Source organism: Eublepharis macularius, chromosome 18, assembly GCF_028583425.1.
Source record: "Eublepharis macularius isolate TG4126 chromosome 18, MPM_Emac_v1.0, whole genome shotgun sequence".
In the NCBI taxonomy this organism is placed as follows: Eukaryota; Metazoa; Chordata; class Lepidosauria; order Squamata; family Eublepharidae; genus Eublepharis; species Eublepharis macularius.
In genome coordinates this window covers 38,649,813-38,710,760 of record NC_072807.1, presented here as the reverse complement: position 1 = coordinate 38,710,760, position 60,948 = coordinate 38,649,813, and the positions used below count along the sequence as shown (strand labels likewise).

Sequence of the window (60,948 nt, the reverse complement as noted above, 5' to 3'; positions counted from 1 at the left end):
CCAGGGGAGCCAGGTGTTTGGGGGCAGGTAGCTCTCCTGCCGAGGCGCCCGTGTGTGGACAGCGGCATCCTCGCCTTGCGCCGTGGCGGGAGGGCGTCCCGGCCGGGCCAGCTCGGCCCGCGCCTACCTCTGCGGGCTGTTGTGCGCGGCCGGGAAGTGCAGCGAGCCCTCGGCGGCTCCTCTCGGGCGCCGGCGGCAGCTGGCAGGCGGCGGCCGGGCTGAGTCAGAGGGAGCCGCTGCCGGGCTGGGCTTGGGCGGGGCCTGCGGGCCGCCACAAAACCCCCGCCCCGGCCGCCTCTCGCTCTTGCGCCGCCCGGACTCGCCGCTGCAACGCCGCCGCCGCCCCGGAGGTGAGTCGCCCTGCCTCGCGGGGCCCGTCTCGGGCTCGGGGGTCGCGCCCTGGCGTGCCATGGGACTCCTCGGGGGACGGGCCCCCGGTGGCCGCCGCTGGCCCTCGGCGCTCGTCCTCCGGCATCCCCCCGCCCCCCCAACGCTGTTCCGCAGGAGTCAGCCCGGCCGTACGCGGCGCAGCCTTACTCGCGAGGAAGCGGGCGCAGGCTCGGCTGGCCCCGCCGGAAAGTTTCTCGGGAGTTTCTCTCCGCTTCTGCACGCCCAGGCGCGGCGGTGCAGGAGGGGCGCCTGGGCGATTCCCGGGTCTGCTCGCCTGCAAACGCGCCCTGGACCGGGACACGCCCTGCGCCGCCGCTCGGCTGCCTCCGGCCTTGCGCTCTCGGCGCCTGAAGCTCTCGCAAGCTCACGCCCTGCGCAATCTTCGTGGTCTCCAGGGTGCCCCTGGACCCCAGTCCTGCTGCCCTTGCTCGGTGTCTGCTGCCTCTTGCCCATCCCTTTGCCCAGTGGAAGGGGGCCCGGAAATCCCATTTGCGACCGATGTCTTCTTTTAGGGGTCCATTGGGGGTAACACGGAGCTCCGTGGTCAGGTTAGGGAGACAGTTTCAGGTAGGTAGCCGTGTTGGTCTGTAGTAGAACTGCAAGAATTGAGTCCAGTGGCAGGTTAGAGGCCAAGATTTTCAGGGTGTAAGTCCCTAAGGACTCCCAATTCTGCAGGGGAAGGAGGCACCCCTTCCTGGGAAAGAGTTCTGTGGCACCCCAAAGCCTCCATGTATCAACAGAAATGCCTGCTTTTGATCTTATTCTTTGTCCAGAAAGCTGCCATGGCCAGCTGTCAAAATGCCCGCAGGCTGCCCCGTCACGCTGGTCTTCAGCCTCTTAGGCCCCCATCTGTTCCCTGAGCATCAACCCTGGCCCTTCCCCGTGAGGAAGGATCTGGCCCCCTAGTTGGTGAAGTTCTGTTTTAAAAGCCGCAACCGGGTGTGTTTGGTCCCCATGCCAGGAGAAGTTCTCCTGCGGCAGCTCCATTTCCATGGGGCTTACGCAGGAGACCTTCTTGGTGCATGGGGCCGCGTCGTTTCCAGGGAATTCCAAAATGTGTAGGAGTCATGGATTGAAAATGGGGTGTGGGAGCTTTGGAATCCAGCCTGCCAAACGCACAACTGGCCACAAACGAATGCAGTGATTCATGTTGGACGCGTTCCCCTTTTCCTGGCTTGCAACTGCTCGCTGCGAAAAGAAGAAGCCTGACTGGGGCCTTTCCAGTTGCAATGCAGATATTGGGTGTGGCCTTTCCGTCGAACATCTCTCTCCTCTTAGGACATGTTCAGTTGGGTTCCCTGGTTCCCCCCCAGCACACACTTGGCAGTACATGTTGTAGCAAGTCTTACACTAATGTAGGCTGGGAAAACCACACCCTTTTGGTTCTCTGTTAAGGAGAATTTGGATTATTGTAAAAGGTTTGCCTGCTACTAGCACTAGCATCTGACAAGCCACAAGATTTCTTTGTAGTGCAGCAAACTAAATATGTTTTGTTGTTCGTCCTAGGTTTGTCAATAGCTGTGGCAAATTAAGAATTATCTCCAGGCAAGGAGGGAGAGAGGGTTTTTTTTCATTTGTAAATGGGAGGTGGATCACAAATAACTTCGCCTGGGTAGGTAGGTGGTGTGCTCATAACGCACTGTGCACTGAAGAACTTGGTAGAATTGTTTTTGCAAGGCTTGTTCAAACACCGGGTCCTGTTTGGTGGGATTTTTTTAACATTTATGGAAAAAATATGTAATTCTGAATCAGCTTACTTGGAAGTAAGCCCCATTTACTCTTGAGGAGTTCCTGTTCATTTATATGGACATTTATAGAGCTTTAGAGAGGGCCCTACCCAATTTTAATCCAAACTGTATGTCATTTAGAGTCTGTCTTTTGGGCTATGGGAATCCTGGGCTGGTCGTGAGAAGAGATTCCTACAATGTTGGCTTTGCATTTCAGAGCAGAGAATCTTGCATCAGTTTTCTTAGGTCTGACAAATTGAATAGTGTGGAGCGCTGGGTAATTTTTACCCTTAATTATGCTACAGCAGGAGCGCATTTGTTTGTGTGTGCAGATATAAATGCTCCTAAGTTGCCAGAACATGATTTTTGTATATGCCAGAAATCTGGTTAATTACATACATGTTGGAAATATTAATTTTGCCTGCAGAAGAACATCTTATATAAACCCTCCGTGGATGATAAATCTTCTAACATAGGCTCACACCCAGAAATACAGTCTTGTGCATATAAATTGGGAGGGGAGCTATTTTACACCCTCACCCCTGCTACTCCGGCTTGAGGGTTAACTGACAAAATGGGTTGGATTTTAGCCCCTGAAAGCTTATGCTGCAATGAATGTGGTCTGATATAGCAAAACCAACAGATAATAGCTTCTCTTTTTGAATATCCCAGTGTATGTCCTTCTGGTCAGCAGCTCTCGTTTTATTCAATGTATTTAAAGCATATCTTGACCCTTTGAGCCAACAGCACAGAACGGCGCAGCCAGCGACTTCCCTGCCAGGGATCTTCTGGCAAATTCTGTTGTCAGCGATGCCAGTTCTCTAAACCTCCTTTGCTTCTAGGGTGGCAGTGAAGGGAACAGAGCGCACCGCTTGGAGCGCCAGCTTTGGCCCTGGTACTCCAGCTGTTGGTGCCGCATGATGTGTGCACTCCTCCATTCTGTGTAGTCTGTGCCCTTTGCAAAGAAGCCATTAACCCATACTTTGTGCAGATAGGAAACCTTGTGAAGGCCCCGGTGGAGCGAAACCACAGTGGAAGGGCACCCCGGGGGCAGGAGGTGCCTCTGGTGAGCATGTTCTTTATCGAGGCTGGCCTAGCTCGGCCAGGAGAACTTTCCCACTCTGGCTGCAGAATGTGGTCCCCCAAAGGACGCTTTCCAAGTATTTGCAGAAAAACTGGTTGTTCTCTTATGCCCTGATGAAGTTAATTAAGATCTGCCGTAGGGCTTGGCCCCATTTCCTTTCGGTGTTACTTCTGCGGGTTCCGTTTGCAGGCCTTCCTGTGCAGGCTTATTTGAAATGAAGAACTTTATAAACAGCCCGGCTTGGTTAGAGAAGGGCTTCTGCGTGGGTCGAGGTTGGGTGTTTCTCCGTGGCGACTCTCTGGGGCACTCTGCCTCCTCTCTGACTCTCTCGCCTGCCTCCTCCATGGCCACACCCAGCTTGAGTTGGTAAGAGCCAGTCCCTGGGGGCTGAGGAATTCCATCCTCCTTTAAGAGGCTTCTGACACTGGGAAACACCCTCTGTTGTGAGCAGCAGAAGTGGGAACGGCCACGCCTAGACAGCACTCGCCAGGAGCTGGATGGCTCTCTCGGTTGACTGCGACTGACAAAATTCGTCCCCAGCCTTTGAAAGGCTATTTCTCCCAAGAATGGCTCAGAATTTGGGAGAGAAGATGCCGCATGGTGTGTGTGTGTGTGTGTGTTAGTGGGTGGGTGAGAGAGAGAGAGAGAGATACTTGGATGGCTTTTGGGGGTGGCAATGAATGGATAGCCCAGACAAGCCCAAGCCCAATCTCATCAAATCTCAGAAGCTAAGCAGGGTCGGCCTTGGTTAATAATTGGATGGGAGAGCTCTAAAGAAGACCAGAGTTGCAGAGGCAGGCAGTGGAAAAGCACCTCTGAATGTCTCTTGCCTTGAAAACCCCAGCAGGGGTCGCCACACATCAGCTATGACTTGATGGCACTTTCCTCCTCCACCATGAATGGTGGATTCCCCTGTTTGAGAACCTTGGGTCAACTCTGCCTAAGAAGCCAACGCAAACCCCGAAATCCAGAACTCTCTTTGCCTTCACAAGGTACTTTGGTAGGGAGTGTCTCGCTTGGAGTGTGCTCTGACAAAATCGGAGGGCCCCCACCATTGAAAGTGAGCCAATATGGAGACATGTTGAGAGCCGTGGTTTCATGTAATGATCACACATGAGATGACCTGGATTCCAATCTCAGTTCATCCATGCATAGAGGGTGATCTAGACCTGTCCCTACTTGGCAGAATTCTTGTGAAGATAAAAATGGTCAGAATCTCTCATCAAAATCTGGGTGTGACGTGATGTGACACTGGAAGCCATTGACCCCCAAGTCAAGGATTGCAGTCCCCTTTCCCGTCTAAGCTTTCTAGACTCTTAACATCATGCTGTTTCAAATTCATTTTCGTACCCATGAGGACCAGTAACCTGTACTGGCTGAAAACTCAGCCTTTGTTACCAGCGTCCCAATCCCTTCTTTGAACTTTCTGCAATTTCACAGTATAATGGCTGCCACATAGCTTAGCAATCTGTGACCTCTCTTCCCTGGTCAAAGATTGCTCTCCATCGAAGATGGTGCTGTCAGGATCCTTTCCTGTCCCCTATTCCCCGCCCTGCCCCTCCCTGAACGCTGCTTCTGATTGGCCTCTCGTCTCTACGGTGTTGTGTGGCAACCCAGTGAACATTCCAGTTTCGGCTGTACAAGGGAGGATGTGTGCTGGGCCAGATTCAGGCTCCCCCCTCCCTCCCCTCCCAACAAGCCTGTTTGAATGTGGTTTTTATTTGATTTAGTAACGGAGCTCTTTCAAATCGGCTGGTGCTTGAGGTGCTCGAGATGAAACTATTTTTATTGCAGTCTCTTTCAGCTCTTGATGCAGCTGTTGCGTTTAGAGGGCCAGGCAACAAGATTTCCTTGCAAATGGGTTTTAAAATGTCTGTTCAGAGATGATTTGTTTGCGGCTTTGATGCGCTTTTTTTTTTTTCAACCGACAAATAGTGGCATGTTTCAGTTATGGGCACTGTGTGGGTTTTTCCTCTGCTTAAAAATAAATTAAAAAGTTAACCCACAGCTGCAGCCAGAATCTGTTTTAATTAAGTACTATTATTTTGGGGGAGACAAAGGCGATATATAAGGTCCTGAAATCATTCCTCTGGCTTCTGAAAGTTCATCGAGCATTCTTTACTTTCTAGAATATTTTTGATTTAACTGCGTTTATATCCCGCCTTTCTCCTCAGTATCTTGACAACTAGAAGGACTAGAAACTTGAGGTTTGTTTAGGAAAAAAGTTTGCATCTCTTAAACATTTTCAACCCACCTTCTTCCCAAGCTGGTGTGTTGAATTACCTGTATTTTAATTTTCCTACTTCACTTTCTTTCACAATTTACTTTATATTACAATTTTCCCATAATTTCAAGATCTTCCTCTGTAGACGTAACTTTGAAAATGAATGTATGTTACCTATGGCTGCAGTGTTTAACTTTTAACTAAAGGCTCAATCAAGTAATTGTTTTTGATCTGTTGAAATGGAGCCTCGTTAACTGGGCAAAAGTTCTTTAAAAAATCTTAATGTAATTACCTACAAAGACTACAGGTGGCAGGTGGCATTTAAGACGAAGCATTCCCTATCGCATGAGACATCAGTTGCAATTCCTCCTCTAAGGTGGCTCTTTCTGCAGTGATTAATGGGGGGGGGGTTCTTTTTCCATAATGAACATTTATGCTGATGTAATAATTTTAAAAGGACCACCTAAGGTTTTTGAAATTGGAAGTTATAGCATAGAGGAGCACCTGTGGGTTGCCTCTGAATTCTGCGATCGCTTAGGTGTCCTTCTGACTGCTCGAAGATTCAACTCACACCTGTCCCCATGCACGCAGAACCCTCCACTGTTTACCAGAATTGTGGACTCGTTTTCAGCTGCGCAAGTGCTGTCTTAATGGAAATTAAGCAAGATCTGAGCACCGTTTGTTATTAGACAGGCAGCGAAATGAGAAGTAACCCCTTTCAGTGCAAAGTGCCATCAGTGTTCCTCCTTACCTGGAATTTCAGAACTCCTGAATGCAGCACCTTGCTTGTCTGAATGTCCACACGTGCAGGTTCTCTGAGAATACTGTGGGTTGGTTCTTGTAGGAAGGTGGTTCAGGTGTGGGCTTGGTTTGGTGTGAGTCCTCTTTCCATTCCCCCTTGCCCTGCACTTCCGGGTTGGAGGCTGGCCAAGCTGTTTTCTCAGCTTGTACCCCACTTTGCTGTTTGAAACACACAAAGCAGCTTATAGCACACTGAGCCAAAGAACAGAATAGATAGAGCAAGCAACACAATTGCAATCCTAGAAAATGTCATGAGAGTTTTTTAAAAAAGCAGATTAAAACTTTCACATCTGTGATCCTCAAAGATCATAATACCATTCTATCCACATCACTAAATGCAACAGATTAAATTCCATAATACATAACTAAAAACAGAAAATCTCAAGGGTCATCATCCCTGTTATTTCCATGAGCCCCCCCACAAACTGATGAGTTTTTACGTTGGTGTGAAAGGCTAGTAAAGAGGATACCAACAGTCCTTTGGCCAGGGAGGGAGGCCCAAAACCTGTCTGTCACTTAAAACTCTTTCCAGAGAGTTTTTCAGCTTCGCTCCCAGCAGAGAAGGATTTTTCAACAGAACCTGGGCAAGCTGGCCTCAGATCTCAGGTGTGCTGTACAGGTATTCTGCTTTGCTGTCGCATCTGAACCAGCAATCACCGGTTCCCCTCCCTCCAAACCAGAAATACAAATGGCGATCAAGCCTTAGTTTGGAGGGCAACTGCAAGTCATAGTTGACTAGTTTAGACAGCTCGGCAGCTGGGGTTTGCTGACAACCAGGATATACGAGGGGAGGAAGATGTGCATGAGTGTGAAGCTTGTATGTGCAGCAGGGTTGGACTTCAAGGTGCCTTTTCACAACTGTGCGTGTGTGTGTGCAAGGTCAGTGGTTGCCACGCTGTCTCCCAGTGCCTTCTACCACCTGCCATGTGTTCATCCGTGCTTCCTGCACCTCTGCGGAGTCGCACCGTTCCCTCTTTCTGGGCACGTGCCTTGGGTGTGGGGCCCTGTGGAACATCATTTATCAGAAGCTGCCTGGGAACTGAAATAATTTTTCTAACCTGGAAGAATTTGGGAGTTCCGTTCTCATGCCTGGTCTCCAGGAATGCAACGGTGCTGCCCACATTCCTGAACGACGCCCTTCTTGAAGCAGCTACCTCTGATTCCAGTTGCTTTACACCACAAACTCACACCCAGCCCACCAGTGGCTAAAGCCTCCACAATACAAAAGAAATAGGGTGGGCAAAAAAGAAGTTGAAATCTGCACGCTGGGTGGTGTCTTTTGACGGACCAAGATTCTTTGCTGTTTTGCCAATAACTTTGATATTGCAGGCCAAAGTCCTTCAGTGCTTCTGTAAATTATCTTTGGACATCGAGGGACTCTCTCTCTCTCTCAAGCACTGTTGCAGACCTGTTCTCATGAGGTACTCTTCGGCAGTCTAAAAGATTTCCTGACTGCTTGTTCGGAGACTTAGTTCAGAATAAAACGCCAGAACTCCATCTTGCACGCTGCCTGGATGTCAGCTAAGACTAGCTTGCCAATTCTTCTGAGCCAGCAAGCTACGGTTTGTGATTCCCCACCCCTCCTAATCAGAACTGTGCAAATCACAATTAAACCAAAGTTTACAGTTCTGGTCTGGGAGGAGAAAGGCAAACTCCTTGGCATTGTTGTTCAGAGTAGTGTTTTGATGATATGGTCCTTTGTGTTTCCTTCGGTAAATAACTGGAGCATTTTCCCCCCTGATATGAAGTTTCAGCCTAGATGCCTGGAGTTTTAGGAATATAATAAAAAGCATTCCTTGGGCAATGATAAGCCTGTCTTGGCCAGAACTGCTTCCTGTGTGTCTTAATCGCTTGAGGTTGCCTTGATCGCTTTGCTAGCGGGGTAATGTCCTCTTGTTTTTTTTTTAACATGGTTAATTTTCTTAACTCTGTCTTACCCATTGTGAATACATTCTTCCACTTTCTTCCCGTTATCCCCATTCAATCCAGCATCCCAAACCCTTTGGAAACAAATCCTTGCTCATGTTCACAGGAATAATGGATACAACATTACTTGCTTGGTTTTTTTTAAGCATTCCACCAACTGACAAATACAGCTTAGCTTGTAATTAAAATCTGTGGCTCTTAGTTACTTTGTTTTGTTACATTCCTGAAGCAGCCTTTACCAATTTGGATGACTAAGGAACCGATTTCCATGAAATCTTTCTTGTTTCCTTCCAGTTTCCTTTCAAGATGTCGACTGTCCACGAAATATTAAGCAAGCTGACCCTAGAGGGGGATGTAAGTATCTTTCAGTGTGTTTTAATCTTCTCTTATTCCCCTTCTATTTAATTACACCCAAGAGTGGATTTGCACAGATGTGTTTGAACATGGACTGTCCCTTTTAAGTGTCATCTCTCCATCATTTAACTTGAATAAACCCAGAAGGGTGCAGCCATCCTCGACCAAGACTGAATATTTCTGGACTTGATGGCGTTGTGTGTGAAGTCACAGTGCAAAGGAGGGCTACCACTGCATCTCTGCATGTGTTAGTGCCCTGAACAGTGATTCATGCAGGGGTCCCTTCTAAGAGCAGGTAATGTTGCATATTCTAGTCCTCTATTATCATTTATAAAAAAAAAAAATTCTCACCAAATTTTGGAGAAACCTCACTTTTAAGGGCTAACCTCAGCCATTCCTGCCCAAGTGAAAACTCCCAAGCATGTTATGTTCAGTGGTAAAAGAATGCACTTTGTTTTAGGAATCTTTTTGTCCCACCAGTTCCTTCATGGGTGTGTTTAACTTTTCCACTTGCTGTTATTTTTGGCAGTGAAAACGGGCAGATTCTTCTGGAAAATTGTGTGCTTAGCAAGGGGTGGCTGCAGGCCAGTCTCCCGCTTGGCCCAGAGAGGTGGGATTATAGAAGAGGAGGGGTGCGTCTGGTTGCTCTTGTTTTTTAAAGGTGTTTACACCCTCCCACCTGGAGGCCCGGATTCTCCAAGGAGGGGCCTCTGCCCCTGCCCTTGAATAACCCGTTGAACAAGTCAGACCAGAAGTGCAAAGCCGCCCCTTTGGAGCTTTTCCCACTCTATTTCCTGTCTTTACATTTAAAGATGCAATGGACTTAAATTTGCACCGGAAGTAGTCCTGTAGGGAGGGGAACTTCCAAGTGGACTCTTTGTCTTTACACCGGCTCTGGTGCGCTGCCTTGCTTGGCATCTCAGTTGTCCTTAGCAGGAGTGCCAGAGGGGGAAACGGCGTTTATTTCTCACTGGATACGTTGCACAATATTTGGCTGTTTTTCTTCTTAGAAGAAACAGACGTGTTGATTTTTTTGCTTTTTGTGTTCAAATATCTGCGGCTTGCAGACAAATTTTAAAAAGACAAACCAGTATTTTAAAATGGAAGAAGAAAATAAACTATTAAAAATGCAAAACGTGAAAGTAGCAAAATCAGACAGGTTAGTACGTCGTCAATGAGATAATTATTTGTATATATCATTTTATACCCACTTTTCTCCTCAGAATGCCTTATGGCCCTTCTCCATTTAATTCTCACAACAACCTTGTGAGACCACAGCCTGCCAAGATGATGGAGAAAGCAGGTTGTGGGTCAGGTTGTGGAAGGCACAATTCTGTGGCCCGCTGCAAAGCAGAGCCCCCATAGCAAGATGTTCTGTTTCCCTTTCTGATATTTGTGAGGGTTTTTTTCTTATGCAAGAATTGTTGAGCTTTGTAACGGGCAGCCGATCAGAAAGGCGAAGCTTTGACATTGTGTCTTCATCCTTCTCTTCTTAGCATGCTGTTGCTCCGAGCGCCTATGCCACCATCAGGTCATATCCGAACTTCGATGCGGATAGAGACGCTATGGCCATAGAAACAGCTATCAAGACCAAAGGTTTGTTGGGGAAAGCCCCTTCCTTCTATATTAGCAATTGTCATTTTCTGTGGCTGGCCGCTATGTAGGGCAGCCCTTGAAGACAACCCTGAAATTGCAACTGATCCCGAATGGAGCTTCCCATTTACTGTCAAGAGCCAACAGGAGCACATCTGGACTGTTTTCAAACAGCTGCCTGATTGCCAAATTGGTTCTGAGTTCAATTCAGGGGGCTGATCAAGAGTTGTAAAGCACTTTGTGTGGCCTAGGACCCACACAGGTGAACGACGCTCCCTCCCCGTATTCCCCTGTGCGCCAGTTGTGAGCTTCTAGCTTTCACCTTCTGGCTGCTCCCTTATTGAGTTTGTGCTCTTGACTACTACTAGAACCTTTCCCTTCTCCGAAGTAGCTCCCGCCTTGTGGAACTGGTGCACGGAAGAGGCAAAGAGGGTGCTGTCCTCTGAAGTTTATAGGAGGTGCTATAAGGCTGTTTTGTTCGCTGTGGCTTTTAGCTTCACATGTTGGGGAGCTAATGGGGGCAGTGGGTGCTTCTCTTCTCCTGCAGCAGCTGATTCTTCTCCCTTCCCAACCACAAGGATGCTTTTCATTCAGTTTAGTATTTACCAGTGAATCTCAAGCCTAACCAAATGTCTTCAGTAAATAAGCAAGCATTACTAAGTATCAGAGGAGGGAATAGCCCAGTCTTGTTATATCGCGAAAGCTAAGCAGGGTCAGTACTTGGATGGGAGACCACCAAAGAAGACTCTGCAGAGGAAGGCACTGGCAAACCACCTCTGCTTCTCTCCCTTGCCTTGAAAGCCCCTTGCTGGGGTCGCCATAAGTCAGTTGTGACTTGACGGCGCTTTACACACACACACACACACACACACACAAAGTATCAGGGAGCTGTCCAATTGCATTGTGGGACTGTTTTCCAAGTGCGCAGCTGATTTTTTTTTATTAACAAATGAGAGAGAACACATTTTAGGAAAACTAGTACCCCTGAAACTTCTCAGGGAGAAATTGCACTTTGAAATTTTCTGCAGCCGCTGCACCTGTCGTGCCTTTGGCAACAAAATCCACATCCCACAAAGTAAGCGCACCTTTGTGCTTTGCAGTGCCAGCCTAAACAGAGCTACACCCTTCTAACTCCATTTGACTTCCAGATGGGCTTAGATGGGTGTAGTTCTGCTTAGGATTTCACTGCTGGGCTCCTTTCGAGCAACGTGCCAGAAAAGAGCAGAGGGAGGGGGAAACGTGGGTTATGATTATCCCGCTGCTGGAGTCAGAGGTTTCAACAACCATGAGAGCTAGGAAATGAAATGAAATTCAAGCCTTTGGAGTGCTTTGAAATACATGCAGGAGGTGTGCAAGCCCCCGAGAAGCCGCTTTTTGCTTTCTCTGGGTCATCCTGCCGCAGACATTTCCTCATTTAATGCATGAACTTTCAGGTTTCAGGGAGTGGCTTCCAGACCTTGCCAGGCTGGTACTAGCATGCCAAGAGCTGGGTGCCTTCAGTCTTTCATTCCCAGGTTCAAAGGACAGCACGGGCATGAACAGACACAGGACTGTCTCGTATCAGCCAACCAGGTGCTCCTTTTTTGCACCTCCAGTTTCTCTCACTCAAATGAGCATGTGATACCTTCTAATTTCTCACAGTCGCCCCCTTTCCATTGTGCCAGGGAGTAATCATGAGTTTTGTGGTGCAACCTGGACTGACCCTTTGTGGTCAGTCCAGCTTAAGCCAACCTAGATTTGCAGTGTGTCAGATTACATTCTGGGAGGCCACATCTCTGATTGGTGATGTTGAGACAGCATGGTAATGGCTGAAAAACCACTGCCTGCAACGCGTATAAAAGCCTTTCTCATGAGGAGCCCCCCTTCCTCAACTCATTCTTTCCATGCCAGCAGCGAGTTGGGAATCAGAGGTGTACACCATTGGCACATGACAGAACTTTATGTTTACAGCCGAATCATAGGGAGGCAGGTCTTTTCTGCAGTAGTTGTTAGGAACACTGTGGTAGCTGTTCACAATAAGCTTTTGTGATTCTAGTCAAAGGTGTGAGTGCCTTTTGAAAGATGTTTTACGTGCTTCCTCTAGCCAGTTTGGTGTAGTGGTTAAGAGCGGCAGGACTCTAATCTGGAGAGCCAGGTTTGTTTCCCCACTCCTCCACTTGAAGCCAGCTGGGTGACCTTGGGCTAGTCACAGCTCTCTCAGATCTCTCTCAGCCCCACCCATCTCACAGGGTGATTTTGTTGTGGGGATAATAATAATATACTTTGTAAACTGCTCTGAGTGGGTGTTAAGTTGCCCTGAAGGGCAGTGTATAAATCAAATGTTATTATTATTATTATTAATACATAATACAATGCAAAGTCATAATAAACGTTCCCTGTTTAGGATAGATTTGAGGCCCAATTTTGTTCTAGTGATCAGCTTCCATTAAACTAAGCTGTATGAGGGGGGTCCAGCTCTAGAGGGATTTCGCCCAGCCCCCCCCCCCAGATTAGATGCAGAAGTTGACCCTACTGAAGCTGTGCTGCTGTAATGCTCCCCCTTCTTTATGTCTAAAATTTGCAAGGCCTCATGTGAGCTCTGTGGAATAGTTATTTGTGGGCAGACAGGAACCTGGAATCGTCCACGATGGATTGGCCAGGGATCGGTGGGGTGCATTCCTGTGGTGCTCTTCCACAAGCCTGTGGCAACAGAGTTCCTTCCAGAAGAGATGGCACGACCTGCTGGAGTGAGGGCTTAATTCCACTGGAGTCTTTCTGCGTAGCAATTGCAAAAGTTATTTTCTGCATCCACATTTCAGGGCAGCTCCCCTTTGCATCTCCATTGTGGGTCCGCCATACCTTTTTTTAAAATGACATTTGCACACTTGGGCAATGCTCACCTGGGAACTGCAACTGGCTGCAGCTCATAGGTGTGTGTGCTGCATGTTTTCAGACATGCAAATGTCTTCCATTACAGCACAGAGTGCCAGCATGCCGGGACCTGTGTCTTGTGATGTCATGAGTGAATCCTGTCCCCTCATACCGGCAGCTTTCTCCAGATGAGCCACGATTCTTAGAAGTTAGCAATTCATGTTGGGAGGTGGCATGTCAGGAACAGTTAAATATAATCTGTGGCAGAAGATTTGGCAGTTGTGCATCTGGTACTGGGGGTCCCCAGAGGTTGCAACAGATCAGTGCTGCAGTTACACACCTCTTTGGAGCTGTCCCAGGATAGCTCTGTTGGTCACAGAGGGCATGCTGCCACTCTTTGACTTAAGGTTGGGAAATTCCTGGAGATTTGGGGGTAGAGCCTGGAGTGGCTTGGGGTGGAGCCTGGAGAGGGCAGGGTTTGGGGATGTGAGGGAACTCAGTGGGCGGCAGGGTGTATAATACCATGGGCGCCACCCTCCAAAGCAGTCATTTCCTCCAAGGGAATTGATTTCTCTCTTCTAGAGATGAGTTGTAATTCTGGGAGATCTCCAGGCCTCACCTGGAGGTTGGCAACCCTACTTCTCTACCCCAATAGCCCAGATGGACCATGAGACAGCAAAACTAGTGAGAACTCCACGGGCAGTGCGGAGGGGAGGGGGAAACAGAAACGCACGGCATGTTTATTTGCTCTGTGCACCCAAGTGCCCAGCAGGACTGGAAAATTGCACTCTGATACAAAAGCCATTAAAAACCAGGAAAAGCCAAACCAATCCAGGAGGGAGAGAATGCCGCTGACTTCCCCTGGCGTGGATGGCTGGGAATTTGCAGTTGTGTAGGTAGGCTGGCCAGAGAGCCCCCCCACATCAAGAGAAAATGAAATAAAAGAAGCCCAGGTCCATTCTTGATTGCTCGCTGCCCCACCCCTGTCTCGGCAGCTATGAGTCAGCATCCTGCCTACGGTGTCTTCTTGCCCTGAAATGCAAGCTGAGCGGTTTTCTTTCTTTCCCCCTTGTGAAATGCCAGAGCAATGAACAGGCATGTTCCTTGAGCTTGGCAGATCTCGGGAACAGAAACACTCACTGTTCTTGCTCGTATTCTGCGTGATTTTTCCAAGCCCCCCCCCATACACACACACACACAGCTGGCAGCTGTTGCTTAACTGCTTTCAGATGTTGCCTGGATTTTTTTTTCTTAGTTGGGAATTGTGAATTTTATTAAATTAATTGAAATGGGAAAAACGGAATTCAGAGGATCCTCCGTGTGTGTGTGTGTGTGTGTGTGTGTGTGTGAGAGAGAGAGAGAGAGAGAGAGAGAGAGAGAGAGAGAGAGAGAGAGATTCAGAGTCAAGCAATAACTTAAAGACCAACTAGATTTCCAGGTTATGGGCATTTGACATTCTCAAAAGCCTGTACCCTGGAAATCTAGTTTGTCTCTAAGATGCTCTCAAAACTCTAAGAAGACTCTCAAAAGCTCATACTCTGCAAATCTAGTCAGTCTCTTTCTACCGGACCTGAACCTTGCTCTTCTGCTACAAACCAACACGGCTACTCACCTGAATCCATCTTTTGTGTGTGAGAGAGAGAGAGAGTGTGAGTGGGTCTTTGTGCATCCTAGGTCTTGCTGATAATATCTCCATCCTGCCTTTCTTCTCTCGAGGAACACACAGCGGCATGCATACCAAACTGTTGCCTGTCTTGGCTCTGGAGAGATCCACCCCTCCACAGCCTGCTGGGTCATGTTCCGTCCCGTGGTTCCCACAAACAGGCAGTTGCTTGATCCCAGGCCAATAAACATATGAACTGACTTGCAGCTCTTCAGACGCAGGAGAAAACGGCACCAAAAAATTCTGTCTCTGGCCATCGAAGGGGTGAATGTGCATGTATGAGGGAGGGAGGGAGGGGGCAATAGAAACTGGAGACTGGAGTAGAAGACTCTGAAGTTGAGAAGCGTGGGACTGGGTTGTATGAGAGCAAGTTGAGGATTCCGCCCATAGCGCCCAAGAAGAGTGGGGTATATAAAGCCATCTCTTTTTCTGCCTTTCTTCTAAAGGACTAGGGTGGCATATGTGGGTGCCGCCTCATTTCCCCCCACCCGAGGAGCCCTCCAGGGTATCAGCACGGGCTTTGGAGGTCCCTTCCAAGTGTTGCAGTTAAGCAGCTCCTTGAAACCTGGGCCGTTTCCAGATGGCTTACCTGCCTGCGGAACGTCGCGCCATCTTGCGGGGAAAACGCGAAATATCGCGTTTTCTCGCGCGAGTTTTGTACGATGTCATGCAAAACTCGCGCGAGAAAACGCGATATTTCGTGTTTTCCCCGCAAGATGGCGCGACGTTCCGGAGGCAGGTAAGCCATCTGGAAACGGCCCTGCTGCACCTTTTTAGCCAAGCAAGGTGTTTTGGATAGATTCGTCTCACCAATCACTTGACTAAGAGAACAATCCTAAGCAGGTCTGTTCAATGGAGTTTACTTCCAGGAAAGTGGTCTTAGGGTTGCATTGTAAATCTTGCCACCCTCTCAGCGTCGTGTCCTGTCTTTCCTGTGACCGATTTAAGGGGCTGGATCCTGCCTATCCACTCGTTTGACGGTGGTGCTTCCTTTCCCCCAGTGTGAGGCGTCTTCCTCGGCTGGCACAGGAGCCTCTTCCGCTCCTTGCTTCGCTGGAAGGCTCCTTGCTGCCATTGGCGGAATGGGTGCACAGGATCCAAACCTACGTGGCTTAGATTGAAAACGGCTGCAGTACGAAACGGTGACAGCAGTTCGGGACAAAAAATCAAAGCGAACCACAGAAGCATTGCATGAAAGCTGGTTCTGGTGGTTACCGGCGAAAGGTCTCTCCGTGGTGGCCACAGTTGATGGAAAATGCCGGGCTGTAGGGTTATCAGCCACCCATTTTGGAAATGTTTCCATATCTCGGGATGGAGCTCTTTTTGCCGCACCTCTCTGAAAAATGTTCTGAGGCAAGAAAACACAGACCAGTCCAGAAGAGGGCTCGCCAGCCTAGCCTTGAGAATTGCGCTGGATAGATTTTCCTTTTCTTTTCACTGTCTCTAACATCAAGAAGTGAAGTGGGTGGTGACTTCAAAAAAGGCTGATGTGAGGGAGCAGCCCGTGGCCCTGCGTGAGCGGGCTCCCCTGAATTGCCTCTCATAGTCAGCACCACTCTCATTGGTATAATTGGGGACATTCTGTCCTGGGCCACCCCTGCCAGGCCGTTTGGTGGAGAAATAATTCTGAGAAAATACTCAGATAAAGATTCTTACAAGTTAAGACTTCCCCTCGAGCAAGTGACTGCTAGGCAGGCGTCATGAAGTTCCACCTGACATGATGTTTTTCCTACCCTCAGGGAGGCTGCTGGAGGGGACCGGGTTTGAATAAATGATCAGTTGCTTGCAGCCCGGTAGAGTTCCGGAAAACCTTTCCTTTTCTGCTGAAAATGTTGGCCTTGCCTTGCAGTGTGGAGATATAATATTGCTAGTCTACCTTACAAGGTTGTTGGGATTCTTGAGCTTAAATGAAATGCTTAAAATATGGCTTATGCAATTGTTTGTTGTTTTGATTACTGGGGTGCCTTTAAAAAAAACCTTGGCTCATTTTTCTAACATTTGCAGCAACGGCACTCTTGAGTGCGGGAGGCGGTGGGATCAGTGGTCCGCTGAACTACCTTTCTTGTTGCAGGCGTGGATGAGCCCACCATCGTCAACATTTTGACAAACCGCTCCAATGAGCAGCGGCAAGACATCGCCTTCGCCTTCCAGAGGAGAACTAAGAAGGTACAGTAGGAGTCCCAAAGCTACTTCAGGTCCTTTCTGTGCCATGATCAACATTCCTGTTGGGTCATGGGGCTTGCAGCATTTGCAGGTTACAGACAGAGAGGACGTCTTGCCCAGGCTCAGCCTGTGAATTCAGGCCTGAGCCTCAAACATCTAAAGGGAACACTCCCTGGATGGCAACATTGTCTGTAGACAGAAGTAGAAAAGAGCAAGAGTCCAGGAGCACCTATAAGACTCACAAAATTTGTGGTAGAGTAGGAGCTTTCGTGAGCCGCACCTCACTTCCTCTGAAAGCTCATGCCCTACCAGAAATTTTGTGAGTCTTATAGGTGCTACTGGACTCTTTGCTCTTTCCTACTGCTACAGACAGACTAACACGGCTGCCTGTCTTGATCTGTAGACAGAAGAACGTTCCTGCTGGGCCAGACCAAAGGCCTGTCTGATCCATAGCTTGCTTCCAACATAGGGTGGAAAATGCACAGGCACAGTGAGATGAGCTGGCCGGTACGGTCCGCTATTGTTGTGATCTCCGTATTGCAGATGAGGGGGCGCTTAAGCTGGTACAGCTACAGCTTGCCTGAGGTCACCTGGTGAGATGTGACCTGAGGGCTCACACTTGTTGGATCAAGCTGGGTGCAACACTAATCCATGATGGGGCTTTCTTAATTAATAGCAGACCCGAGGCCCCCTGCTTTGGAGCAGGAGAGAGTGGCTGGGAGGTTAGGTCTCCTCTGCCCCGTGCCTCTGTTTCCTGACCACAAATGATCACAGAGCAGCTGTTAGCCCCATTGAGGGGAGCGCGTGGGGCAACAGAGCAGCTCCGTTTGAGGTCAGGAAACAATACAGTGGGGAAACGTGACCCGACCCAGGCCCAGTCAAAGTGGCAGCTGCTATTTAACAATGCAAAAAAAATGCTGAGGATTCGATCACAGAACTTTCTGCATCTCATTTGTGTTTGATCTTGAGTTGATCTGCGGCATCAGTTCTGTTAGGCTAAACAGCCCAACTAACTGATGGCCAAAATCCTTGGCATAAAAAGAATGGGAAAGTCACATAGTAGAAGGTAGAAGGGAGCCTTAATGCATTTTAATTTGGAATGATCCGCTGCCAATAAAGCACCGGAGCTGAACAGAAGTTCTGCTGTTCAGTAGAATCATTGCCAGACATTTTGCCTGTCAGAGTGATCCAGAGCGTCTATTGATAGATGAAAAGGTGCCCATAAAATATGTATTCAAAAGGCGGAGGCTGGCTCGCAAGGACGGGGAAGATGTTCGCTTGCAGCATTTTTTACCAAACCTTTGCTGTAATTGACGTTTTATGGCCACATAAAAGAGAGTGGGGAAAAACCACAGGTAGAGTTCAGTTGTGGAGTTGGAAGAGATGGCCTCTTCTTATACAGCAGGCTGTAAAGCAGAGGATGGGTTTTGCAGGTCTGTGTTGCGCTCACACCTGTCGGGTGTACCTGCATGTGCTTCTGAGCATGAGGTTAGACTGAGAGTGCTAGACTCTTTCACCGTATCTCAAAAAGGGCATTGCAACGCTGGGAAAAAGTACAGAAGAGAGCAACCAAGATGGACTGTGTAACCTGACTTGAGTATCAGTGAGAAAGGCAGACTATAAATAACATAAACAAATAAATAGAAAAAAAGACAGCTAAGGGGGCACATGATAGAGGTTTATAAAATGATGCACATGGTAGAGGGAGTGGACAAAGAAAATTTTCTTTCCCTCTCCCAAAATACTCGAATTTTATGGCACACAGTAAAGATGATGGGCATTAGTTCCAAGATAGACAAAAGGCAATACTTCTTTGTTTGATGAGTAATTACATTTGTGTAATTTGCTACCCGAGGAGGTAGTGATGGCCACAGCATAGATGGCTTTAAAGGGAGTTAGACATATCATGGAAGAGAGGTCCATCCGTGGCTACTAGCCATGGAGACTCCATACACAGAAGCAGCAAACCTTTCATACCTACCAAGTTGCTTGTGGCGCTAAATAATAGGAGGGAAAGCCCTTGGCTTCGGCCTCTATGCGCTGTTGTTGGCCCTCCAGAGTAGAGATGGGCATGAACCGGAAAAAAAAACGAACCGTGCAGTTCGTGGTTCGTCGCATTTCATGAACCTGCCCCCGGTTCACGAACCGGTTCATTTGGTTCGGTGAAAATGTCACATCCAAGTCAGCAAATTGTCACTTCCGGGCCAGCAGAAGGCCACTTCCAGGTCAGCAGAAGGTCTGCAGGAATTCCATCCCCTGTTGCCTAGGAAACTGATTGATCGGTGCCAAGCTGTCTGCAGTGACGAACCAAAAACCGAACCAAATGAACCAGCTTAAAGTTCATGGTGGTTCATCACAAATGGGCTCTGACGAACCACCGGTTCACAAACCACGAACCGGCCTGGTTGATCACGAACTTTGGTTCGTATTTCAGTTCGTGCTCATCTCTACTCCAGAGTACTGATTGGACATGGTGTGAAACCGAGTGCTGGAAAAGATAGATCACCAGCCTGATCCGGAAGTGCTTTTCTTGTGTTCTTATGACTGGCCCAAGGCTACCCAGCAAGCTTCATGGAAGAGCGTGGATTTGTCCTCCCAGATCCTCGTCAGCCGCTGTTAACTGCTACACCACACTGGCTGTCTTCATTAGATGACTCTTCATGGGATGGGGGAGACAATGAATTTCTGCAGATTTTGTAATTATATGTTGTGCTTGTTCTCCCCACCCACCTTTTAAAGTAATTTCCCCCCCTTTCATGGAAGACGTTGAAGTCTCTTAAGATTTGATTACACCTTTTTAAAATAACTTCATACCTACAAAATTACTTGCAGTGCTAAAGCACAGATTCTCTTGTGCCAACTTTTAATGCAGAAATTTAACACAAGAATCTACAGTGGTCATTTGGAGAACAGCGAAGTATCTGCTTAATTTTTTTTGTAATGGAACATGTTTATCTTTTATACTTTGGGAGAAATATAGTAAACTTTTAAAACTACAGTAAACTTCTAAAACTTAAGCCGCTTGGGGGCACAATCAGGACTGAGCCGTAAAACGTTGGTCTCTTTTTTTTCTTCCTTGTGCAGGAGCTGCCTGCGGCCTTGAAATCGGCCCTTTCTGGTCACCTGGAGGCTGTTATTCTGGGCCTCTTGAAAACGCCAGCCCAGTATGATGCCTCTGAATTGAAAGGTTCCATGAAGGTAACTTGTGGTGGAGGCGGGGGAGCTGGGGGGATCTGCAGGATGCCCGGTTTATTTCCTTATTTATTTCATGGATCTTCTGCCCTTACAGCAATACTTCTATTCCCAATCACATTATTAGAAGGCAATAAATATATATATATTTAAAAACACTGTAAGGTTTGTAAACAGCAAGACCTCTAAACAAAATACCAGCAACATCAGATAGCCAGTTTTTTAACAAGAGAGACCTTAAGCATTATCTGCTGAATGCCTAAGAAAAGTTTGAAAACAAGGAGCTGATTGCTGAAAACATTTAGGGACCGCAGGTAGCAAGGTTAAGTAAGGCTGCAGTACTGTGCACTATTATCTTAGAGTAAGCCCCATTATGTAAAGTAGGTCTTCTGAGTAAACCTGCATAGGATTGTCTAGCACAGCACATGTTTGTAACTTTTAAAGAAAATTTATCCCACCTTTCAGTTACAAATAGGATGCTGTTCCTGATCGCTTCTCCACAAAGAAAAACCAGCAACAATATAATATTTAAAAATCGAAGTCAAGCACATTCAAAGCAGCAGGATGTTAAAACGGTGACAAATGCAGCACGAAAATGGTACGCGAATGAGGCTGGTTTCACACGCGTTAGATAATGCACTCGCAATGGACTTCAGCAATCATTTGTAACTAGATTTTCCTGCATGAAACAGGAAAATCCACTTGCAACAATCACTAAAATGCATTGAAAGTGCTTTGAAAGTGCATTATCCAGTATGTGTGAAAACAGCCCGAGACAGCAGCAGTTTGGGCTGCCGACAAAATGTCAGACCAAAGAGTCATCGTTCCCAGCATGGGATCAAAGCCAGGTGCCTCCCTCTTAAAACCTCTCATGAATCAAGCTGGTTTTCCCAGTGCATCAAGATCCCTCCACTCCTTTCTGTTCCCCTCAGAGAATCCCACATCATCCAGAATCACAGCATGCCACACACAGCGAACAGGATCTCATGAAATATCCAGAAATTCTGCCAGGAAGTCTGTTGCAGTTTTGTGCACCCAACTCTCTGCTGTACCGAGCCTGCCCTGGCCTGCAGATGCCACTCTGCCCTACTTCCGTTGGCACCGTATCACCCCCTTTCACCCCAGCCTCCCCTTCACAAACTTTGGTTTAAATAATTAAGAGAATGCTCGCGGCAGGTTCAAAGTATTTCGTCACTCCAAGCAAGGACCCCCCTGTTGACTTCTCTTGTGCTATTCGCCAGGGCCAAGTTGGGCCCAAAACAGGAGGCAATGCTTGTAGCCTTTGGTGTAACTCATGACTTTCTTCACCCTTCCACCCCAGCCCTGAGTACATCCTAGACTCCTGCAGAGATTTCCTTCAGCTCATCCTGGGCTTTTTCTGTGACCTGCAGTGTGGAAAATAGTTCTCCAGTCTTTCAGTGGAGGCCTTTTGAGGTTCCTTGGCCTTATTTGATATTCCTCCTGGTGGCCTGTTAGTGCTTGCTACTAGCACTACGTAGGTTTTGTTTTGTTTTGATCCAATGCTGCCCCCTTCTGTCTTTGGCCAGCATAGTCGTGATAGGATAAAATAGCCCAAAATAGCTCACCGCAAATGAAAAGAGCGGAATCATCTGGAGTCTAGATTATTTCACCGTTTTCATTTGAAACGAGCCATTTTAGAGTTATATGATTCCGTAAGCCACAATTGGTGTTGGTATTTCTTTGCTCCATTTTCATTGCTGTCCTTCTTTTCTTTTTTTACATTCTGTCTACAGACTTATACATTATTGAGGCAAAAAATACTCTTTGTGATGCTAAAGCAAGGAAAATACACGGGTGCCTTGGTTCAAGAAGCTTAATTGATCAATCATGTACCTAATTCTCGAGCAAAATTCAACAGCAGCCCATGCACGGGCTTTCTCTGTGGTGGCCCCTTCCCTGTGGAACGGCCTGCCTGAGGAGGTCAGGAGACTCCCTGCTCTCCTGGCTTTCCGCAAACGATGCAAAACCGAATTATTCAAATAGGCTTTTTACTCAGATAGGAGGGCTGTATTGTAGAGAGGGGATCTCAGATTATCCACTAACGAGTTAGGAACTATAGACCTCACTACTGTGTTGTATTGGATTCCTACTAATGCTACGTCTTTGTGAACTTGTGTCTATTTACCCATACTAATCTCACACTGCGCAATCCACCTTGAGTCTCAGTGAGAAAGGTGGACTATAAATGACAGAAACAAGAGACCCATAAAACAAGTCTTCTTCATGATGTGATATTTACCATCCTAAAAGTGGCCTGACATTCTGCTTGAGCTGATATGTAGCTGACGCCAGGTGGAATCAAATGGCGCTCAAATCAACCATCGTTTCCCAGTCTTCGGCAGGAATCCTTTTAGCTGGGCTAAGGTGGGTCGTCCGAGTTCCCACAGAGTTTAATTAACACCTGACACCTTTTCATGTGTGTTAGTAATTTTCTTATTGTATTAACAGCTTCATAATTGATTTACACTTTACACCCGGTTAATTCAACGTTAGTTCAAAGTCACACTTCTGAATTCAGTTTTTATGTTCACCGCGCAGCTCGGAGAGGAACCTGCTGATTAAATCTTGACTTTGATCATGAAATCAGTCTTTGAAATACATATTTTATAACGTTATGTCCCTTGAACTCCTCCAGCTTGTTCAAAATGAGTGAAATCTGAATTTTAGCCTGTCGTGCAAAATACAGTTTCATCCTTCAGAGTTAGCAGAGATAAATGAGTTGGGTTTTCTTTGCCTGTTTTTAAAAGGTTGCCTAGTATTGGGGTTTACTTTTGCAAAAACACTTTCCAGGAAGAGTGTGTGTGTGCAAGGGACTCGGTGCAAAATACAAAATATTTAATTTTCATTTCGGATTAAAATGACATCCAGTTAGCAGGTTTGGGATTATTTCTGGGGTTCATGAGAAACCTGCTCTGGCTGCTGTTTTCAGTTCAGAGTATAGGAAGCAGCATTTGCGCTGGTCACCTTCCTACACACCTTTTCTGGGTAGTGCTACTTCTGTGTCACAATTGTATAGAAAGGCATATACCTAATCCTACAGGTTGGTCCATAACAAACCCTCCAGGTATGTTTATGTGACTAGGGAAAACTAGCAGCCCGGAAGAACCATTCCATAATCGGTGATCGGCCACTTCAGTCTTCTTGGAGGCCCAAAGGAGTGCATTTTTGTTGCACAACCTGATGGTTTCCTTCCTGCAGCAGAAGTTTCCTCAGTTTGCAGAGAGAGCCATTGGCCTTGATGATTTGTCAGAAGCCACAGTACAGTTTTATTTATTCATGAAATGTCTCTCTCTTTTTTTTTGTGGGCTTTCCCGCCCCCCCCAAAGGCCAGTCCGTACTTTTGCCATTAAGGGGCTTGCAGTCTCAGTGATTAAATGGCCAAATGGAATGACATCTTTGTTGTTGTTTCCAAGAATGCACTCGCCGTGAAAAGAAGAGTGTTTTTTCCTGCTGTGTTGGTTTCCATCTTACATGGAGGGCTTCAGAGTGGCGGCGTGTGCATCCTCTGGCGTGAGATTTAAAATCCAAAAGAGTCATGACATCAAAGTGGAGAAGAGCCTTCCTGTTTGTTTGTTTTTCTTTCAGTTGAAATGGCGGGGAAACATTTGAGCTGCACCTTGATTAAAAATGTGAGCCGTTCAAGAAGGTTTTTTAAATATATCTGTCAATCACTTCACTTCCTTCTTTTCAGGGACTGGGGACGGACGAAGAGACGCTGATTGAGATAATCTGCTCACGGACCAACCAGGAGCTCAATACAATTAACAAAGTCTACAAAGAAAGTAAGTTGGTTGGACCAAAGAGGGGATTGCATGGGTTTCCTCCTCTAGGTAGAGACGCAGGCGTGCCGAGTTATCTTTCCAAGTTCAGGAATCATCCGCCGCGGTCCGCACGCGGTCAGGGCCAGCTACACTGCAGGTGGCTGCTCTGAGAGGCATTTGTTTCTAGGGGCATCGACGCAACAGCCTCCGGATCTTGGGCTGTGTTGCAGATGACGCTGGGGTGGGCCTCCTGAACAGCTTCCCGCTTGGCGCAGCGAAAGCTATGGGCCGCCCTGCCTCACAGATTCCTTTGCCGCGCTGTTGTTGGCGTAGGTCTCTCAATGTTGAAAAGTTAAATGTAGTGAGAGTTAAGAGGAGGTGAGGTTTTGCAAAGCTAATAATGGATGGTTGAGTGGCCTTTAAAATTAATAAGTACGTGAGAATATTGCCGGTAATGAGGAAGCTGGTAGGGGCATTGCCCATGGCAGAATGAGAACAGAACTGCCATCTTTTTTCTGTCTTTCACGGGGAGGAACGCGAAAGACCTAGGCGGGGGCACTGAGGGTCCCTTCTGCCAGTGAAGCCTGGGAAGGAGGCACTTGAAACCACAGGAAGGGGCAGAGAGATGTGTGGGGTACAACAATGTTGACCTTTGACCGCAGGAAGTGTTCTTTAGTTGTCCAGGCTTTGATTGTGTGTTTGGGCTTGGAGTGTATCCTTGAGGACTGGAATCTTGCTTTTTGTCTTGGGGACCCCCTGGGCTGTGGTCTGCAGAATGCAAATGGTTGATATCACAAGCCAGGCGGCCAGCCTTTGTCATTCAGAAGTATTGGTTTAAGCTGCACTGTTATTTTGAGTTTCTTCAGAAACAAAGAGAAGACTAAAACAATTCAGTATTTTTATTCATCAGTACAGAAGAGGCAAAAGTGGACTGTTGGTCTCGTCCAATGAACATTCGATCTGTTTTTCAGTGTACAAGACCGAGTTGGAAAAGGACATCATATCGGACACATCCGGCGATTTCCGCAAGCTGATGGTCGCCCTGGCCAAGGTATGGATCTCCGCACCTGGCCGTGTTTTCCTCTGTTGGTTATAATTCCCTGTGCTGTCTCGCCATGGATCCTTGTCCCATGAAGTTGCCTTGGTCCATCAAGGTCTGTCGTGTCCACTCGGACGGGCAGCAGCTCTCCAGGGTCTCAGGATCAGGTCTTTCACATCACCTCCTGCCTGGTCCTTTTAACTGGAGGTAGCAGGGATCGAACCTGGGACCTTCTGTGTGTCAAGCATGCTCTCTACCACTGAGCCACAGCCCCTTCCTGAAAACCAAGGATCCAGAGAACCCTTGGTTTGGGCACATCACCTCTCTCACGTTAAAGAGATCCACTGAGATGTCTTGACTGAGAACTGCCACTGTTAAAATGTATTTATTAGGATTTTTTTTTAAGTTCATCCTTTCCTCAAGGAAATCCTTTCCCAAGACCTGGAGTGATCTCTTTCTCACTACCATAGAAGCTGAGAGAGGGAGAGAGAGGCTGTTTTCATGAGAAGTACTCCTTGTTACAGGATAAAATTCAGCTAATGCAAACAGTGTTATAGTGCCACCTACTGGCAATTTAGAGAGCCCCGTGGCGCAGAGTGGTAAGCGGCAGTACTGCAGTCCAAGCTCTGCTCACGATCTGGGTTCGATCCTGGCGGAAGCCTGGTTCAGGTAGCTGGCTCAAGGTTGACTCAGCCTTCCATCCTTCCGAGGTCGGTAAAATGAGTACCCAGTTTCCTGGGGGTAAAGTGTAGATCACTGGGGAAGGCAATGGCAAACCACCCTGTAAAAAGTCTGCCAACAAAATGTGATGTAACGTCCCCCCATGAGTCAGTAATGACTCGGTGCTTGCACAGGGGACTACCTTTACCTTTTTTACATGCCAACCAGCATATTTAAAATAGCAGAGAGAAATAACCAAATGCCACTGTGTGAAATGAGTGCTCTAACCCAGGCAACAGATGGCAGAAAGGACTGAACATGGTCTCCATCTGATATTCATTCCGAAAAATGGGAGTTACTGCCACCGAATTCACAGATCTGTGGTATAATCTTGTAAAGCATTGTGTGTATTCTTGGCTCTATATTAAACAGATGCTTACTTTAGTGTTCTTGTTCTTTTTTTAAAAAGGGAAGGAGAAATGAGGACCACTCAGTGGTTGACTACGAGCTGATTGACCAAGATGCTCGGGTAAGTAACACGCGGTAGCAACAACCAGTCTCTTATCTCATGTATTAATTGGATAAACATATGGAGATTGGATTAACGTATGGAGCAGAGGTCCATCAGTGGCTCTTAGCCACAAGGTATAGATGGAACTCTCTGTCTAGGGCAGTGAGGCTCTGTATTCTTGGTGTTTGGTGGGGGGGGCAATCAGTGGGAGGGCTTCTGGTGTCCCTTCCCCACTGCCAGACCTCCTGAGGACACCTGGTTTTTGGCTGTTGTGTGACAGAGTGTTGGACTGGATGGGCCATTGGCCTGATCCAACATGGCTTCTCTTACATTCTTATGATTTTATTTATTTACAAATTTTACACCCTGCCTTTCTGCCCTTATCAGGGCCTCTGAGGCTGACCTGCATAATGGTGGAAAGTACCATCAAGTCATTGCTGACTTATGGCAACCCCTGGTGGGGTTTTCATGACAAAAGACTAACAGAGGTGGTCTGCCATTGCTTGCCTCTTCATGGTGACCCTGGCCTTCATTGGCGGTTTCCCATCCAAGGCCAGCCCTGCTTAGCTTCCAAGATATGATGAGATTGGGCTTCCCTGGGCTATCCAGGACAGGGTGACATACATAATACCCCATCAAAAAAAAGTATCGCCTGCTTTTCCCGCATGACTCCGAGTGGCCTACATGGGACATTTCCCGTCCAAACACTCTGCCTTCACAAGGTGGCTGAATGATGTGCCTCTGACCATTTAAATCCTTTTGCATATAAGGGTGCAGCCACCACAAGACTATAAGAGCACCCCTGTTCTTCAGTTCATTGTGCTTTGCAAAGGTCTGCTGCCCCACAAGAACGCAAGAACGGCCTTGTGGGATCAGAATGGAGCTCCATCTCATCAAGCTTCCTGTGTCCTGCAGTGACCAGCCAAGTGCTTTAAGGAAGTCTATAAGCTGGGCCGGGAGGCAACACCCTTCCCCTGTTGCATATTACCAGCATCTGGTATTCGGGGGTATACAGCCCCTGAACTTGGAGGTTCCACTCTTATGATCCGTCAGCCTCCTTGATGGATATTTTTGTATTGTATGTCCAGAGGAGTTAGCCGTGTTGGTCTGTAGTTGCAAAATAGTAAAGAGTCCCGTAGCCCCTTTAAGACTAACCAACTTTATTGTAGCATAAGCTTTCGGGAACCACAGCTCTCTTCGTCATGCATGGCATCTGATGCAGAGAGCTGTGGTTCTCGAAAGCTTATGCTACAACAAAGTTGGTTAGTCTTAAAGGTGCTACTGGATTCTTTACTATTTTGTATTGTATTTACTGTTATTTGGGCGTCATGAGAAAGGCGCTAAGGAAAGACATAACTACCGCACAGCAATGTCAAGAAGGGAACTTTGCAATATATTTTGAGAACTGCAGTTCTGATGCCAAGGTAGACCTGTTTTTTTCATTGCACCCACAGGATCTCTATGATGCTGGGGTTAAGAGGAAGGGAACAGACGTTCCCAAGTGGATCAACATTATGACCGAAAGGAGCGTTCCCCACCTCCAGAAAGGTAAATTGAAACATGACGTGGTGAGGGTCTGTGGCTGCATCCTGTGGAGATAAATTCGATGTCCCGCAGAGGAGGCGGAGGGGAGTTTAAGAAATAAATAAACTCCCTTGTAACGATTTCTCCTTTAGGCATTGTGAACGCTGGAAGGGAAATGCATATATTTAGATCAGACAAAAGTCTGCCAAGAAATAGGGGCAAAAGAGCAATTAGTTGATGTTCTGCGTAACGAGTACCTTTTAAAGTCCACCCTTCCTCCAAGCGCCCACACACGGTCCTTTCACCTTCATTTATTGTGACAACCCTGTGAGGTAGGTTAGGCTGCAAGAGAAAGTGGCTAGCTCAAGGTTACCCGGTGAGCTTCATAGCGGAGTGGGAAATTCAGCCCAAGTCGTTCATTTTTCACTCTGGTGGACCCCAGAGTCTCATACGTAGCTGTTGAGGCATTGCCACACACAGTGTTGCCCTCTGTGTTTGCCATTCCTTCCCCTTGCAGCTGGGCAGCAATTGCGTGGATGAGAGCCACACGATTCAACCCACTCACGTGGTCATATCATCCACATGTTGTCCCAGCCCAGTGTGGGAACTGCATCCTAGAGGAAGCAGCACCTGCTCCCTTGCAGGCTGCCCGCAAATGGGGGCTGAAGGCAGGGCCCACGTCCAGCTGCCTGGACTTCCAGGTTTCACAAGAGCTTGCTTCATAAGCTGCTTTGCAGAGAAACGGTCTAGTTGAGCCTGTGAGGATTTATGAAGACCTTGGTTTCAGACCGAGACAGGATAGCAAATTGCTGTGGAGAAAATGGTTTAAAGGCAGCCTTCTCCTTGGATCCCCCAAGACAGTGGCACGGTCGAGAGCTTCTTTCTATGGCTCTTCCAGCAGTGGTTGCAAATCAGCTGGATGCCTGGGGGGGTTCAGTCTCGTTTTCTTTCTTGGGACGTGCCACTCGATGACCATGGCCGCTGTGTTCTGTTAGTATGTCACTCTCTATCTCAGTGGTTCCCAAATTTTGGCGGGCCACCACCCCCTTGGTTCCATAAACTCATCCAAAGGGACCCCTACCCTACCCTACCCTGTGAAATGCATTATTCAGAATAGCAGTTTGCACAACCTGCTAAGAATTCAAAACTGTAGCCATTAATTGCACATTTATTCAAAATCCAATTAAAACATTTTAGTTTAATCATTTCAACAAAATGGAAGAACTTAATCCAGTGATATCAACTTTTCAGAGTCTGATAGTCGTTCAGCAAGAATCTTTGACACCACTTCTAGTAGCTACTTTGCTGTTCAGTAAACTGTTAATGCCACGGAGGGCTTGATGAAGGAATACCGGTTTCCCAGTATTAAAATACTATTACGTACCAGTGAAACCTTGAAAAATGCAAAGCCAAAAACACACATGGTAACAAGTTTCTCAAAATATGGTATACTGGTCTGACTGGGCCTCTGGTGGCGTGGCATGTTTACTAAAAGTTCCAATAGTTTCTGCCAGATTTTAGCACCTTGCAGAGGCAGAAATTCGTAGCTAGAAAGGTGTTTCGCTCTAGGCTTTGATCTGGTCAGTTGTAAATAAGTGGGCAACACACTCGGAGGGGCCCACCTCCAGAGCCCCCCTGCCACCCACCCCCTTGCCTCTTAGCACCCCGAGTTAATCAGATTGCTCCCCAGAGGGCAGTACTGCCCACTGTGGAAACCACTGCACTATCTAAATGAAGGTCCCCTTCTGTCCTTCTGTTTCCTAACCCTGCAGTGTTCGAGAGGTACAAGAGCTACAGTCCTTACGATATGGAGGAGAGCATCAAGAAGGAGGTCAAGGGAGATCTGGAAAACGCATTCTGTAATCTTGGTAAGTAAACGTGGAGGCCGCTTGTCTGAATGCCTGTCCTGCAGAGGGCAGATGTTGCTGACCTATCCCTGCTGTGGGTTTGACAGATGCCAGCTGTTGGTCTCTGTGCAGAGCTGATGGTTGTCTGGAGGCAGCTTTTCCCACAAAGGCCAAAGCTACCTGTCATCCAAAACACACCACAAGCCTGGGTCTTGTTGGATCACACCTGGAATTGACTTTCTCCACTGAAACGCTAAGTTGACAATCTGACGAAGGGAGCTCTGACTCTTGAAGGCTCACGCCCAGGACGTCTAGTTGCTCTTTAAGGTGCTCCTGGACCTGAATTTTGCTCTTCTACTACAGACCAACACAACAACCCACCTGAAACGACCCTTATTTTAAAAACCCTTCCCACCTTCTGGCTGGATAAAACTCTGCATACGTCCCCTTCTGAATGTGTCTGACGAAGGGAGCTCTGAGACTCTCGAAAGCTCAACCCCTGGAAATCTAGTTGGCCTTTAAGGTGCTGCTGGACCTGAATCTGGCTCTTCTACTACAGACCAACACGACTACCCTCCTGGAATTAGTTGACAATCGGTTGGGATCTGCACAGTGGGCATTCGTGGGATGCAGCGGGGTGCCATTTGAGTGGAGGAGAGGCAGGATTTTTTGCCTCTTTGCAAGCATGCCATGAGAGCCCAAGTGATGCGACTGTGTCGATCGGATGACACCTGCAGCATGCCCACTTCTCTTGTGCCCTGGGGGAGGCTTTGTCCCTTGTCTGTGGAGCAGCAGAATAGACAGCTGTGCAGAACTGTAGAGGAAGGCGGGAATGTAAAATATGCACTGTGGTTAGAAGGATACAGTGACTTGCTGCTGCCAAGCTACCTGGCCACTTCCGGGGGTGATCCTGCATCGGCTGCCTTGAGTTCCGTAACAGAAGAAAGTTTCAGTTGGGTAGCCATGTTGGTCTGTAGTAGAAGAGCAAGATTCAGGTCTAGGAGCCCCTTCAAGACCACCTAGATTTCCAGGGAAAGATAAGAGTACACACGTAAGAAAGAAGATGGCCTTCCTGGGTCCGTCATCTCCTCTCCTGAAGGGCCACAACTCCCGGCTCCCTGTGCCTGTTCTGGAACCCTTATTGCAAGTTGGGCTCCGGTAGGTTAGAGGGGACCTCTTCCAACCTTGACCCGTCTTCTGGGGAGCCCCCGTAAAAGGCCCTGCAGCATGTTCTTAGTCTGGTACTGTGAGTTCTTGGAGCGACTGTCACGTAGTGGTTAAGTGGCTGGGCTCTGAGCCAGCACTCTGCTGGTTCAACTCCCACCACTGCCATGAGTTCTGCAGGTGGCCCCTGCTTCCCAGCTGTATTGTAGAAATAATAATAACACTTTGCTCACCGCTCTGCGTGTGGTACTAACCTGTCCAGAAGGGTGGTATGTAAGCAGACTGTTGTTACTAGTCCATGTGGCATCCTGGCCTGGCCTCTTGGGCCTTGTGCTCCTGTGTGAATTGAGAGATTGCCAGTCATTGTTCATCTCAGGGGAAGACCAGACAAGCCACCTTTCAGTCAATGACCTTCTCATTTAGGCGCCCCAGATAAGTTTCCAAGGGCACCCCCCCCCTCCCCCGGGCTTCACTTTATACAGTGGATCTTTACCTCGCTGTTCTTTCTTTTCCTCTTCCCCACAGTTCAGTGCATTAACAACAAGCAGATGTACTTTGCCAACCGGCTGTACGATTCGATGAAGGTAGAGTATCTGAAAACAGGCCAGCACGCCATTCTCTGTGAAGATCTCCTGCACACATTCGAGCAGGCGATTTCTAATGCTTCTGAGATTCACAAGGGCTTTTCCATGCCATTATCTCATGCCTCTCCCATTCAGACTTTGGTGAACTGATCAGCTGCATTTTTAGTTGGCCAGGACACTAGTTAGTTAAGCTAACGGATGCCTGCAGCCGCACATTTGTTAAGATATCATGCCGTAGCCTAGCGGGTAAGTGTTTGGGTTGCAAATCTGCACTCTGCTGGTTCCACTCCCAAGACAGCCGTGAGCTCAGTAGGTGGCCTGGGACAAGCCCCTCCTCTCAGGCCAGCTCTCCAGCTGTATTGTGAGGATAACAAAAACACTGACTTCATTCACCGCTCTGAATGGGGCACTAATCTGTCTAGAAGAGTGGTATATAAGTGCAGTTATTATTTTTAGAGTTGCTGTAGCATAGAGGTTGGGTTGCAAATCGACACTCAGTGGTTTCGAGGCTTTAGGAATTGCTAATTTATTTTAAAGTTAATCGATTAATGACTTGATTAAAAGCAGGTGATGGAAGAATGAAAAGTTCTTTAACTGAGTGGCAGCTTTTTGGATGCAGGGAGGCAATTTGTTTCCGTCTGCACTACGCTCCTTTCTTTTACCTTCGCGTGGCGTTTGCATCATATATTGGGGTCTTTTAAAGCCCAATGCTGTGACTGCACAGTGCACCGGAAACCTCGCCTGGTTTTTCATCTGGGAACTAAAACGGGGAACAACCCAAAGGGGGCTATTTTTTGTGTTTAAACTCCCTCTGACATGAGAATGCTCTCAAGAGGATAGCTGGCTGTTGCGTAGTTCCAGAGTTGATGCATCTGACGAAGAGAGCTGTGGTTCTCGAAAGCTTATGCTACAGGAAAGTTGGTTAGTCTTAAAGGTGCTACTGGACTCTTTTCTATTTTGCTGGCTGCTGAACAAATCCATTGCCGGCAGATGTTGGGTTTTTTAAAACTCTTCTAAAAATTTTCAAACATTACAAACAATAAATGTGACAAACTGACTTTCAGGGCAAAGGAACCAAGGATAAGGTGCTGATCCGGATCATGGTTTCCCGCAGTGAAGTTGATATGCTGAAAATCAAGAGTGAATTCAAGAGGAAATATGGAAAGTCCCTCTATTACTTCATCCAGGTGAGTGTGGAGGTAGCGGGGGCTCAGCAGCCGGGCGCAGGCTTTGCACACAGAAGGCCCCAAGCTTGGTCCTGGAATCTCCTTAAAGGATAAAAAGGTGTTGGGGGAAGAGTCTGCCCACTAGGCTTGGAGGTATCACTGGGCTGGCAAGGTAGAAAACAGCTTTGGGGGTTTCCTTAAGGATTTACAGAGATCATAGAATCACAGAGTTGCAAGGGGCCATACAGACCGTCTAGTCCAACCCCCTGCCCAGTGCAGGATCAGCCTAAAGCATCTCTGACAAATATTCATCCAGCCTCTTCTTGAAAACTGCCAGTGAAGGGGAGCTCACCACCTCCCTAGGCAGCTGATTCCACCTTTGAACTACTCTGACCATGAAAAAGTTTTTCCTAATAATCCAGCCGGTACCTTTGTGCATGTAGTTTTAGCCCATTGCTTCGGGTCCTACCCTCTGCTGCCAACTGGAACAGCTCCTTGCCCTCCTCCAAGTGACAGGCTTTCAAATATTTAAAGAGAGCAGTCATGTCCCCCCTCAACCTCCTCTTCTCCAAACTAAACATTCCCAAGGCCCTCAGCCTTTCCTCGTAGGGCTCAGTCTCCAGACCCTGATCATCCTCATCGCTCTCCTCTGCACCCTCTCGATTTTGGCCACATCCTTCTTGAAGTGAGGCCTCCAGAACTGCACACAATACTCCAGGTGTGGCCTGACCAAGGCAGTATAGAGAGGGGCTATGACCTCCTGCGATTTCAATGCTATGGCCCCTTTGATACAACCCAAGACTGAAATAGCCTTTTTTGCCACCGCATCACACTGACTGCTCATATTTAGTTTACAGTCCACTCTTACCCCAAGATCCCTTTCACATATACTACTGCCCAGAAGTGTATCCCCCATCCAGTATTTGTGCTTCCCATTTTTGTGGCTCAGAGGTAGACTGGGGGGGCTTTGGATGCAGATGGCCCCAACTTTACACCCCGGCAGCTGCACACAGCAGTGAAGTGCTATCACTGCCTACCTGCCCTAGTACATCTCCGTCCTGCTAAGAAGCTCAGGGTTCTGCCCTCCAATTTTATCTTCCTGTAATCTGGTGGTGTAGGTTAGGCTGAAAGTGAGTGATTGGTCCAAGAGCGTCCATTGAGCTACTTACATGGATTTAAACTTAGATCTCCCAAATCCTAGTCCAACACTAGCTACTATACCACGCTGATTCTAATTACAACTCTGAATTTATTACTTGACCCTCGAAAACAGCCTTGCTGAGGGTCACTATACACGTTACTTCTTTTACGAGTTCTCCACGGAGCCAACCTGTGCTCCACGCAGACAGACGTCAGCTCAAGGAGTGGCTTCTCTAAAAAATAAGTGTGCAAAGGGGCTCAGAATGCTGCCGGGGCGGGGGGAGTTTTCCCCTTCCTGCTGTCGCTCGTGCACACAATACTTCCACGTGGAGCAGCAGAAATGGGGAAATCTCTCTCCTCTGCACGGTTTTTACACGGGGAAAATAGCCCGGGGGAAAGGCAGGAGCTCCCCCTCCCCCGGTGGCAACTTTCCAAGCCCCACATTCACTCTAGATTTTTTTAAAAAGAAGCCAATTCCAGAGCTGCTGTGTGCCTGTGTGGAGCATGGGTTGGCTCCATGGAGAACTCGTAAAAGGTAGAGTGACCCCCGAGGCAGCGCCAAGAAGGTGTTCACAGTTGGCCACACTGCAGCATGATGTACTTTTCACACTGTTGGGAGCAGGGGTTATCTAGTGTACCTTTTAGTGTATGGAGTTTGTCTGTCTGTCTGTATCTCTCTCTCTCTCTCTCTCTCTCTCACACACACACACACACACACACACACAGTTCAATTCAGGTTTAACTTTTGCATTTAAAATAAGCAGGAAGACGAGTTGGAAGTTGCAACACGATTAAAGAATTTACCTCCTTTGCTGCTGGAACAACGCACAGAATATGATGCAGAACAGGCTAGGGAGGAAAGTTTTATGTATTTTTGTACCTTTAGTTTGACACCGTTTTGGAGGTACTTTAAGATGTCAAGTGGGCAGAAGGGTTTGGAAGATAATTTCTGTTGTCTCTCGCTTTCCTTGCAGCAAGACACAAAGGGAGATTATCAGAGGGCGCTACTGAACTTGTGCGGAGGAGATGACTGAAAACTGTGACAGAGAAGACCCATTCTTGCCTGGAAATCTGTGGTCTGCTTTCCTTCTCCTCGTGCAGAACTAGTCCCATTGACACACTAACTCTTCTGTTCTCTGCATTTGCAAGACTCGATACCCTTCGTTGCTTTCATGTCGTCCCCTAACTTGGCTATGCGTGGCTTGGCTTTTACCCAAATAGCTAATCTAAGCAGGAATAATGATGCTGTAAGAAGTTAACATTCCAGAGAGAGGCAAACTTGTGCTGTGAAAGATTCTGCATCTGTATTACGTACCTGTCAAAAGGACAAATAAAGTGGAATTTTTACTTTAAGTGTTCTCGGGTCTTTTCCTGATCTTCGGCAAGACTGTTCTTTGTATGAGAGCAATCGCTGCCAATTCGCACGTGGCCATTTTAGTGCATTTCCCACTTCCTCATCTATTTTTCACATCCTTCCTCCCGGTGACACACACAAGCCCATCCCCTTTCATTCTGAATTGACATGTAGTGAGTGAAGTTTTGAGGTCAGGCTTGGAAGATGGGGTTTCAAATCCCCACTCAAAGCGGAGCTGCATTTTATTAACAATTTCATTTATAAGCTGCCTTACTCACGTGAGACTCAAGGCAGATTACAAAGTATGAAATGCAATCAAAGAGAAAAGATCTCTCATAAGCAAAACAAGGCAGTACTTTAGGGGACTGTAAATGGATTTTGTGATGCCCCCTCCTGTCACGGAGAGGTTTCATTTTGTCACTGGCTGAGCCACTTCATTCTTAATGTGATGAGAGAAGCAGGACAGGCCAAAAGGTGTCGGAAAGGAAAGAGCAGCGTTGGCCAAGAACCCGGAAAGCTTGGAAGATGGTAGGGTGGAGGGGTCAACAGGTTACTTTCTGTGCCTGAACACCGGAAGCTACTTACTACTGAGTCCGTCAAGGGCAGTACTGTGTGCTCAGACTGGTCTGGCAGCGGCTCTCCGAGGTCTCAGGCCGAGGTCTTTCACCTGCTACCTGATCCTTTCCATGAGAGAGGCCACGGATTGAACCTTCTGCACGCCAAGCCACCAAGCCATGGCTCCATCCCCACCTTGCTTTAAAAACCTAGCTAGGTGGCAAATGTGGGCAGAAGTCCTCGGACATTTGCAGTATGATGGACAGCCCTTGCAGACTCCCACAAAACACCAGCTCAAAAAGTTGCAGAGAGGGCTGTGTCCCACTAGAGGGCATCCGAAGCAAGCCGTACAACTTTTTCATACTCGGAATCGTCACGACACTCAAGCAAACATTTACATCTTCCTACCCTGCACTAACCTCCTCCAAAGAATCATGTCAGGAAACCTTTGTTTCATCCTTTCGTTTTTACACACACGCTCCTTCCATTGCAAACCCGAGCCGCCACACTCGGGAAGAGTATGTAACCACCAATCCCAGGTCATCTGTAGGTCTGAAGCCCAGCCAGGTTACAGGAGATGGGGCTGCAGTCACCTGAAAAGCCAAAAGAGATTCTGTAAAGATCATTTTAAGCAACTGGTAAATGGTGGCCAAAATTTAGGAAGGAAACAAGTGGGTTTTCTCCTCCACCTACATAACTGGAGGGGCAGGGAGCGGCCCAAGATATTTTGGCGCCAGAGATCAGTAATGCACACATAGCAACAGACTTCTATGTAAGCCTCAGTGAATTTGATGGAACTGCCAAAAAATTGATGGAATTGCAGAACGGAGCTTCTGCAGTAGCTCCCCCTGTGTGGGGGACTGGATCGGCCTCTCTGCTGCTACCCAAAATCTTGCTACCTAAGTCAGCTCCCACAAGTCGCCCTGGGACTGCTTGTGGGAATTTTCCTCTCTTACCCGATAAAGCGAGTGTTTCCTTGCCATGCCTGCAAAAAATCCAAAATGCATTACTACCATTAAGTGTTAAAATAAATACAGCCAGGACTTAATCACAAATAGTTAAATACGCCTTGCTTTTTTTGAATATCCCTTTACGGATAGGAGAAGAATTAGAATAATTTATGGGCCTCTGCCTTAGGAAAGCGGCTTGGCTAAAGGAAAGATTTCCAATTATTTGTGGGCATTAGGGTTTCTTTTCTTCCCTTTCAAAATGACTTGTTTACACTCGGGGAGCACTTTTAAATTTTTAATACAGAGGAAGAATTCGTTTAATTAGGTCGAGTGAGTTGTTTATGTCCAGGTTGTGCATTTAGTGTCGGGGAAAATGGAGGTAAAGCCTGCCTGCTTAGCCGTGGCATCATCTTGTGGAGGTTTCATGACTGTAATTGCATGTAATGTTTGCAAGCAAAGTTATATTTGACCATGTAAGAAGACTGAAAGGGAAAAAGCAGGTTAACACGAGGTGAAAACAAGACCAAATGTATGGTGGGTGGGTTCTGAAGGAGCAATGCTCGGAGAAAACACACACCTCACAATTTTAGAAGTTAAAATTTACACATTCTTTGTCATGGGGTGCATTGCAAACCCCTGGTGAAGTGAATGGTGAAACCCCCACTGTTTTGAATGGGTCTGCATTGCAGCCTGTGAAGAGCAAATTAGCAGGCTGGCCACACAAAGCCCACAATATAAGGCAATTTTTAAGTATCCAAAGACCTGACATGTTCAGCCCTGAACTTAAAACACCGGCTAAAGTTAGTTATGACAAAGTCCCACTGAAAACAGGAAAGCATGTTTTTCATGTTGGAAAAATAGAGAAACAAGCTAATCTGCAAAGCACATTGCAAGGCTTGCTGAAAAATAAATCTCAGTGTACTCAATAAGACTTACTTCAAGCACACACAGGATTGCATTACTGGTCGTGACTATCTTGGCTCCTAAATTTGGTAGGACCAAATTTCATGACTTAATTTTACTCTCTTGTGCTCGTTTAGGCAAAAGCGCTCTCTCTGTAAATTCTCTTTATAAATATAGATATATAACTATATTAACAATTAACATTTATGGATGCAGTTTATAATCCCTCAAAAATTACCAATATTTAAATTGGCAGCTACACATTTCAGTAACGATTGTTCCCTAAATAAATGATCCTTTACCACAAAGAAGTAAAAAGGTTTTATCATCTTAATATAATATTTAGGATGTCCTGTGTGGACGGGTCTTTAAACCAAAATAATGGGGGGAAATAGATTAACTGTAATATCCATTTCTTTGGGAGGGGAAGAATCACCCTTCTCAGTAGTCTTCTCTCCAGCCATCTAGGATTAAATGCCCCCCCCCCCCACATCCTCTCTGAAATTAAGCGGCCTCCATATGTAAGGAAAAGCATGTTTAGAATTGCTGTGAAAAGCTTGGGGCGTATTAAACAGTTTAAAGCGTGGCCATTACAATGGTGCACAATTAAGTTCTTTTTTGCTATTCCTTGCTATTGGAAGGTACAGCAGCAAAAATTGGGTTTTAAATATCTTGTTCAACAAGATTATATAATGTGTGGGAATCCTTTGGCCAGAATTCATTCATGCAACAGGGTGAAACTGAAGTGGCTTGGTTACAAATATATCGTGCACAATCCAGCAAGAAGATTGGGGAGCAAATGTATTCTAAAACAGCAAAGTTGTTTGATCAGATACTGCTTTATATTTCCCCCATGTTTTTACTACCAAATAGGGCTAATTTTGATCTCCATTTTGGTTAACTGAATCACATTAACTGTAGTCACCCACAATTAACAGATTTATTCAGTAGTTGCCTAATATATATTGTCCTGCAGTGGCATTCTCTGAAAAGTGTTTTCTATTGCAAACATTTAATAATAATAACATTAATAATAATAACATTCGATTTATATACCGCCCTTCAGGACAACTTAATGCCCACTCAGAGTGGTTTACAAAGTTTTATTATTACCCCACCACAATCACCCTGTGAGGTGGGTGGGGCTGAGAGAGCTCCAGAGAACTGTGACTCGCCCAAGGTCACCCAGCTGGCTTCGTGGAGGAGTGGGGAATCAAACCCGGCTCTCCAGATTAGAGTCCCACGCTCTTAACCACTACACCAAAACTTGAGGGGGATAACCTTTTAAGTCTGAGGCTTTTTTTTAAAGATGGTGTAAACTGCCTTGAGACTCAGTGAGAAAGCTGGGCTTTAAATAAAGTATAATTAAAATTAAAAATTTAGCAATTGATCAAAATCTGCAACAGATCAAACCTGAACTTGTATTGGAGCAGGGAGTGGTGTGCAATTCAGACACACAGGGGAAGTGCATTGTTGATTGTATATTCACACTTCGTGTTACTGAGACTGAAAGCATAATGGGAGTGGTTTCCATTCATTATAGGTTTTTAATTAAACTGGTGCAGAGATTCCAAGAGGGGTTAAAAATGCAAGCCTTTTCGTGAAGCAGTTTTGTAGAACACAATCTGGATTCACCTCCGCGAATGTGTTTCTTAAAAATGGCGAGCAAATTTGATCCACAAGGAACCGTCGTCTGTAATAAATGGTCTTCTTTAAAAAATACCTTCTTGCTAGAATTTCTTCTTTTAATGAGTCAAGTAAATGCCAGACCTGTAACTTGCTAAGAATCCTCAATCACCAGACAGCCCTTCTACTATTAGTTATTTCTATTTATAATCGAGGTGCTGCTTTAATAGCTTATAAACTAAAATTACAGAAAAGAATGGGTGTGCTATAAGGGATGATACAGCATTAATGTTTCCACTAGGATTTAAAATAGTGCTTTGCAAAATATTTCAAAAATCAGCCCATGCCAAAGCACAGGGTTCAAATATTTTAAACAAGGGAAAGGGGAAAAAATTCTCTTTTCAGCTCTTTCTCCACTGTAAGCAACATGTGTTTTATTGAGAACAACCTGAATTACAGTTCACATGTCAGGTAAGAAGAATGATTTTTTTTAAAAAAAGGGATAGTCATTGAGACATTTTTCTGTCCGAAAAAGCAACTGCTGTGCTGATACAAAGAACCAAGAGAAGTAGATGCAAGAGGTCAGACTGATTTCACACGTACAGGTGTTTTCCTCTGTAGATGGAAAACTTGTGCAAGGTTTAAATAAAAGGCACACAAAGGCCACAAGTCCCTAAGGAGGAGCAGGAAAGTAACTGGGAGTGGGGACATGGGAACATGTAAACCAGCTTTTCTCTCCCAGTTCCCTCATGGAACATCATTGGGCTTGAGAGATTCCATTATTGTTGCTTTTCACCAGAGCACAAAGGTTGGTCATACATCTCTGGTAAACAGGAATTAGCGGGTTTGTTTGGGCTCAAAAACCTGCAATACGTGTTTGATCAGAGGTATCATCAGCAGGATTTTTTAAAAGTGTGCCATATTGCCTTTCCTTAACCCAGCAGGGTTCCTGGCCAAGAATCAGGAGAACTTTTTGCCAACTCAGGCTGGAGAGATGTGATTTGGCTGCTTCACCCATGCTCTGGTGACTTCCCACCCAGTCAAACTAGAACGATGCACATGGGACAGCCTTCTGAAAAATGCTTAAAAATTTAAATCATTCAGAAATGCCAACTGTCTGCTTATTTCCTGGCATGAGCTACTCCAATCACATTGTACCAGTTTTGCTTCTGTGTCCTTGGCTTATGGTATGTTTCATTGCTCAGTACCTTTTAAGCCCTGAATGGTTTGGGGCAAAGATATCCCCAGGATTGCAATAAACCTGTCCACTTATTCTGCTATCCTAAGTAAGTCCTACCACGTGTCCCACCACTGTTGGGCCTTGAGCTCATTAGCACAAGGCCTTCTTGGTGGTAGCACTGAGACACGGGAACTCTCCCCCCCCCCCACCTCCCAAGATATATGCCCAGTCTCAGGCGTTAAGTTTCAGGGCTTTTACTAAAACCGTCTTCTTTTGGATTCCTCTGATGGCAACAGGTTAACCCTCTGTAGTCTGAGCCTGAAATTTTGAATTCTTTTAAATGCTGAGGGTGCAATACAGTAGCTCTCCTTGAGGCTGGTTTTAATATGCGGCTGTCTTACTCCACTTTTAGTAAGGGTTTTATCTGTTACTGTTCTCACGCCTGCAGTTTTCCTGTTTTTTCTGAATTTTGTGGGTTTAAACTGTTGTTTTTACAATGTTAAGCTGCTTTGGTAGATTTTCTGACAGGCAGGGCATACATTTTTTAAATAAAAAACATGTTCCTAGAAGGGGATAACGGAAAGTGTGTTTGGTTAGACTAGGAAGGGATATCAAACATGGCGATTGGTCGTTCTCGTGAACTACGAATGTGTTGCATGATTTTGTTCATTGGCTTGTGGGCCCACATTCTGGCAAAAAGATGGAAGAGACTTTTTTTAGCTGCCTTTAGCGGGATCTAAATGTTTTAATAAATTAATAAGTCGAATGATACACAATGTTTAACCAAGTCCAGTTAATCTCTAGCTAGCCATTTGCACAAACTCTAACTCTACCACTTTTAGGAATCTTTCTCAAATAACATAATAATTTAATAACATTAGATTTATATACCGCCCTTCAGGACAACTTAACACCCACTCAGAGTGGTTTACAAAGTATGTCATTATTATCCCCACAACAAACACCCTGTGGGGTGGGTGGGGCTGAGAGAGCTCTGAGAGAGCTGTGACTGACCCAAGGTCACCCAGCTGGCTTCAAGCGGAGGAGTGGGGAATCAAACCTGGCTCTCCAGAGTAGAGTCCCATGCTCTTAACCACTACACCCAACCGGGTCTCAGTTTGGTGTAGTGGTTAGATCAGGAACACTCATCTGGCATAGATCCAGAAGAGTTAGCTGTGTTAGTCTGTAACTTGCAATATAGTAGAGTCCAGAAGCACCTTTAAGACTAACCCACTTTATTGCAGCATAAGCTTTTGAGAACCACAGCTCTCTTAGTCAGATGCATGCATTTGATGAAGAGAGCTGTGGTTCTCGAAAGCTTATGCCACAATGAAGTTGGTTAATCAGCTGACATAGGATGTGTCAGTCTCTCTAATATGAGCTGGAACACTTTGAAAAAATTCCACCTTATTCATTCCCACTATGGGGTTGATTGGCTGAAAAAATTAATATGGTGATACACTCACTGCCCGCCCCCATCAGAATGAATTGTGAGCATCTTGAATGTCCTAAAGGATTTTGCCATGTTTCGTGTTGTGTCTAGACATCTGTCCTCTTAAAGGACTAGGAAGAAGCAAGTGGGATTAGCTTCTTTGCGGATTTAGAGTATAATCCACTTTAATTAAACAGTATCAATGAAAAGGATGTTACAAATTTACTGCAAGGTATTTGACTTTCCTCACAATACTTCGGGGCTGTGGTTAAAACCGAAGTTATAGCATACTGGATGCAGTGAACTTCCTTCATAACTAAAACCCATTGCTTCAGGGCTCCGTTTACTGACTTTTTCAACGGAACAGCCAAGTGAAACCTGAACTGGACTGAACAGTTTTCATTCATTTCTTGACAAAACCGTCTTGAGAAAGCACTCGCTCCTATGAGTATTGAGTTAAAATAAACCTAGGAGTGCAAGAGTAACAATAATTCTGAACCTGCCTTCATTGGTCCATCGAGGTCAGAATTGCTCTCTTAGACTGCCAGCCCCTCTCCAGGGTACCAGGTAGAGATCTTCCACGTCAGCGATTTCCTTTTAACTGGAGATGCCAGTAATTAAACTTGGCACCTTCTGCATGCCAGCCGGAGCAGGTTCAGTTTAGGAAAGTAAAGGGAAAGAGTAGATGTCTATTCTATTCTCGTAATTTCTGATTCTACTTTTATTGTACCCTTCTTCAGGTTCCAGTTCATTCAAGAAAAAAGCCAGCTAAAGATATTTTAAATAAAAACTGTTGTGGAATGCAGTAAGCTAGGAATTTGACACTTGGCAGGTTTATGAGGAACAGCAAGCATTTTGGGATGCAAAATTGCTTTTATGATTACATCAGTAAAGAGGGCCGTATGACAGCATTGCAGTTGTGTTTCTTACACAGCAGCTGTCCCTCCCCAAAAATGCTATTTAACAAACCACTTCTGAAATGGAGAAAACTTTCCAAATCAGTTTGCTTTCTGGCATTGGACAGATTTTCTGTTCAAATGGGGTGGGGGCAGAAATCAAACTGGGTATGACCAAAACTTTGGGCATGTATTAAGTACCACTTTAGAAAGTGGGCTTAATTTTAGGAGATTTTTTAAAAACTGAAATAGAAAATTCATGGAAGAAGCCATGGAAATCCCTGAAGTCACTAAATTGATGGAGGACCCAGTGCATCAGCAAGTCTTCCTCTTGGTCTCCTAACAAAATGAACAGCAACCCATTCCTGACCAATCTAGTCCTAGTGAAGCTGTTGTGCAGGGCTGGCAATTCTGGGTGGGGGAATTCCTGGAGATTTGGGGCCTGGGGGGCAGATTTTGGGGACAGGAGAGACCCCCGAGGGGTATAATGCCATGAAGTCCACACTCCGAAACAGCCATTTTACACAGGGGAAAGTAACCTATGTGGTCTGGAGATCACTTATTATAATTCTGGCAGATTTCAAGGCCCCACGTGGCACTTGGCAACGCTGCAGTAATGGGTCCAAGGTCCAAAGTGATGTTGTGAGAGAGTGCTGGATGTGGAAGCCGAGAGCGCCCATGCTGATAACGCTTGTGGTCCCCCATGTCTGTCAGATGAGCCCAGCCAGCAACTGAGCCATACCCTTCAGCCACAGGCGAGGATTTCCCCCTTCATCCCCCCCTTCAGCATACCACCACACAGCAGGAGAGGAGAGGGAGAGAACTCATCTGCCCATGCCCTCCCCGGGCTTGGCACCGTTGATCCGTAAATAATGGATGCCCCCCCCCCCATTTACATTCCTCTTTTGTGGTGCCAGGTTTATAGAGTGCCTGCTTCTGGGAGCCCAAGGAAACACATGCCGGAGCTGCTCTGGAAAAAGCGGAGGCTGTTTTGTGGATGGGGCCATCTGTCCTCCTCCATCGGCTTCCCTAGTAATCGTGTAGGTGGGTCTATTCGCTGGGGACCAGAACTGCAAAGCAGGCGGCTTTGTTTATGTGGGAAGGCAGGAGAGATGGCTCCCAGCCAAGGCGCTAATCGCGGCCTGCCTCTGAAGTAGCTCTAATCAGCTGTGTGAGGCTGTATCAACTCTTATGTTGTTTGTTCAAGCTGATAGTTTGGAGGGGCCGTGTACAAGATATTTGTAGTCGTAATTTCTCCAAACAGGTTAAGGCAAACATGATAAAAATCAGCATATTAATGTGCGGCATTTTTAAATTAGAATGATAAACACACTTTCCTCATTGGAGGCCTGGCCTGCGCAGAAGAAGCCAGATGTTTAATGACAACACTGTTATTTAGAAGGCTCTGTCAGAATAAAACAAATTCTTGTTGTTTTGCTGGAGAAAAGCCGAGTTTTATGCACTGGGAGATGTGAAGACCTGCAAACTGGAGAGCCAGTTTGGTGTTGTGGTTAAGAGCAGCAGGACTCTAATCCGGAGAACCAGGTTTGATTCCCCACTCCTCCGCTTGAAGCCGGCTGGGAGACCTTGGGCTAGTCACAGCTCTCTCAGAGCTCTCCCAGCCCCACCCACCTCACAGGGTGTTTTGTTGTGGGGATAATAATGACATACTTTGTAAACCGCTCTGAGTGGGTGTTAACTTGTCCTGAAGGGCGGTATATAAATCAAATGTGATATTATTATTATAATATTCTGGGGATCCTTATTGCCTCCAACCCACAAGTGCTCCCATCTCTCTCTCCCTTCAGTCCCCCCCCAACTTAGTCATTCTTGTTCTCTGCTCAAATTGGGGGTCCCTTCTGCACTAAAGTGTTCCAGTGCCCCATGGCAACACGCCGTCAAGAGGTAGATGTTTTATTATATTGTGTTTCTAGTTTGCTTTATTATATGATGAGAACGGGGGGGCGGGGGGGCGGGATGAGGAATTACTGGGGGAGGGTGATTGTCTCCTGCAATATTTCCTCCCCCTTTTCAGCGTCTGTGTTGGTGTCCCTCACTGCCTGTCCTAAGAGGGAAAGTCCAGCAGTGTGATTGAGCTGCGGCTGTACAACCAGCTCCAAGGCAAGAATAAAGTTCTGGGGAAAAAAATTAGGGCCCTTTTAAGTAATGCACCCAGGGCAGGAGCCAATGGGGGACAATCTTTTTGTAGGGAAAATGAAGGCAGCGAGCAGAGAAGAGCCTTTGGCCTGGGTGCGGAGGAGGTTTGGGTTGCTAAAGGAGAGGGAAGACGTCATGGGATCTGCTCTGAGCCCGCTTGCGGGGAGACCGGAATCGAAATCAAATCAAATAAATAATAGATACTTGGTGTGTACACAAGTTCAGCCTTGCCAGCTTCAGTGGAAGGTCATAGGACAGTGAAAAACAGTGTTTCCTAATGGTTAGAGTGTTGGAGTGTGCCCTGGAAGGCATGGGTTCAGATCGCCACCCCTCCGTCACAAGGATCAGTGAGTGGCATTGGGTGTCTGGAGCATGTGGCTCAGCCCCCAGACTTGCCAGGAGAAGGGGATAGGAGACAACCGGGAAACAGCTGCCCAGTTGCCCCAACAGACCCCCAGGGCCAGAACCAGCCAGGACCCAAGGGAGAGAAAAAAGCACCCAAGCCACAGAGGGTCAGAAGGAGCCGGTGGAAGCCAACCAGTCCCACCCTCTAGTGGGAGGCTAAGAATCCTGCCAGGGGAAGTAAGGACAGCCAGGAGGGGGCCAGGGCAGAGGGAGAAGGCACAAGAAATAGAGACAGCCAGTCAGACAGCTACCTTTCCGGCAGGACAGCAGAAGCAGCACACAGCTACCTTACCTGTAGGACAGCAGAAGCAGCACAGAGCCACGCCCCAAGCTGCAAGCAGGGAGGAAGGGGGTAATAGAGACCAGCTGGGGCTGCTGGAAGCTGGAGCAGAGGAGGCTTGGCAGCCAGCCAAGAGAGCACACCTGTAGCTGTCCAACACAGCCCAACGAGCTGCCCCAGGTGCAACTGCTTGAGGCAGCCCAGGCCAATGCTAGGAGGCAAAAGAGGAGTGTGGCCTGGCAGGTGGAGCCTGGAATGGGGATATAAGGGAAGTCCACCCACAGGGCGTGGTGGATTGTGTAAGGAGTGTGATGGAGGGGAGGAGAGCGAGAGAGTGCGTGTGCGTAGTGGCAAGGCGGGAGGCGGCAGGAGAGTAAGGCTGACAGCGGGATGGGGGCCGCTGTCATGGAAGGCTGCCGGGACAAGGTCAGGTTGAGGGGACCTGCGAGTGGACTGTGAGGGTGAGGTATACCTCCCCCTCCTTCCACAGAGCGGGATCCCACATATTCCCTGAAGGTCCTTTAAGGCAGAAGTCAGGCAGGCTGGCATCTCACTGGGCAGCGCCCTTGGCAGAACCTGACATTGGGAATGGCCACATTCTCTTAACCTACCTTGTAGGGTTGTTGTGAGGACAAAAATCCACCAACCTGAGATCCTTGAAGGATGGATAGATATCAAGACGGCCAACTTCCTGGTAGGGGCTGTTGTTCTCCCAGAATTGCTACTGCTCTCTAGAACAGAGTGATCAGTTCCCCGGAGGAAATGACTGTGTCAGCAGACAGAGTCTGTGGCATCACATCTACATTGCCCACCCCCCACCCCCGTGTCTCCAAACTCTGCCCCCCATAGGCACCACCCCCTAAATCTCCAGGAATGTCCCAAGCCGGAGTTGGCGAACCCCAACCGATATTGTTTTCACCTCCAGCAACCTTTCCTTTCCTCTCCCTCCCCAGAGTGAATATTTCTTGAGGCAGCATCTGGTCTCTGTCTGTTTTTGATACGCTACAAAGTCCTTGTGTTCTGGGAAGCCGAGGCCTCCAGCCAAGATGGTGAACAAGCCGGATTTTATTCCATTGATGCGAGAGAACCCATCCCATTTTGGGCTGCAAGAGATGAGTCTGGGAGTAATTCTTCTTTTATTGTAATAATAATAACAGCAACAACAACATTCAAATTTATATACCACTATTCAGGACAACTTAATGCCCGTTCAGAGTGGTGTACAAAGTGTGTCATTATTATCCTCACGACAATCACCCTGTGAGGTGGATGTGGCTGAGAGAGCGCTGAGAGAGCTGTGACTGACCCAAGGTCACCCGGCTGGCTTCAAGCGGAGGAGTGGGGAATCAAACCCGGCTCTCCAGATTAGAGTCCTGCCACTCTTAACCACTACACCAAACTGGCTCCAAATAGGGCCCTAAATTTTTTGCTGAAGACTAATGCCCCTCCTAACCAATGAGTTCCCCACCAGTGTCCATCCTTCATTTCTTTCCAGGGTCACTAGCAACGCTCTTTTTCACCAGAGAGTCAAGATGCAAAATAAGACCATTCCTCTTGGTGGAACCTCAAACCTGCTATTAGCTCAAAACAGTCCTCTTTTTAGTTAGTCTAATTGCCCTCTTTCCCAGTAATTTTCTCGGGAGAAAGGAAAAAAGCACATTGAATTGGGAGTTTAATACAGAACCTTTTACAATTAGCGGAGCTAAAAATTTGTTTCCAAAGCTGATGCAGGTACTTTTCCATGCAAAATGAGGGGCTTTTGCTGTTTCTCAGAGTTGTTTTGATTGCAGGGTGTGAGTATTTTAGAGCATTTTAATTAATGGCTTGGCAGATTAAGTGTATTAATGGCTACGGGAGCACTCGCTAGGTGCGAGGTTCATCAGAAGTTCAACAACATTTGTGTCTTGGTAATGATTTGGCGAGTCATATATTTTGGGGGTCTCGAGGATCATAACGTCAGAAGAGCTGAATTAGAAACGTAATTGGGAACGTTATTAAAAACCTGTTTCAGATTTGAGGGCAGCCACCTGTGGATGGAATCCATCAAGTGAGGGTGATGCACCAAGCGCTCTCTCCGAGGTGGCTGGATTAGGCCAGGCAGTTGCCCTGCTAGGCACCAGTCTGGATGGCGCTGTACAGAGTCCCACTCATCTACATTTTGATCAGGGAGAGAAGGCCATACAATTTGTTTGCAAGTTCCTGTTCCTAACTTCGGCAGGGCTTGTACAAAGCGGCCACAGCCACTAGTTTAACTAGTATCTGAAGTAGTGAGCTGTGACTCACGAAAGCTCCTGCCCTACCACAAATTTTGTTAGTCTTATAGGTGCTATTGGACAACTCTGGAGGATCCAAATGTGCAAATAATTTCAGCTAAATCAGTTCTTTTGCACAGAGAATTATCAGCTTGGCTCCAAAAATTGCTGCCCTTGAATTGGTGAGAAAGGGCCCTCTTTTCCTTTTTAAGCGGCCTCCTTGATAGGAGAGCCAGTTTGGTATAGTGGTTAAGAGTGTGGGACTCTAATCTGGAGAGCTGGGTTTGATTCCCCACTCCTCCACTTGAAGCCACCTGGGTGACCTTGGGCTAGTCACAGTTCTTCCAGAGCTCTCTCAGCCCCACCCACCTCACAGGGTGTTTGTTGTTGTGGGGATAATAATGACATACTTTGTAAACTGCTCTGAGTGGGCATAAAGTTGTCCTGAAGGGCGGTATATAAATCGAATGCCATTATTATTATTATTATATAAGAAAGCACCAAAGGTAAAGTCTTTCAGAACATCCCATGAATTCTCCTGAATTCATGACAACCAAGTCTTTAAAAATGGTGGTGGGGGAGAATCCTGCCCAAACGCAACATTTCTATTAATGAGTCTGTTATGCCACATGTCACCCAGAAGCTTATAATTAATTACTTCCAATCTGCCAGTAATCCAGTTGTGCTTAGCGAAAGCACGGATAAAACAAGTCAATTTTCTGCTGCTGTTTATTATGTTTAAACATTTTAATATGTGAAGTAACCCGACAAGTGGGTGCCGTTGATTACAAGCTGCTTGCAAATGGCACTGGGGGGGGGGCGCTCCCTCTCGCAATCCAGAACCTCTGCCAGGGCATGCACTAGGAAGGAAAGGGAGGCCTGCGGATTCATTAGCCAGGAAATTAAAAGATTTACAGGTGCATTTGGGCTTGTGTTGTCTCGGAACCTTCTTGGCTAGGAGACATACGCTTTTCTAGTAAGGGATATGCTGCCGGCTTCACTGAAGGTTTGGGGGTCAGCTCTCATCTGGGGCCTCCTGTCCCATTTTCTTCTTACTTATCCGTTCACTGGGAAGGAAATCTTGAATGTGAGATTGTCAAAGCAACTGAGCAGATTTTACCAATTAACTGCCTAAGGGTGCTCCCGTTCAGTAACTGCACAAGGACTCGATTCGGTTCAAAACTGTGGCCGTTTCCGCACGTCTTACCTGCCTGCGCAATATCTCGCGAAAGACCTGGAAGACAGCATCTTCTCGCACGAAATCGTACCAGGAAGACGCAATTTCACAAAAAAATTCCCGGATAACAGCGTCTTCCTGCCGCAATTTCACGCGAGAAGACGCTGTCTTCCGGGTCTTTTGCACGACGTTCTGCAGGCAGGTAAGACGTGTGGAAACGGCCTGTGTGTGGAAGAGAAAGGGGAGCTTAACTTTCACCCATGGATGCTTTCTTAAATCAAAACCACTCCCTTCCCCATGCTATTATAACCTTTTACAGAATAAAGTCAAAAGACAGGTACCTGCCCCCCACCCCGTTCACAAGCTAACAACTCCACAAGGGGTTCCTGTTTTGAGGAAGGCTCTAGACAGGATAAAACAGGGAAGGGGGACTCTTGCGTGCTGCCCTGAGCTCTTTGGAGGAAGGAGAGGACAGAAAAATAGACACGGTCACATCTGATCTGCCACGACTTGGTTTCCATCCCGTTCCAACTCGGGGCAGCAGAAAATGTCCTGGGGGAAAGGAGGACAGTTGGACAGAGCATGTGGGCCAGGCGACAGAGGTCTTGGGAGCAAGCCTGGTGAAAAAGGGAGCCAGCCACACAGTGAGAGCTTTGCTTGGGTCCAAGGCCTCTTCTAAATGGCCTTCGACCAGAGGAGATAGAAGCGCCACCAAATAAATAGCACATCCTCCTTTCTGTTCCTGCTGGCTGGAGTAGAAATCAAACAATTAGATAACAAGAAACAAACTCTGCTGAGGAGTGCTCTAGACGCTTTCTCTGGGTTGCCACCTGGTTGCACAACAGAGTCCTTTGGGCATTGGGAGCACAGTCTTCCAACTTATCAGCGGTGGAAGTAGATGAACTATAGAGCCAGAGTGGTGTAGCAGTTAGAGCGTTGGACTAGGATCTGGGCAACCCAGGTTCGATTCCCTGCTCTGCCATGAAGGTTTTCTGGGGGAAAGAGTAGTTGTGGGGATAAAATGCAGGAGAGGAGGGTTATGTAAGCCACCTTAAGTTCCCATTGGGGGGAAAAGTGGTGTATAAATAAAGTAAATAAAAATAAATGGACTCAGCTAGCCGAGGTCTGTCTGCTCTAAGCAGGCTTGTGATCTGGAGTCTGGAGGTGTTGTGGTGAAAGCAGACATTTAAATGGAGGCAGTAGCTGTTTTAAGGGGAGCGAATCCCAACAGGACTGGAGTTTGAGCCTCCCTTTCTGGAACGTGCCATGGCTTCCTTCTCTACAGGCACATTTATATCCCCCCTCCTTCTGCTCAATGAGGTGTTCAAGCTGTCCAGAAAAGGGTTCTTTATCCAGGCACAAATCGGGTCCAGACCGGCTCAGCTTCTCCGTAAGGTCTCTCCACCCAATCATACCCTAGACTGCTTTCAAGAAACTTCTCAATTGGTGACCCCTGAAGACGCTGAAGGGCTGCCAGAGAGGGTAAAGACATTGGCAAGAAGAAGACGTCCTCCAGGACCACATTCTGCCTGCATCCACTTCCACCTAGCCCAATGGGAGGCCAGGGCAGGGCAGGGCTCCGGGAGACACTGACTGGCATTAAAGAGTGAACACCGGTGCCTTATACAGCGGCTGGTCCCTCGGGCTCCATATTGTCTTCTCTGCCGGCGACCCTCTGCCACTTGAAGGTCTTTCTCAGTCTGCAAAGTCTTGAAGGGGAGATCTCGGTGGCTGAACCTGGAGCCTTCTGCAGGCCCTTTTCTGTCGGCTGCAAACACACACTCTCTGGTTCTGTGGTCATCGTACTTAGTGTGGAAAACCTGTTTGGTCTCCAGTCTTTGTTGCTGCAAAATATTTGGGCAAGGCAGGTACACACGAGGCTTCCTTTTCCTGAAACATCTGTCCCCCATGCAATTTAGGACTGTGAGCAAGGGAACTTTGCCAAACTGTTCTCAAAGAGGCGGGCAGGTGGGGCTGTCCAGCTTTGTAAAATTGTTTTGTAAGGTTTCCTGTCCTCAAGAGGTCTCTTAATTGCTTTAATCATAACTTCTCGCCTGCAGCCTTTCTAAGGGGGTTGGGGTAACTGTCTTCCCTTTGGAAGCCAGACCAGATGCAGCTCCATCAATTGGCTGGAAGGCCCATCAGAGCGAGACATAAAGAGCAAACCAAAAATTCCACTGTATGCTCTTTGGACATATGCTCGGCTCACAGGCTAATTTTCTGGGTGCTTTGAAAGCTTGTAAACTTTATATTTGCGGTTTGTCTCTGAACGTGCAATGAAAGGGGGGGAAACAGGGACGGGGGAAATCGTTTTTAGGAAATGGCCGGATATGTTTGAAGCAATTGCTGCGCTTGCAAATGTTTGGTTTGTTTTTAATTTATACTCGTTGCTTGTAAGGGAGCCAAATTGCCTCCAAAAATTATCTGCTTCGCGACCGAACCTCCGAGGCACACAGACGACAGAGGCACTTGTGGAGTCCTGCCATCTGGCACTCAGCTCGCTTCCATCTTCAGTGAATGCAGAAGACAAGCAGATTGTTATTTGTCGGTGCTGTTCCATTCCAATGTATTTGTTTCAGCCACAAGCCATAACAAGCCGATAGTCTCTTGAGCGAGCACTCCCAGAAGAGAGAGGAGGTTTTGACAGTGGATTATGTCTACAGATTAGGATATGGAGGCATCAAAAGGGTGTATCTTCAGTACAGACTTAAAAATGGTTTAACAGCCATGCCTGCTCCCCAGGGCACCCTGGGATATGTAGTTTTGGACCCCAGAACTGTAACAGAGAATGCTCAGTACCTTCTCCAAATCAAGATCACAGCAATTCTTCAAGGGAAGCCATAACCAGTTTTTAAAAATTATCTGTCTACATTTGCAAATATTTTGTGATATTAAATGTGGCATTATTTTTGGTTGCCTAATTTATTAGTAGAATATTTCTTTCTTTCTTTTTTTGGAACACAATGCCCCTGAGGTGGTTCGCAACCGTTTAAAAACCACATTGTGTGCATATTTTTTAAAGAAAAACAAGCCCTTTACAAAACAATTTAACAGCTGGTCAGCACCAAAAGAACACAGTCTCAGCAATAAGTTAAGAGAAAAGCTTGGCAAATTTATTTATTTACTATATTTATAGTTTGCCTTTCTCACTGAAACTCAAAGTGGATTCCACAGGGTAAGTTGATGAAATCAATATGACATCTAATAAATGATGTACTAGGAGGGCAGGAAGGGTTACATGGGTGCTCAGTTCTCGTGGCCGCTTCTTACATGCCCAGGGTAATGCCGATCACCACCTTGGGGTCAGGTAGCAATTTCCCCAGGCCAGTTTGTCTGGGAATCCTGATGCCCCATCTTGGAATGGTTTTATTGATTGCTGTTTTTATGCTGTGATTATTGTTTTTATGTTGGACCTCGCCCTGAGCCTGCTTGTGGGCAGGGCAGGTTAAAAACATAATTAATAAATAGTAATAAATAAATCGTGTTTTGCCATCTTCTGGCTATGGAGCAGGGGTCGCTGGGGGTGTGGGGAGGGGAGATAGTTGTGCATTTCCTTCATTGTGAAGGGGGTTGGTGGACGGAGGTGGCAAGACTACTTTAAATGGGTGACATTACAACTTGCATTTAAAGAGCTAGTTTAAGAACAGGAAAATACACGCTTCAAAAAGGAACAAAGGCTGTCAACAAATGTGCTTAATTGGTTCTGGGAGGGGTGGGGAAGTGAATGTTTGTTTGTTTGTTTATGTCATTTCTAGTCCGCCTTTCTCACTGAGACTCAAGGCGGATTACACAGTGTGAGATTAGTACAATCCGTACCAAGGACATTTCCATAAACAATGCCGTAAGGTAAATAAACACAAGTTTACAAAGATGTAGCATTAGCGAGAATCCAATACAGAATTGAAGAAATGCTGAAACAGAACATAAGGAATTCTAGGACTGATGTTAGACAACATGTACACAGGAGTACATATAATACATATAGGAGTACATATTTAAAGCAAACAGATAATATGTAAGGCAACATAGTGGTTAAGTCTATGGGAATGTTCATCTGTGAGTGTGGCAAGATGCTTCAAGGAGTTCAGAATTAACTTATGGAAGGACTTATTTATTTAAGGAAGGAGTTTATTATAAGTTGGAACATACAAATGATATCCATACACATTTCTGATGCTAATAATTCGCAGACAAGAGGTGCAGATGGGCACACATACTTGGGGAGAATGCGATACGGAAACTTCTGTTGCTTACAAGGACGCTTCTGATCTCCCTCATCATGCCCTGCTTGGAAATGTGGTAGTCCTGCTGAGCAGGAAAGACTGGCTAGTGTCCTGGTGAGCTGGAAGCCAAACTCCTGAATGCTATGCAGGTGAGCAGGGCTTTTTTTCTGGGGAAAGAGGTGGTGGAACTCAGTGGGTTGCCCTTGGAGAAAATGGTCACATGGCTGGTGGCCCCGACTCCTGATCCCCAGACAGAGGGGAGTTGAGATTACCATGGCGCGGAGGGCAATCTAAACTCCCCTCTGTCTGGAGATCAGGGGGTGGGGCCACCAGCCATGTGACCATTTTCAAGAGGTTCCGGAACTCCGTTCCCCCGCATTCCCCCTGAAAAAAAGCCCTGCAGGTGAGGATGTGTGAAGTTATGGCAGAGGGACTGCATGAGAAACGGGCAGGGGCGACTGGAATAGAGGTTTCGATTCTATGGGCTCCTCTCCTGATCCCTTCAGTCTTGTTAAGAACAGGTGGAAAGGCAAGGAAGATGCAACACAGGAGGGAAAAGGGGGGAGGAATTACCATTTAATTGCATTTGATTCCTCCTTGCTTCCCAAAACTCTAGAAATACATGGAGGCTGGATAGTCAAGAGAGGGAGGTGGGGTAAGTAAGCCAAATGTTTTCTAGAAGGTGCTTAATTTCTGGCTTCACTGCTAAATGGGGGGGGGGATTGGCCCCATTCAGTACCATCTGCTAGAAAAACTGTTGAGGGCTCTCCTGGCTTCTGGGTTTACAGTTCCCAATGCTTGGAAGCCATTTTTTTTGTTTTTGTGGCAGGATAAGACATTTTATTAATTTACTTGTTTTCTAGGGTTTCAAAACAGAAAAGTGTTCAAATGGGTGTAAGCACTGATAACAAAAATTGGCATGCTCCAGAGGCCAGGCCCTACCTTACCACACCTGATGGCACCTGCAGGTCAGTTGACCTTACAGGCGGGTACTATCAGGTACCTGCAGTCAGCTGACCACCAGGCTGAGTCACATGATACTCCCATTGGTCAGGCAACTGCATGTCTGCATTGCAGCCACACTTTTCCTTCCCTCCCCCCTGTAAAATCTACAATGGCATCATCTAAATAAATAATAGTTTGTTTTGTGCTTTAAAAAATTGTTTGGAGAAAGGATTTTTTTTCTTCTTTTTTTTTTTGGCTTGTTCTAATTTTGCACCCGCCTTCTTTATTGTTGGTGTGGTACTTTCCCCGCCTGCTTGGTTATCCTGAATGGGTTGATCAGAGCTCTCCTCTGCCCTTAATGTCCTCCCCCCCCCCCCACACACACACACCCCAATCGCAACCTTTATCCTTACTGTGGAATTCTTTCATTGAGAGTGTTTGGAAAAATTCCTTTTCAAGTGGAAGTTCATAGAAGTGACTCTTCCCCTGCTCCTCCCTCCCCAAACTCCTGAGCGGGCACTTGAATTTCATGTTGGCGCTGGTGGGGGGGGGGTGTTTTTCTTCACTCCCTGATGATCAGAGTGCACTGTTAAGGCCTTCTCTGCCCCAGGAGGCCTTGGATATGCAAATGGGGATGAGCAGCCAGGCAGCTGATAACTGTGGCCTACAGCTCTCTCGCAAAGGGGGAGGGAAAGGGGGGAGAAGATTTGTCATCTTCTCCCTTCTGTTTGTCTGTGCCTCATTCACAACATAAAGCAAAATGCAAAGGGAAAGAAAGTTAGTTGTGCTGTAGGCAAAAAAATGGAGTTGAGAAAGAAATAGGGGAGAGTCCCCCGTCCCCCCCACCGCCCCACGGCCTGCAGTTTGAATAAAATGCACAGAATGGTTGTTTTAACAACAGAACAGATGCAAATATCTGCATATGTTTCTAATACATTTTGACCCATTCTTCTCCAAGGAGCTAGGGGTGGGATGCTTCTCCCTTGGCCAGTTTACCATCACAAGAGCTCTGTGAGGTAGGTTAGGCTGGAAGATGGAGTGGCTCAAGGTCACCTAGCAAACTTTATGGGAGAGTGGAAAGACACCAAACTATACCACTGGGAGCCATATACTTGTATATGTTGGCTTTGTACCAGCTTCACCAGTTTGGTGTAGTAGTTAAGAGTGCGGGACTCTAATCTGGAGAGCCGGGTTTGATTCCCCACTCCTCCATGTGAAGCCAGTTGGGTGACCTTGGGTCTGGCACAGCTCTCTCAGAGCTCTCTCAGCCCCACCCACCTCACAGGGTGATTGTTGTTGTGGCGACAATAATAACATACTTTGTAAACCGCTCTGAGTGGGCATTCAGTTGTCCTGAAGGGCGGTATATAAATCGAATGTTGTTGTTTTGTTGTTATGGTATCCCATTCCTAGACACACTCCCAGGCATTGTGGAGCAGTGGGTTGTGCTGGCAATTGATTTATTTCCACCCTGCCCTTCCTCCAAGGAACTCAGGGGAGCACGCATAGCGCCCCCCTCTTCCTTTTATCCTCATATGAACCATGTCTGGTAAGTTCGGCCGAGAGAGAGATTGGTCCAGTATCACTCCGTGAGCTTCATAGCACGGTGGGGATTGAAACCTAGAACAGCCAGACCTAATTGGACGCTCCTCCATCAGTAGAACTTCGCTCTCCACCGAATGTATTTCACTGTGTACACTTTGAAAAATAAATACGAACCCAAAAGGAGTGACCTGGATCGTTCTCCTCTCTGGGCCGGAGCTGTTTTCTCTCTCACTCTTTCTGTTTGAGGCAATGCAGCAAGTTAAACATAAAGGACTTTAGCTGGTGACATGAGAATCCTACCTACCGGTCCTCCTCCCTCATCCCCCACCCCCAAATTAAGTACCTGGGTGTTTTATATCTTTTGATACCAAAGTCAAGAGGGAAAAATGGGCTTCTTTGGGAGAATGCAAATGAACTGGGTGTCCGAATGGGGAAGAGAGCAGACCCATCGCCCTCCTGCCTTTTGAAAGGTGTGTGATTTCACTTCCAAGCTTCACTGCTCGGTGTTTAATCTTGCCAGATGCCTTTTCTTCCCCCTCACGTGGGCTGGTTCTGAGGGACTCGGGATGTGCAAACTTTATTAGCCAGGCTGCCTTTCAAGCACTTGTCGCTTTTTGTGTTTGAGAATTGGGAATCAGGTAGTTGGACGGGTGGCCCGAGGGGTGGACTGGGCGGGATAATCGGGCCCGACATCTCCAACATTGTGCCTTCATTATAAATATTGTGAAAGGAGCAGTGTGAACACCGTGAGCACTGAAAGAACAGAGCATGGCAGGGAGGGAGGTGGCGGGCCTTTGATTTCAGCTCCTGACTAGTTATCGCGCAGTGGAAGATGCGGGTGTTGACAGGCGCTGCAGATATGTCTGCGTCTCTTCTGGGCAGGAAAGTTTCTATCCTTCCACCCCTGGCAGCATAATTATTCTTTCTTTGGCTGGCCAAGTTCAGCTTGCAAATCGTACAAGCACGGAGAGGCTCCTTAACAGCCGTGCTTGTAAATGGCAGCATATATGCTGTGTGCAAAAGGCTGCAGGTTCCGTTTCCAGCATCTCAAGTTAAAGATCCGTTCTGCTAGCAGAGGCAGAGGAAGAACAGGCCTGGACTGGGAAGTCAAAATGACCTTGGGGGAAGCCAGGCTGCATGGCCTGCGCCGTGCTTAACAGAGCTACTGGGCTTGGCTCTGTTTGCTCCTGGCTGCCTGTGGCCCTCCAGGTCAGAGGCTGCACCAGGAATCATCCCTGTAAGTTTAATGGCCGGTCTGCCCCCCCATCCCATGAAAGATGCTCTCCCGTCAGAGGAAGGCCCTGCCCGCTGGAAGAAAGCACCTCTGCTAGCAGAACGGCTCCATGGTACCCAGGTGAATATTCTCAGGTAACAGATGCTGGAAAAGACCTTTCTATGCCCCACACCCCGGAGAGCCGCTGCTGGAGTGGACAATAGTGGGACCGATAGAGCCAAGAGTCTGACTCTCCCCAGTTGTAAGATTTCCTTTGGTTCTGCTGTAGAATTCATGGCTCTGGATAGTACGCAATCATCCAAGTCCAGATTTCAGGACACCTGAAAATCCGAGAAGGGGAAATGGCTGTCGCTTTGGAGAGGAAGGGGGATGCTTTTGAGAGGGGTCTTGAGGGTTTCTTCTTTTCCTTTGCACTGCCAAAGATTTCTGCAATTTCTCAACCGCAGGTCCTGGGACACAGAACTGCCTCTAGAGCCGCTTGCTGAAACCTTCCTCATGCGGTGTGCTGTTGCGCGTAATGGCTTCCATTCATTACTGGCCCGGTTGATTTTCATTTACACTCGGCTCCAACAATTAACTTGGGCAGGTGTGAAGGGGATGGAGGGGTGGGACGCGCAGAGGTCAGCTGCTGCTCTGCGTGACAAATGAACTGCTGTTGTCGGAGGGAGAAGCCGCTCTTAATGCTCGCTGGCCGAGATTGCAAAGCCAGGGTGCGAATGCCAGGCAATCGCTTCGTTTGCAGAGAGGGCAGGGAAAAGTCAGTCCCTTCCCTCACCTGTGGATCCTGGCAGTTAAAAAAAGACGAGTAGCAAGCCACTTGGTTTGAACACTGTCCTGCGTGGGAGAACCCTTGGAGGGTCGGAGTTCCTTAGTCTTGGACTCTCGGTGTTGAATGAGAAGACACGCTGGGAAATCCACAAATGGCTCTTTCTCGTAGGTTTTTAAAGCGGCCATGGACGAGTTCAGAATGTGGCGAGAGGGTTTTAGAACTTTGTTTCACGCGAGTGCTTTACAGAGGTTATCTCTGTAAACTTCACAACAGCCCTGTAGGGTAGGCTTGTATTGCAGAGGGAGAGGTGGGGGCAAGGCTAATACAACACAACAGCTTGCCTGAGCCCCCCTCATATTGCTTTAAGGGTGCAGTAGCTGCCTCATAGCTTGCATTTAGGGCATCAGATCAGAGGAGATGTTGAAAGGTTGCTTCTTAAGGCTAACCCTGGGAAATTCATTCACGGATCCATGACAAGCCACAGCAATGAACAGAAAAGGTTCCTTCATATGTAGCTCCACCCCCTGACCTGCTACAGTCTACTAGGCTCCACCTTCCCTGGACTCCACCCCTTTGCCCTGGCTGAGAACCAAGCTACAAGTGACGCCTTACCCAGGTTGGATACTTGTCAGCTTCCCTCAAGTTCTGATGGGAAATGTAGGCGTCCTGGTTTTACAGCTTGGCTCTCCATTACAGCTGCAAGACCAGGATGCCTACATTTCCCATCAAAACTTGAGGGAAGCCGACTAGTGTCCAACCTGTGTCAGGCGTCACTTGTCGCTTGGCTCCAAGTCTCAGGCTATTCACCAAAAGTGGCAACTCTCTCTGTGAGTGAGTGTGTACCTGAGTATTCATGAATACACACTGGAGTACTCTGGGTCTTGTTTGGACAGCAAATATGGGGGTGGAGGAAGTGGAACAAAATGGGAATTACAAATTCCATCATGGGAGGAGGGTGGATTAAGGAGCGAGTTGATTTACGTTAGTCCTCTGTACTTGCTGGAGATGTGACATAGTAAACATCCTTGAGGCATTGTTCTAATCCTATTTAAAATGTATTTTAAAATACCTCGAGGGTCCCCCTATAAATACCGATGCCCTCTCAAGTTTCCTATGTGTCTGGCAAAGTTTTGAAACCAATCCAGGTCCCCATTTATTCTACGTTTCCTCCAAGGATCTCGGAGCAACTTGACTGGTTTTCCCACTGGGGACCTGTTTCCTTTTTATGCCCCCAGCCACCTTCACCACCATCCTGAGGCTTGTCCAGTTGGGGTCCATGAGATGATGTTCCCGGGAAGGATCCCAAAGGCTCCGCGAGACGCGGCTGGCTCTGAGGAGCAGCCATCAAAGCTGAGCTTCTTCCCTCCAGGTAAGTCTTCCTCCAACAAGCCCACAGCAGGCTACCTTGTCCTCTCTTCCGGTTTTCACCCTACAAAAGCTGTGTGAGGAAGATTAGGCTGAGCCAGAGTGACTGACCCAAGAGTAGGCCTGAGAGGAATAATACGAGATGTTCACTGTGGCTTGCGTATGTTTCCTTGGCTGTTTTCCCTCTGCTTTTGGCCGTTTTGTTATTTCAAATCTTCCTCTGCTCCCCTCCCCCCCCACAAATTCAAGCCAACTCCAGCTCAGTGGCTGCTCCCCCATGCACAAACGACCTCCCATTTTTCTCACTTAGGCCCATATCGATTGCTGTGGAACATAATTGTCTGAACGAACACTTCCATGCAAGCGGAGCCATTTACGGTTCTGGAAGGAAAGCCACCGCTCCGGCTTGGCTAACACCAAGCACTGAATAAACACATATTGATATTATAGAACAAAATAATATATTAGCGCTTTGCTCGTTTGTGCTCCGATAGTCACCCCAATACTATTAGTCAAAGGCGAGTGACAAACACAATTACGCTCCGGCGCTAATAGATGGGAAGGTCGCGGCGGCCCGACCTCGGCATCCCGGGTCGATTTAAATGTTTGATGTCTCATTGAATTAGTATCACAGTGTGAAAGACGAAACTCCAGCTAATGCAAATGAGGCTGGACATGCAATACTGCTGATTGGGCGGACATAATTAGAATAATATTCTCTGCGCAGCTAATAACAAGCCGAAGGAATAAATAACGGAGAGATAACTTAATGGCTGCATGCCCAAATGCGCTTCCAAATTTGCTAAGGCCAGCATTTTCTATTTACTCTCAGAAGTGCCTGGCAAGAATCACCCCCTATCCCCCCACCCACCCCCCACGGCCACCTTGAGGGGAACAACTATATATTGATTTCCAAAGGCCATTGACAGATTTTATTGATGTCTCCTTTCCCTCCTCTTTATGCCAGTCATAATGATGGATGGGTCTGTGTGCAGAGGGAGGGGCTTGTATTGGGTTGCCAGCCTCCAGGTGGGGTCTTGAGATCTCCTGGCATTACAACTGGTCTCCAGACTGTGGAGATAATGGCAGCTTTAGAGGGTGGCGTCTAGGGCATCATATCTCTCTGAGATATGAGACCCAGTTTGGTGTAGTGGCTAAGAGCGGCAGGACTCTAATCTGGAGAGCCAGGTTTGATTCCCCATTCTTCTGCTTGAAGCCAGTTTGGTGACCTTGGGTCAGTCACTTAAGAGCAGCAGGACTCTAATCTGGAGAACCAGGTTTGATTCCCCACTCCTCCAGCTGTGGATAAAAATTCTAGGAGCTCTCTCAGCTCCACCCACCTCACAGGGTGATTGTTGTTGTGGGGATAATAATAACATACTTTGTAAACCACTCTGAGTGGGCGTTAAGTCATCCTGAAGGGCGGTATATAAATCGAATTATTATTATAATCTGCTGAGCTCCCTCTGCAAACTCCGCCCTCCCCAGGCTGCACCCCCAAATCTCCAGGAAATGCCCAGCTCAGGGTTGGCAATTCTAGGCTTGCACATTGTTTTGCATAGGAGAACTGTTTTCAGTTCTGGATGCGCTCTTTAAACATTTGAAATGGGTAGGGCAACCAAGATGGTCTTGGGCCTGCAGAACATGTTCTGGGAGGGAAAGTTGAAGGGACTGGGTGTGTTTAGGCTGGAGAAGGGAAGCCAAGCTTGCACTTGTCAAATACCTGAAGGGCTGTCACATAGAAGAGGGAATTTGGTGTAGTGAGAGCCAATTTAGTGTTGTGGTTAAGACTGGCAGGACTCTAATCTGGAGAGCCAGGTTTGATTCCCCACTCCTCCACTTGAATCCAGCTGGGTGACCTTGGGCTAGTCATGGCTCTCTCAGAGCTCTCTCTGCCCCACCTACCTCACAGGGTGATTGTTTTGGGGATAATACTAACACACTTTGTAAACTGCTCTGAGTGGACGTTAAGTTTCTTTGTTGCTCCAGAAGGGAAAGTGGAGCAGAACCCGGGAAGAGTAATATCCACAGAAGGTATGCAAAGCCGTTGCAGCATATGTGTGAACAGCACTTGGTGCGAAATCCAGAAACAAAACAGGGGAGAGCAGAGAATCCCTACTGCACTGCTTCCAATACAGGGACAGGGCCAGAGAAGTCAGCATTCCTAAATCCAGGGCGCCGTTTGGGAAGAGGAGAGTGTCAGAGAATTGTAGAGCTGCAAGGGCCCTTCTGGACCGATCCCCAGCCCAATGGCGGAAATTTAAAGCAAGTACAAACCTTATTAGCAGGCACCACAGGCAGACTTGGCTGGAAAAT

The 60,948-nt window shown here is 47.1% G+C and overlaps 1 protein-coding gene across 1 annotated transcript; it reads left to right on the top strand.

Moving 5' to 3' along the window:
* Window positions 1-289: 289 nt before the first annotated feature.
* Window positions 290-34,737, top strand: ANXA2 (annexin A2). The gene is made up of 13 exons (XM_055002232.1): window positions 290-350; window positions 8,447-8,506; window positions 10,003-10,102; window positions 16,684-16,778; window positions 19,860-19,973; window positions 23,680-23,770; window positions 24,721-24,800; window positions 25,918-25,977; window positions 27,414-27,507; window positions 29,256-29,351; window positions 31,020-31,078; window positions 32,143-32,265; window positions 34,359-34,737. The coding sequence occupies exons 2-13, from the start codon at window positions 8,459-8,461 to the stop codon at window positions 34,416-34,418; spliced, it is 1,020 nt and encodes a 339-aa protein (XP_054858207.1). The 5' UTR covers window positions 290-350; window positions 8,447-8,458; the 3' UTR covers window positions 34,419-34,737.
* Window positions 34,738-60,948: the final 26,211 nt, after the last annotated feature.

Excerpts from the sequence above, each read along its gene's own strand:
- ANXA2 (XM_055002232.1), top strand. The coding sequence starts at position 8,459 with ATGTCGACTGTCCACGAAATATTAAGCAAGCTGACCCTAGAGGGGGAT. Across the intron at positions 16,779-19,859 it reads TCCAGAGGAGAACTAAGAAG|GAGCTGCCTGCGGCCTTGAA; the intron begins GTACAGTAGGAG and ends TTCCTTGTGCAG. Across the intron at positions 25,978-27,413 it reads TGATTGACCAAGATGCTCGG|GATCTCTATGATGCTGGGGT; the intron begins GTAAGTAACACG and ends TTGCACCCACAG.